The 72,089-nt window shown below is 39.1% G+C and overlaps 2 protein-coding genes across 2 annotated transcripts; both read left to right on the top strand.

The window, feature by feature from the left end:
• The first annotated feature begins 38,905 nt into the window (after nt 1-38,905).
• On the top strand, nt 38,906-45,053 carry LOC145600566 (uncharacterized). Its single transcript, XM_081656449.1, has 4 exons — nt 38,906-38,929; nt 44,404-44,652; nt 44,741-44,864; nt 44,985-45,053. Exons 2-4 carry the CDS (start codon nt 44,414-44,416, stop codon nt 45,051-45,053), a joined length of 432 nt encoding a protein of 143 aa, XP_081512575.1. The 5' UTR covers nt 38,906-38,929; nt 44,404-44,413.
• A 2,931-nt stretch (nt 45,054-47,984) lies between these two features.
• Nucleotides 47,985-51,247, top strand: LOC145600567 (uncharacterized). The gene is made up of 5 exons (XM_081656450.1): nt 47,985-48,202; nt 49,468-49,507; nt 49,582-49,878; nt 50,053-50,169; nt 50,786-51,247. Exons 1-5 carry the CDS (start codon nt 47,985-47,987, stop codon nt 51,245-51,247), a joined length of 1,134 nt encoding a protein of 377 aa, XP_081512576.1.
• Nucleotides 51,248-72,089: the final 20,842 nt, after the last annotated feature.

Here is a 72,089-nt window from a genome sequence, read left to right on the forward strand (position 1 = left end):
GCCGCATGCCGCCTGTCCTCCAAAGAAAGCAGGCTGGATGTAAGGTTGAGAAGGCGTTTGGTACAATGGCTGAGCCATGTACTGAGCTGGCTGGATGACATGAGGTCCAACTTGAACCAGGGGGCTGCTTATTGGAGTCTCATGCACAGAATGTGAATACCTCAACGAGGTATGCTGGGAGATGTCGTGATAAGTCGACGTTGAGGCCGACTCTGAAAGCTCATTCCTCTTCTGCTCGATGTAATGTCGAGCATCAGAGAATGTTTTCTTGTTACCATTCGGCTGAACATGCCGAATGCCTTTTCTTGCAACCGTTTCTGGGAAACAGAGTCTTGAAAGGTCAAACTGAGGCCGAGCCGTGTCCTTGGGATGAGGAGTCGGCTGTCGGTCCCTGATCGATTTGTTCTTGCCATTTGGGCTGACTTCTTGGCCGACTGTTCCTTGGCAGGAGTAGCCGACTTCTTGTTGGTGAGTTATTTAATCTCACCACGGAGAGTGCTCAGAAGCTTCATGAGCTCATCTCTAGTTACTGGGTCTAACCCTTCCGCATGGGTAGAATCAGACGGCTTCTTTGAATGTCCGGCTGGTTTGCTCGGAGCATTCTGAGAGTGAGGGCGCTCCCACTTTTCCTTGCTGCGGATGCGCCTGGAGATGAGGGACCCATCTCTGGCAGTATAAGCTTCGACGTCACCGTCGTCACCTGAATCATGGTCCGATTGGACCAATACTTCGTCTAGGGACCGATTGGTCTCTGGTGGCTGATTAGTCTCCAGTGGCCGATTGGTTTCTGGAGGCCGATTAGTTATAAAAATGGGTACAGTTTCCAAAGAGGCCATCTTAGAGGTACTCTCCCCACAGACGGCGCCATATGTTTCGGGGTTTTTTGAGTCCCTTGGGAGAGTTACAACACTAAGACTGGATGCTCGCTTGGATGCCTGTACCTGCAAAACAACGGAGCACCGAATGGTCGGTGGTCCGCCTCCGAAGCTTAAGTTAGTCTAAGTCAGAAGAATAAGGTGCGGAATGTAAAGGGTTATCTGCTCGGATTCCGAGCTCAGGTGTACGTTCTCTTGAGAGTGACAGTTATAATAATGAATGGTAATCACTGAGTATATCTCGTATTGAATGTCAAGATGTCTCACGTTGTGTATGTGTCAAGTAGCCATAAATGAGGAGGTCATCTCCTATTTATAGGCTTCTCGAAAAACGTGCACTCCCTAGGGAATATTCACGCAGCTTTTTCAGACCTCGGGATTTGGGCCTGAAAGCCGCCAATCCCATGTCCTTTTATCCGTCTGCCACGTGTCGTTCCCTCAGAGGTCCAAGGTGGCGCCCCTTTCAGTGACACGTGGCGGACTCTGATTGGGCTAACTGGCCTAGGGTATTTTTACCCAAATCAGTAAACATCTCGGCAATTTTTATTTCCAGGTGAAAAAAGGTCAAAAAATTCCAAAATTGAATGCTATAATCCACGCTTTTTGAGGAATTTTGAGGTTACGGGGCCTGGTGGCAAAAAGGTTTGAGACCCTAGGGGATACTTCTTAGGGTCATATAATGACGCTTGGAACCATATATGACCCTTATATGTTGCCATAAATGTCCGTGGCAGGCTTGAGGTCACGATATCGGTGCAAGTGTGGAACAGGTAAATTGACTGTTTAAAGACATATTGGATGGTTCCACCCACTCAATTGGACTCCCGGAGGGTATTAGGAACTATGGTAAACATCTCAGTAATTTTTATTTTCGGGCGAAAAAAGGTAAAAAAATTCCAAAATTGAAGGCTATAATCCACGCTTTTTGAGGAATTTAAAGGTTACGGGGCCCGGTGGCGAAAAGTCTTGATACCCTAGGGGATACATCTTAGGGACATATAATGAAGTTTGGAACCATATATGACCCTTATATGTTGCGATAAATGTCCGTGGTAGGCTTGAGGTCAAGATATCGGTGCAAGTTTGGAAAAGGTAAATTGACTATTTAAAGGCATATTAGATGGTTCCACACACTCAATTGGACTCCTAGAGGGTATTAGGATCCATGGTAAACATCTCGGCAATTTTTATTTCCAGATGAAAAAAGGTAAAAACATTCCAAAATTGAAGGCTATAATCCACGCTTTTTGAGGAATTTTAAGGTTACGGGGCCCGGTGGCGAAAAGTCTTGAGACCCTAGTGGATACATCTTGGGGTCATATAATGACGTTTGGAACCATATATGACAATTATATGTTGCCATAAATGTCTGTGGTAGGCTTGAGGTTAAGATATCGGTGCAAGTTTGGAACGGGTAAATTGACTGTTTAAAGGCATATTGGATGGTTCCACCCACTCAATTGGACTCCCGGAGGGTATTAGGAACAATGATAAATATCTCGGCAATTTCTATTTCCGGACGAAAAAAGGTAAAAAAATTCCAAAGTTGAAGGCTATAATCCACGCTTTTTGAGGAATTTTAAGGTTACGGGGCCCGGTGGCGAAAAGTCTTGAGACCCTAGGGGATACATCTTAGGGTCATATAATGATGTTTGGAACCATATATGCAATTATATGTTGCCATAAATTTCCGTGGTAAGCATGAGGTCACGATATCGGTTTAAGTTTGGAACGGGTAAATTGACTGTTTAAAGGCATATTGGATGGTTCCACCCACTCAATTGGACTCCCGGAGGGTATTAGGAACAATGGTAAATATCTCGGCAATTTTTATTTCCGGACGAAAAAAGGTAAAAATATTCCAAAATTGAAGGCTATAATCCACGCGTTTTGAGGAATTTTAAGGTTACGGGGCCCGGTGGCGAAAAGTCTTGAGACCCTAGGCGATACATCTTTGGGTCATATAATGACGTTTGGAACCATTTATGACCCTTATATGTTCCCATAAATGTCCGTGGTAGGCTTGAGGTTAAGATATCGGTGCAAGTTTGGAACGGGTAAATTGACTGTTTAAAGGCATATTGGATGGTTCCACCCACTCAATTGGACTCCCGGAGGGTATTAGGAACAATGGTAAATATCTTGGCAATTTCTATTTCCGGACGAAAAAAGGTAAAAAAATTCCAAAATTTAAAGCTATAATCCACGCTTTTTGAGGAATTTTAAGATGACGGGGCCCGGTGGCGAAAAGTCTTGAGACCCTAGGGGATACATCTTAGGGTCATATAATGACGTTTGGAACCATATATGCAATTATATGTTGCCATAAATTTCCGTGGTAAGCATGAGGTCACGATATCGGTTCAAGTTTGGAACGGGTAAATTGACTGTTTAAAGGCATATTGGATGGTTCCACCCACTCAATTGGACTCCCGGAGGGTATTAGGAACAATGGTAAATATCTCGGCAATTTTTATTTCCGGACGAAAAAAGGTAAAAAAATTCCGAAATTGAAGGCTATAATCCACGCTTTTTGAGGAATTTTAAGGTTACGGGGCCCGGTGGCGAAAAGTCTTGAGACCCTAGGGGATACATCTTAGGGTCATATAATGACGTTTGGAACCATAGATGGAAATTATATGTTGCCATAAATGTCCGTGGTAGGCTTGAGGTCACGATATCGGTGCAAGTTTGGAAGGGGTAAATTGATTGTTTAAAGGCATATTTGATGGTTCCACACACTCAATTGGACTACCGGTGGGTATTAGGAACCATGGTAGACAACTCGGCAATTTTTATTTCCGGGCGAAAAAAGGTAAAAAAATTCCAAAATTGAAGTCTATAATCCACGGTTTTTGAGGAATTTTGAGGTTACGGGGCCCGATGGCGAAAAGTCTTGAGACCCTAGGGGATACAACTTAGGGTCATATAATGACGTTTTGAACCATATATGACCCTTATATGTTGCCATAAATGTCCGTGGAAGGCATGAGATCACGATATCGGTTCAAGTTTGGAACGGGTAAATTGACTGTTTAAAGGCATATTGCATGGTTCCACCCACTCAATTGGACTCCCGGAGGGTATTAGGAACTATGGTAAACATCTCGGTAATTTTTATTTTTGGGCGAAAAGAGGTAAAAAAACTCCAAAATTGAAGGCTACAATCCACGCTTTTTTAGTAATTTTGAGGTGACGGGGCCCGGTGGCGAAAAGTCTTGAAACCCTAGGGGATACATCTTAAGGACATATAATGAAGTTTGGAACCATATATGACCCTTATATGTTGCCATAAATGTCCGTGGTAGGCTTGAGGTCACGATATCGGTGCAAGTTTGGAACGGGTAAAATGACTGTTTAAAGGCATATTGGATGGTTCCACCCACTCAATTGGACTCCTGGAGGGTATAAGGAACCATGATAAACATCTCGGAAATTTTTATTTCCGGGCGAAAAAAGGTAAAAAAATTCCTAAATTGAAGGCTATAATCCACGCTTTTTGAGAAATTTTGAGGTTACGGGGCCCGGTGGCAAAATGTTTTGAGACCCTAGGGGATACATCTTAGGGTCATATACTGACGCTTGGAACCATATATGACCCTTATATGTTGCCATAAATGTCCGTGGTAGGCTTGAGGTCACGATATCGGTGCAAGTTTGGAACGGGTAAATTGACTGTTTAAAGGCATATTGGATGGTTCCACCCACTCTATTGGACTCCCGGAGGGTATTAGGAACAATGGTTAACATCTCGACAATTTTTATTTCCGGATGAAAAGAGGTCAAAAAATTCCAAAATTGAAGGCTGTAATCCACGCTTTTTGAGGTTACGGGGCCTGGTGACGAAAAGTCTTGAGACCCTAGGGGATACATCTTAGGGTCATATAATGACGTTTGGAACCATATATGACAATTATATGTTGCCATAAATTTTCGTGATAGGCTTGAGGTCACGATATCGGTGCAAGTTTGGAACGAGTAAATTGACTGTTTAAAGATATATTGGATGGTTCCACCCACTCAATTGGACTCCCGGAGGGTATTAGGAACTATGGTAAACATCTCGGTAATTTTTATTTTCGAGCGACAAAAGGTAAAAAAATTCCAAAAATGAAGGCTATAATCCACGCTTTTTGAGGAATTTTGAGGTTACGGGGCCCGGTGGCGAAAAGTCTTGATACCCTAGGGGATACATCTTAGGGACATATAATGAAGTTTGGAACCATATATGACCCTTATATGTTGCGATAAAAGTCCGTGGTAGGCTAGAGGTCAAGATATCGGTGAAAGTTTGGAAGGGGAAAATTGACTATTTAAAGGCATATTAGATGGTTCCACCGACTCAATTGGACTCCCGGAGGGTATTAGGAACCATGGTAAACATCTCGGCAATTTTTATTTCCGGGCGAAAAAGGTAAAAAAATTCCAAAATTGAAGACGATAATCCATTCTTTTTGAGGAATTTAGAGGTTACGGGGCCCGGTGGCGAAAAGTCTTGAGACCCTAGGGGATACATCTTAGGGTCATATACTGATGCTTGGAACCATATCTGACCCTTATATGTTTCCATAAATGTCAGTGGTAGGCTTGAGGTCACGATATCGGTGCAAGTTTGGAACGGGTAAATTGCCTTTTTAAAGGCATATTGGATGGTTGCACCCACTCAATTGGACTCTCGGAGGGTATTAGAAACCATGGTAAACATCTCGGTAATTTTTAATTCCGGGCGAAAAATGGTCAAAAAATTCCAAAATTGAAGGCTATAATCCACGCTTTTTGAGGAATTTCGACGTTACAGAACCCGGCGGCGAAAAGTCTTAAGACCCTTGGGGATACATCTTTGGGTCATATAATGACATTTGGAACCATATATGACCCTTATATGTTGCCATAAATGTCCGTGGTAGGCTTGAGGTCAAGATATCGGTGCAAGTTTCAAACGGGTAAATTGACTGTTTAAAGGCATATTTGATGGTTGCACCCTCTCAATTGGACACCTGGAGGGTATTAGAAACCATGGTAAACACCTCGGCAATTTTTATTTTCGGGCGAAAAAAGGTCCAAAAATTCCAAAATTAAGGATATAATCCACGATTTTTGAGGAATTTTGAGGTTACGGGGCCCGGTGGCGAAAAGTCTTTAGACCCTAGGTGGTACATCTTAGGGTCATATTATTACTTTTGGAACCATATATGACCCTTATATGTTGCCATAAATGTCCGTGGTAAGCTTGAGGTCACGATATCAGTGCAAGTTTAGAACAGGTAAATTGACTGTTTAAAGGCATATTAGATGGTTCCACCAACTCAATTAGACTCCCGGAAGGTATTAGAAACCATGGTAAAAATCTCGGTAATTTTTATTTCCGGGCGAAAAATGGTCAAAAAATTCCAAAATTGAAGGCTATAATCCACGCTTTTTGATGAATTTTGACGTTACGGGGCACGGCGGCGAAAATTCTTGACACCCTAGGGGATACATCTTAGGGTTATATAATGAAGTTTGGAACCATATACGATCCTTATATGTTGCCTTAAATGTCCATGGCAGGCTTGAGATCACGATATTAGTGCAAGTTTGGAACGGGTAAATTGATTGTTTAAAGGCTTATTGGTTGGTTCCACCCACTAAATTGGACTCCCGGAGGGTATAAGGAACCATGGTAAACATCTCGGCAATTTTTATTTCCGGGCGAAAAAAGGTAAAAAAATTCCAAAATTGAAGGCGATAATCCATGCTTTTTGAGGAATTTTGAGGTTGCGGGCCCGGTGGCGAAAAGTCTTTAGACCCTAGGGGATACATCTGAGGGTCATATAATGACGTTTGGAACCATATATGGAAATTATATGTTGCCATAAATGTCTGTGGTAGGCTTGAGGTCACGATATCGGTGCCAGTTTGGAACGGGTAAATTGACTGTTTAATGGCATATTGGATGGTTCCACCCACTCAATTGGACTCCCGAACGGTATTAGGAACCATGGTAAATGTCTCGACAATTTTTAATTCCGGGCGAAAAAAGGTCAAAAAATTCCAAAATTGAAGGCTATATAATACACGTGTTTTAATGAATTTTGAGGTTACGGGGCCTAGTGGCGAAAAGTCTTGAGACCCTAGGGGATACATCTGAGGGTCATATAATGACGTTTGGAACCATATATGGAAATTATATGTTGCCATAACTGTCCGTGGTAGGCTTGAGGTCACGATATCGGTGCTAGTTTGGAACGGGTAAATTGACTATTAAAAGGCATATTGGATGGTTCCACCCACTCAATTGGACTCCCGGAGGGTATTAGGAACAATGGTTAACATCTCGGCAATTTTTATTTCCGGATGACAAAAGATCAAAAAATTCCAAAATTGAAGGCTATAATCCACGCCTTTTGAGGTTACGGGGACAGGTGGCGAAAAGTCTTAAGACCTTAGGGGATACATCTTAGGGTCATATAATGACGTTTGGAACCATATATGACAATTATATGTTGCCATAAATTTCCGTGATAGGCTTGAGGTCACGATATCGGTGCAAGTTTGGTACGGGTAAATTGACTGTTTAAAGACATATTGGATGGTTCTACCCACTCAATTGGACTCCCGGAGGGTATTAGGAACTATGGTAAACATCTCGGTAATTTTTATTTTCGGGAGAAAAAAGGTAAAAAAATTCCAAAATTGAAGGCTATAATCCACGCTTTTGAAGGAATTTTGAGGTTACGGGGCTCGGTGGCGAAAAGTCTTGATACCCTAGGGGATACATCTTAGGGACATATAATGAAGTTTGGAACCATATATGACCCTTATATGTTGCGATAAATGTCCGTGGTAGGCTATAGGTCAAGATATCGGTGAAAGTTTGGAAGGGGAAAATTGACTATTTAATGGCATATTAGATGGTTCCACCGACTCAATTGGACTCCCGGAGGGTATTACGAACCATGGTAAACATCTCGGCAATTTTAATTTCCGGGCGAAAAAAGGTAAAAAAATTCCAAAATTGAAGGCGATAATCCATTCTTTTTGAGGAATTTTGAGGTTACGGCGCCCGGTGGCGAAAAGTCTTGAGATCCTAGGGGATACATCTTAGGGTCATATACTGAAGCTTGGAACCATATCTGACCCTTATATATTTCCATAAATGTCAGTGGTAGGCTTGAGGTCACGATATCGGTGCAAGTTTGGAACGGGTAAATTGTCTTTTTAAAGGCATATTGGAATGTTCCACCCACTCAATTGGACTCTCGGAGGGTATTAGAAACCATGGTAAACATCTCGGTAATTTTTATTTCTGGGCGAAAAATGGTCAAAAAATTCCAAAATTGAAGGCTATAATAATCCACGCTTTTTGAGGAATTTTGACGTTACGGGGCCCGGTGGCGAAAAGTCTTAAGACCCTAGGGGATACATCTTTGGGTCATATAATGACATTTGGAACCATATATGACCCTTATATGTTGCCATAAATGTCCGTGGTAGGCTTGAGGTCACGATATCGGTGCAAGTTTTAAACGGGTAAATTGACTGTTTAAAGGCATATTTGATGGTTGCACCCACTCAATTGGATACCCGGAGGGTATTAGAGACCATGGTAAACACCTCGGCAATTTTTATTTCCGGGCGAAAAAAGGTCAAAAAATTCCAAAATTAAGGATATAATCCACGATTTTTGACGAATTTTGAAGTTACGGGGCCCGGTGGCGAAAAGTCTTTAGACCCTAGGTGGTACATCTTAGGGTCATATTATTACTTTTGGAACCATATATGACCCTTATATGTTGCCATAAATGTCCGTGGTAAGCTTGAGGTCACGATATCAGTGCTAGTTTAGAACAGGTAAATTGACTGTTTAAAGGCATATTGGATGGTTCCACCAACTCAATTAGACTCCCGGAAGGTATTAGAAACCATGGTAAAAATCTCGGTAATTTTTATTTCCGGGCGTAAACTGGTCAAAAAATTCCAAAATTGAAGGCTATAATCCACGCTTTTTGAGGAATTTTGACGTTACGGGGCCCGGCGGCGAAAATTCTTGAGACCCTAGGGGATACATCTTATGGTTATATAATGAAGTTTGGAACAATATACGATCCTTATATGTTGCCTTAAATGTCCGTGGCAGGCTTGAGATCACGATATTAGTGCAAGTTTGGAACGGGTAAATTGATTGTTTAAAGGCATATTGGTTGGTTCCACCCACTAAATTGGACTCCCGAAGGGTATAAGGAACCATGGTAAACATCTCGGCAATTTTTATTTCCGGGCGAAAAAAGGTCAAAAAACTCCAAAATTGAAGGCGATAATCCATGCTTTATGAGGAATTTTGAGGTTACGAGGCCCGGTGGCGAAAAGTTTTGAGACCCTAGGGGATACATCTGAGGGTCATATAATGACGTTTGGAACCATATATGGAAATTATATGTTGCCATAAATGTCTGTGGTAGGCTTGAGGTCACGATATCGGTGCCAGTTTGGAACGGGTAAATTGACTGTTTAATGGCATATTGGATGGTTCCACCCACTGACTTGGACTCCCGAAGGGTATTAGGAACCATGGTAAACGTCTCGGCAATTTTTATTTCCGGGCGAAAAAAGGTCAAAAAATTCCAAAATTGAAGGCTTAATACACGTGTTTTAAGGAATTTTGAGGTTACGGGGCCTAGTGGCGAAAAGTCTTGAGACCCTAGGGGATACATCTGAGGGTCATATAATGACGTTTGGAACCATATATGGAAATTATATGTTGCCATAAATGTCTGTGGTAGGCTTGAGGTCACGATATCGGTGCTAGTTTGGAACGGGTAAATTGACTGTTTAATGGCACATTGGATGGTTTGACCCACTCAATTGGACTCCCGGAGGGTATTAGGAACAATGGTTAACATCTCGGCAATTTTTATTTCCGGATGAAAAAAGGTCAAAAAATTCCAACATTGAAGGCTATAATCCACGCTTTTTGAGGTTATGGGGCCAAGTGGCGAAAAGTCTTAAGACCCTAGGGGATACATCTTAGGGTCATATAATGATGTTTGGAACCATATATGACAATTATATGTTGCCATAAATTTCCGTGATAGGCTTGAGGTCACGATATCGGTGCAAGTTTGGAACGGGTAAATTGACTGTTTAAAGACATATTGGATGGTTCCACCCACTCAATTTGACTCCCGGAGGGTATTAGGAACTATGGAAAACATCTTGGTAATTTTTATTTTCGGGCGAAAAAAGGTAAAAAAATTCCAAAATTGAAGGCTATAATCCACGCTTTTTGAGGAATTTTGAGGTTACGGGGCCCGGTGGCGAAAAGTGTTGATACCCTAGGGGATACATCTTAGGGACATATAATGAAGTTTGGAACTATATATGACCCTTATATATTGCGATAAATGCCCGTGGTAGGCTTGAGGTCAAGATATTGGTGCAAGTTTGGAACGGGTAAATAGACTATTTAAAGGCATATTAGATGGTTCCACCCACTCAATTGGACTCCCGGAGGGTATTAGGAACCATGGTAAACATCTCGGCAATTTTTATTTCCGGGCGAAAAAAGATAAAAAAATTCCAAAATTAAAGGCTATCCATGCTTTTTAAGGAATTTTGAGGTTACGGGGCCTGGTGGCGAAAAGTCTTGAGACCCTAGAGAATACGTCTTAGGGTCATATAATGACGTTTAGAATCATATATGACCCTTATATGTTGCCATAAATGTCCGTGGTAAGCTTCAGGTCACGATATCAGTGCAAGTTTAGAACAGGTAAATTGACTGTTTAAAGGCATATTGGATGGTTCCACCCACTCAATTGGACTCTCGGAGGGTATTAGAAACCATGGTAAACATCTCGGTAATTTTTATTTCCGGGCGAAAAATGGTCAAAAAATTCCAAAATTGAAGGCTATAATCCACGCTTTTTGAGGAATTTTGACGTTACGGGGCCCGGTGGCGAAAAGTCTTAAGACCCTAAGGGATACATCTTTGGGTCATATAATGACATTTGGAACCATATATGACCCTTATATGTTGCCATAAATGTCCGTGGTAGGCTTGAGGTCACGATATCGGTGCAAGTTTCAAACGAGTAAATTGACTGTTTAAAATCATATTGGATGGTTCCACCCACTCAATAGGACTCCCAGAGGGTATTAGGAACCATGGTAAACTTCTCGGCAACTTTTATTTCCGGGCGAAAAATGGTCAAAAAATTCCAAAATTGAAGGCTATAATCCACGCTTATTGAGGAATTTTGAGGTTACGGGGCTCGGTGGGGAATAGTCTTGAGACCCTAAGGAATACATCTTAGGGTCATATAATGACGTTTGGAACAATATATGACCCCTATATGTTGCCACAATTTTCCGTGGTAAGCTTGAGGTCACGATATCGGTGCAAGTTTGGAACGGGTAAATTGACTTTTTAAAGGCATATTGGATGGTTCCACCCACTCAATAGGACTCCCAGAGGGTATTAGGAACCATGGTAAACATCTCGGTAATTTTTATTTCCGGGCGAAAAAAGGTCAAAAAATTCCAAAATTGAAGGGTATAATCCACGCTTTTTGAGGAATTTTGAGGTTAAGGGGCCCAGTGCGAAAAGTCTTGAGACCCTAGGGGATACATCTTAGGGTCATATAATGACATTTTTAACCATGTATGACCCTTATATGTTGCCATAATTGTCCGTGGTAGGCTTGAGGTCACGATATCAGTGCAAGTTTGGAACGGGTAAATTAACTGTTTAAAGGCATATTAGATGGTTCCTCCCACTCAATTGGACTCCCGGAGGATATCAGGAACCACGGTAAACATCTCGGCAATTTTTATTTCTGGGCGAAAAAAGGTCAAAAAATTTAAAAATTGAAGGCTATAATCCACGCTTTTTGAGTAATTTTGAAGTTACATGGCCCGATGGCGAAAAGTCTTGAGACCCTAGGGGATACATCTTAGGGTCATATAATGACGTTTGGAACTATATATGACCCTTAAATGTTGCCATAAATGTCCGTGGTAGGCTTGAGGTCAAGATATTGGTGCAAGTTTGGAACGGGTAAATTGACTATTTAAAGGCATATTAGATGGTTCCACCCACTCAATTGGACTCCTGGAGGGTATTAGGAACCATGGTAAACATTTCGGCAATTTTTATTTCCGAGCGAAAAAAGGTAAAAAAATTCCAAAATTAAAGGCTATCCATGCTTTTTAAGGAATTTAGAGGTTACGGGGCCCCGTGGCGAAAAGTCTTCAGACCCTAACGAATACATCTTAGGGTCATATAATGACGTTTAGAATCATATATGACCCTTATATGTTGCCATAAATGTCCGTGGTAAGCCTGAGGTCACGATATCAGTGCATGTTTAGAACAGGTAAATTGACTGTTTAAAGGCATATTGGATGGTTCCACCCACTCAATTGGACTCTCGGAGGGTATTAGAAACCATGGTAAACATCTCGGTAATTTTTATTTCCGGGCGAAAAATGGTCAAAAAATTCCAAAATTGAAGGCTATAATCCACGCTTTTTGAGGAATTTTGACGTCACGGGGCCCGGTGGCGAAAAGTCTTAAGACCCTAAGGGATACATCTTTGGGTCATATAATGACATTTGGAACCATATATGACCCTTATATGTTGCCATAAATGTCCGTGGTAGGCTTGAGGTCACGATATCGGTGCAAGTTTCAAACGGGTAAATTGACTGTTTAAAAGCATATTGGATGGTTCCACCCACTCAATAGGACTCCCAGAGGGTATTAGGAACCATGGTAAACTTCTCGGCAACTTTTATTTCCGGGCGAAAAATGGTCAAAAAATTCCAAAATTGAAGGCTATAATCCACGCTTATTGAGGAATTTTGAGGTTACGGGGCTCGGTGGGGAAAAGTCTTGAGACCCTAAGGAATACATCTTAGGGTCATATAATGACGTTTGGAACAATATATGACCCTTATATGTTGCCATAATTGTCCGTGGTAAGCTTGAGGTCACGATATCGGTGCAAGTTTGGAACGGGTAAATTGACTGTTTAATGGCATATTGGATGGTTCCACCCACTCACTTGGACTCCCGAAGGGTATTAGGAACCATGGTAAACGTCTCGGCAATTTTTATTTCCGGGCGAAAAAAGGTCAAAAAATTCCAAAATTGAAGGCTTAATACACGTGTTTTAAGGAATTTTGAGGTTACGGGGCCTAGTGGCGAAAGTCTTGAGACCCTAGGGGATACATCTGAGGGTCATATAATGACGTTTGGAACCATATATGGAAATTATATGTTGCCATAAATGTCTGTGGTAGGCTTGAGGTCACGATATCGGTGCTAGTTTGGAACGGGTAAATTGACTGTTTAATGGCACATTGGATGGTTCCACCCACTCAATTGGACTCCCGGAGGGTATTAGGAACAATGGTTAACATCTCGGCAATTTTTATTTCCGGATGAAAAAAGGTCAAAAAATTCCAAAATTGAAGGCTATAATCCACGCTTTTTGAGGTTATGGGGCCAGGTGGCGAAAAGTCTTGAGACCCTAGGGGATACATCTTAGGGTCATATAATGATGTTTGGAACCATATATGACAATTATATGTTGCCATAAATTTCCGTGATAGGCTTGAGGTCACGATATCGGTGCAAGTTTGGAACGGGTAAATTGACTGTTTAAAGACATATTGGATGGTTCCACCCACTCAATTGGACTCCCGGAGGGTATTAGGAACTATGGAAAACATCTTGGTAATTTTTATTTTCGGGCGAAAAAAGGTAAAAAAATTCCAAAATTGAAGGCTATAATCCACGCTTTTTGAGGAATTTTGAGGTTACGGGGCCCGGTGGCGAAAAGTGTTGATACCCAAGGGGATACATCTTAGGGACATATAATGAAGTTTGGAACTATATATGACCCTTATATATTGCGATAAATGTCCGTGGTAGGCTTGAGGTCAAGATATTGGTGCAAGTTTGGAACGGGTAAATTGACTATTTAAAGGAATATTAGATGGTTCCACCCACTCAATTGGACTCCCGGAGGGTATTAGGAACCATGGTAAACATCTCGGCAATTTTTATTTCCGGGCGAAAAAAGATAAAAAAATTCCAAAATTAAAGGTTATCCATGCTTTTTAAGGAATTTTGAGGTTACGGGGCCCGGTGGGGAAAAGTCTTGAGACCCTAAGGAATACATCTTAGGGTCATATAATGACGTTTGGAACAATATATGACCCGTATATGTTGCCATAATTTTCCGTGGTAAGCTTGTGGTCACGATATCAGTGCAAGTTTAGAACAGGTAAATTGACTGTTTAAAGGCATATTGGATGGTTCCACCCACTCAATAGGACTCCCAGAGGGTATTAGGAACCATGGTAAACATCTCGGCAATTTTTATTTCCGGGCGAAAAAAGGTCAAAAAATTCCAAAATTGAAGGGTATAATCCACGCTTTTTGGGGAATTTTGAGGTTAAGGGGCCCGGTGCGAAAAGTCTTGAGACCCTAGGGGATACATCTTAGGGTCATATAATGACATTTGTAACCATGTATGACCCTTATATGTTGCCATAATTGTCCGTGGTAGGCTTGAGGTCACGATATCAGTGCAAGTTTGGAACGGGTAAATTAACTGTTTAAAGGCATATTGGATGGTTCCTCCCACTCAATTGGACTCCCGGAGGGTATTAAGAACCATGGTAAACATCTTGGCAATTTTTTTTTTCCGGGCGAAAAATGGTAAAGAAATTCCAAAACTGAAGGCTATATTCCACGCTTTTTGAGGAATTTTGAGGTTACGGGGCCCGGTGGCGAAAAGTCTTGAGACCCTAAGGGATACATCTTAGGGGTCATATAATGACGTTTGGAACCATATATGACCCTTATATGTTCCCATAAATGTCCGTGGTAGGTTTGAGGTCACGATATCGGTGCAAGTTTGGAACGGGTATATTGACTGTTTAAAGGCATATTGGATGGTTCCACCCACTCAATTGGACTCCCAGAGGGTATTAGGAACCAAGGTAAAGAACTCGTTAATTTTTTTTTCATGGCGAAAAAAGGTCAAAGAATTCCAAAATTGAAGGCTATAATCCATGGTTTTTTAGGAATTTTGAGGTTACGGGACCTGGTGGCGAAAAGTCTTCTGACCCTAGGCGATACATCTTAATGTCATATAATGACGTTTGGAAACATATATGACCCTTTGTAGGCGTCGATCGAAGTGCGCCTACGTTAAGCATGGTGTGAATATGCTTGACACTCATAGGAAGTGGGAATTGACATATACAATTAGGGACAAGGAAAGTAGGGAGCCGCCAACAAGTTTTTAAGGAACTTGTAAACCGTTCATGGATCATAAAAGGCAACCACGAAAAAGGGACAACGAAAGGCAACAACGATTGACCCGTGAAGGTTACACCCCATTCATAATCCATGAGATTACTAAATCCATATGGTTCGGAACCACAAAAGGAGGATCGGGGATGATGGTACGAAGTGAGTCATGGAGTCACATTCGCCCGTATTGGCCTCTACTCGATTCTTATTATGAAAAGTATTCCAGCGATCTCAAAGGCATGCAAACAAAATTCAATTCGCTCCAAACTATTATTATGCTAAATTGGTTTAATATTAATGCACACATAATTCTAAAAATTTGGTGATCACTTCAATTTATAATAAGATTAAAAGGATCCTAAGCCGGTTGTCCAAATTATCTTATTAGGCGTGATTTTCAATCACATATTCCCTTTAAACATGCAATATGGTGATCAAAATAAATAACAGAATCAATATTAATATAAAAACCAATTTAATCATAATTCCAACAACATTAAAATCGTTAGAAAAATATTAATAATGAAAAGAGCATGATCCTTACTTTGAATCTGTTTGTTTGCAACTACAAAATAATAAACGAGTTAGTAACTTCAAGGAAATAATAAAGCAATAACTAAATTAAATTAAATATGATAAGGTTGATTTTGGGGCCAAACCCTCAAACGATTCTACCTTTCACGCCTTGGCTTAAGGACAGAACCTCGAGTATAATATGGACTTCTTTGAGTGCTTGAAGAAGAAATTTTGAAGTGAAAAGGGTAGGCTAGTGTTTAGGTTAATAGCATAGAAGAGAGAAAATAATAATAATCAAATTCTGGTTGCCCCGCACATCAGAAATGAGGGGATATTTATAGGGAAAATGTGCTGAGGGGGCACACGGAACCCTAAAATGATAAAAACCCTAAAAAAGTGTCCCGTGACACGGTCAGACTGTACCGTCAGACGGTACACTTTCCCGTGACGCGGTACAGTTTTGGAGTGACGCGGGAAATTTTCAGAAAACGGAATGAAAAACGCGTTAAGGGTTTACGCGGAAAGGACACGGAACATCCCGTGTCACGACAGACCTCCCGTGTCATGGGAAGTCCCACCGTCAGACGGGAAGGGTTCCCGTGACAAGGTCAGACTGTACCGTGACACGGTCACTTCCAGTCCATTTTCCGTCGAAATTCATTTTTTAACCCTAATTTCTTTCGGCTTTTTCAGTGTCGGTTGATAATTTCGGGCTTTTTTTTCTGACTTTTATTATTCAGGCTAAAATAAGAAAAATAATAAAATAAAAAGGTTTAGGCTTAAAATTAATTAACAAGCTTGGGCCAAAATTAAAACTATGCTTTTACCAAACATCAAGACTAATCCATAGACCTTTCAAAAATATGAATTTAATAAAATACGATTTTTTAAGCACTCTCGGGATTAAATACTAAACCCGACCAATAGTGGCGGTGAAAGGTTATTTATCATCGGGTTTGGTTTTGGGGAGACATTTTTAGGTGTCTACAGAAGCCCCCACTTTGACTGAGTTTGTAGAAACGTCAGTTTCGAAAACGATTGTCAAAGTAGTCGATAGGGACGGAGAATGATTTAAGACGTTCTGCGATCCTAAATCACTTTGTATACGCCGATACTTGCAGAAAAATGTTAGTTCTACAGATAAAAGTGTAAAGGGATAGAATACTTATCTGACACTAGTGTATCAGTGACAAATGAGTTTGGTAGCTTCCTATGCTTGAAGGAATCCACCGAATGATACTTTCCATGCTTGAGGAAAGTTGACAGACGATGTTGGCAGTTTTCTATGCTTGAAGAAACTCACCGGTTGAGATACTTTCCATGCTTGAGGAAAGTCGAGAGATGACAATTTTCCACGCTTGAGGAAAAACTTGTCTGATGATGAAATTGCAAGTCTCTGTGTATCGAGAATCTTGCGCCGTGAATCGTCTTCGCTTGGGAGATGATCACTAAAATGATGATGGTTCGATTGTCCCCGAACGTGGGATGTAGTTGGTCCGCTTGTCCCCGGACGTGGGCTGTGGATGGTCCGCTTGTCCCCGGACGTGGGCTATAGGTGGTTCGCTTGTCCCCGAACGTGAGCTGTAGATGGTCCGCTTGTCCCCGGACGTGGGCTGTAGGTGGTCCGCTTGTCCCCGGACGTGGGCTGTAGGTGGTCCGCTTGTCCCCGGACGTGGGCTGTAAATGGTCAGCTTGTCCCCGGACGTGGGCAGTAGATGGTCCGCTTGTCCCCGGACGTGGGCTGTAATTGAGACCTGCAAAATAAAATTTGCCAAGGGACTCGTGTAGACTATGATTTACTTGACCAACTGACTTGACCAAGTTTGACTTGACACGAATTGACATGACATGTGTATGACTTGTGATTGTGCGCGCGTGTGTATATGTATGATTTGAGTGTTTGTGCAGACACAAGCAAACGAAGGTGCAAAATCAAAAATTTTCCGTCATTTTTGTCATGAGTGGAGGGTACCGACTTTCTCCCGAAAAAGAAAGACATGAAAATGATTTTATTTTCGAACTTCCCTCGATGAGAAAATTTTGAAAAAGTTTTTGAACTTCCCCAAAAGAAAATAATGAAAAAGGGGAAGAAGTTTTGAACTTCCTCCTTAAGCAAGACGAAATGAATCGTATGGATTGAATTGTTTGTCCTGTATGCATGATGCATGTTCTTAGGCAAGGAGGCTAAGGACAATTACATCATGTGACACGATAGATGAATGAACTTAAGTCATGGAGCTAAGCATCATATATGGTGTAAAGAAACGATCTTGAACGTCACTTAGATCTAGAAGCTAAGCACGTATATACACGAAGTGATTATTTCATAATGAACGTTGCTTAAGTCAAGGAGCTAAGCACGATATGCTTTGTATGATTAAAAATCACAGATATATAAATGTAACTCAGCACATGATGCGATGCATGAAACAATGAATATTGCTCAGGTCAGGAAGCTAAGCAAGTATACAATGTTTTTTCTAATGAATGTTGTCTTGAAAGATGATGACATGCACAGTGTTGAAACAAGATTTCATGATAAAAGGTTCTTAAAGGGAAGGATGATATGGCTATGTATGTGTGAGTGAAGTGTGTGAAAGTGATACTAAGGTTGGCTGCAAAGGTTGTGGTGATGGAAATAGATGTGAGAAGAGTCAAAGATGATGACTCTCTTTAGGCTGGGTAAGCTAAGTGATGTGGGTTCAAGCCCCCAAGTCTAGCTCTAAATGGGTAGGGATAAGCATTGGATATTCTTTGACTCAATTATGCATAGATATGAATATGAATGTGGCCGCACCTCAATGTGAGGTTGCCTACGTATCCGTTAGGAATCAGGCCGAACGTAGCTCTAACCGAGCTTTGCACAAGTGTATGTACACCTCAAAGAGGTCTTTTGAGGGTTGTAATGTGGTTAAGTTGATGGTTTATGGAAGAAAGGGATAAAAAAGGCTCAAGACCCGAGAGAAACCCCCCCGAGATGTGTAATTGTGTACTTGAAAACTTTGAATTTGCAAGTTATATTTTTCACATATTTTTTGCGTTGAAATTCTTTTCTTTCTCTTTCTTTTTTTTTCATTCTTTTGAATCAATGTAGGCAATCTCAGATCATGCGGTTCATCACTCACTTAGCATTCATGTTTCTCAGGCACGGTACCAAGAACTCGATGAGAGACGCAATTTGAGACGTGTTCATATCGAAGACATTGGAACACTTGCCTTTAGACATTGTTTTTTTTTATTATTATTTACTTTTTTTTATTTATTTATTTTATTTTTTATTATTTGAACTTGCTTTCTTACTGTTACACAAATTGCACATCTTTCCATCCCTGGGTTAAGTGAATGTGGGTTGAATAAATAAGGTCAATCGTTAGACGAGGCTCAAAGTGGTTGACGAAGAAATGGAATGAGTGTTTGAAAATGTTTTAAAGGAATGAATGGGTTGCAAAGGTGCCTCAAATCATGGGTGTACCTTGTGTTTAGTTCGGCAATTTTTTTTTTTAAAATGAAAATTGCTATGATCGAGATATAAAGAAATAATGCTCATTTTATTGATGGAAATGGTGAATAAGATAACAAAAATATCATTATAGAAAAAGGGAATCTAAACACTAAACTTAGGATGGGAAATCTATGCTAGACTTAAAAGGGCGGAAAGGAAAAAATCATGAAATCTTGCACGAGGAGCTCGTCGCGCGCTTTGTCTTCATTGCTGCTTGTCACTTTTTACCACCTGGAGGGACTGGAAGTTTGTTGGCATCAACAAGATCCTGAATAGCATCCTTCAAATTCCAGCATTGTTCGGTAGAGTGACCCCTTCCTTGATGGAACTTGCAATGGGCGTTGGGGTTCCATTTGGCGCTCCTTTCTTCAGGTTTGGGCTCTGGAAATGGCCCAATAGGTGTGATCAAGCCTTGTCCGTAAAGGCGATCAAAGGCCGCATCATAAGTCATTCCTAAAGGAGTGTAGGTTCTCCTTTTCTTGGGCAATGGAGCATCAAGAGCTAATACTTCATTGAGATCAACTTGGATTATATTGTTGGTAGTATTTTCCTGCTTAGAAGACGAAGAAGAAAGAAGGTCGTTCTTCTTGTTTTTCCAAGTGTTGTTATTGTTACTACCAACAGTCTTTATTAGCTCGTCCTCGATATTGATGCCAATGTCATATACAGCTTCAAAAGTGTTCAACGGAAGAAATTTGAGATGTTGCTTGTACTTGTGAGTCAGATTTTGGATGAAGAGGCGAATCATCTCTTTTTCTTTGGGAGGATCTACCAAGAGTGCAGCTGTTTCCCTCCACCTATTCAGGTAAGCAGTGAAGCCTTCATTCTCTTTCTGTTTGAGAATTGAGAGTTCACGTTCAGAAGTTTTACTTTGAATGTTACACTTGTAACGGTTCATAAAACTGTCGGTGACATCTTGCCAAGTCGCAGTATACTTGGCATCTAGGGAATAAAACCACTGTTAGCAAGCATGTTCTAAGGAGAGAGGGAACACCGTAGGGAAGAGTGTTACGTCCAATCCCTTAAGAGCCATGGTTGCAGAAAAAGCCTTCAAATGAAATATAGGGTTATCAGTAGGCTTGAACTTGGGAATGTCAGCGGTGGAAAATTTCTCAGGAAGCCTATCCCTTATGTTCAAAGAAGTGGCAGGTTGCTCGACATAGGTAAACTCTACAGAGATCTTACTCATCTGTTCTCTGATCTTGTCTATTGCAGCTACAGTGGCATTGCTTTGATTGTTTTTCTCTACCGTGAGAACTCTGGTAGTGAGTGCTTCCATCATAGTAGACAACCTTTCGATGGCCTTGCTCATATTCTCCATATCTTCCTTAGTGGCCATTGGTTGAAAGTAAATGGGAGATGGATTCTGTGGGGATGCTTGTGGTGGTTTTCTTGTACGCCTCTTAGGTATAAGAGGTTGGTGAGGTAGCGACTCAAACTGTAACAGTCTACCCCTGCTTCTTGACCAAGTGTTTGAAATGAAATAAAATCACTTAATTGTTTGACTCATTGCTCAAGATAGGAAAGGAAGGAAAAAGACATTTGAAAACAGGTGAGAAAACTCCACTCATTTTTTTATGACGAAAATGGGGGTGCATGAACCTAGTATACAATCATAAACGACATGGTGCACGACTCAAGTCGGAACATAAAGAAAGTGTGTGGACTATTCTTGACTCGTGAGTGATTAAGTGACGTCATAAGACTCGTGGTATGATCGTATGGCTAGACATGTGAACAGTAACCAAGATGACTGATGCGAGGACACGGAAAACTTGACTGACGCTTTCTTTTTTTTTTTTTTGGAAAATCCACCGTGTCACGGTCAACATTCCCGTGCCACGGTACGGTACCCCGTCAGACGGTGCACTGTACCGTGACACGGTCAACTTTTTTTTTTTTTTTTTTTTTTTAAAAATCCACCGTGTCACGGTGGACATTCCCGTGCCACGGTACGGTACCCCGTCAGACGGTGCACTGTACCATGACACAGTCAACTTTTTTTTTTTTTTTTTTTTTTGAAAAATTCACCGTGTCACGGTGGACATTCCTGTGCAACGGTACGGTACCCCGTCAGACGGTGCACTGTACCGTGACACGGTCAACTTTTTTTTTTTTTTTTCTAAAAAAAATCCACCGTGTCACGGTGGACATTCCCATGCCACGGTACGGTACCCCGTTAGACGGTGCACTGTACCGTGACACAGTCGAAATTTTTTATTTTTTTTTAAAGGGAGGATACCATCCGACTTTCTCCGAAAAAAAAACGACACAAAAACAAGACTTCCCTAAAATACGGTAAAAAAAGTGGTGCACGACTTAAAAGTGTGTGAACACGATATGTGAGTGATAGATGCGTGTTTTGACCGTATAGCTAGACATGACACCAAACTGGACACAGCATTCGCACAAAAATCAAAAAAAAAAGACTGACAAGACACTTTCCTGGGCACCGTGTCACGGTGCAGACTGTCGTGACACGGTAGACTTTCCCGTGTCACGGCACTGTTCACCGTGACACGACAGAACATGCCGTGACACGGTGCGCAGTTCCAGGTCATGGGTTAAACAAAAAGAGCAAACGCATGAGGATTAGCACCAAACATCCACATAGCATTTAGGCACGATGATGTAAAAAGTTCGCAACCTAGAGTCAAGATCTATGTTCAACTATTGGTCAAGCTTTGGGTGTCAAAAGGGTACCATAGTTAAGAGTTTGGACGCTTTAGCAAGGCAGCCTCCCTTGAGGGTGTATGCCAACGGGCGGCTCCGCGAGTTCGTGATGAAACCGAACTCGACTCCATGGTTTGGGTGGATTTAATAACTCGGATGAACCCTTATTGCCGTGAGCGTTTTTGGGTCGATAGAGCTTAAATCCCCCGGGGCTAAGACGCATGTAGAACACATACGGTTTTTCAGAAAAATCGAAGGAAGTCGACTGTGGGAAAAGAAAATAAGCCACCGGACTGATTTTAGGACTGTCGTGACACGGCAGTAATTCCCGTGTCACGGTATAGTGTACCGTCAGACGGTACACTGTACCGTGACACGGCAGACTCTGCCGTGACACAGCAGTCAGAAAATCTGACTGGTGCCCTGTTTTTCTTCGTACGCAATCAAGTTGTTCAACTTTTCCTACGGGACAGATCTAAATTCGACGTTAAAACGTCTATGCTTATGCAAAAATGCCAAATTAATCACAGGAATATTTTTCAAGAATCTTTCAAGTCTCATCCACTCATCTCGATTAAATACCGATCACTCAAATCGATAAATAACCAAGAATCCTCCCCAGTGGAGTCGCCAAATTGTAGGCGTCGTTCGAAGTGCGCCTACGTAAAAGCATAGTGGTGAATATGCTTGGCACTCATAGGAAGTGGGAATTGACATATACGATTAGGGACACGATTAGGGACAAGGAAAGTAGGGAGCCGCCAACAAGTTTTTAAGGAACTTGTAAACCGTTCATGGATCATAAAAGGCAACCACGAAAAAAGGACAACGAAAGGCAACAACGATTGACCCGTGAAGGTTACACCCCATTCATAATCCATGAGATTACTAAATCCATATGGTTCGGAACCACAAAAGGAGGATCGGGGATGATGGTACGAAGTGAGTCATGGAGTCACATTCGCCAGTATTGGCCTCTACTCGATTCTTATTATGAAAAGTATCGAGTAGAGGCATGCAAACAAAATTCAATTCGCTCCAAACTATTATTATGCTAAATTGGTTTAATATTAATGCACACATAATTCTAAAAATTTGGTGATCACTTCAATTTATAATAAGATTAAAAGGATCCTAAGCCGGTTGTCCAAATTATCTTATTAGGCGTGATTTTCAATCACATATTCCCTTTAAACATGCAATATGGTGATCAAAATAAATAACAGAATCAATATTAATATAAAAACCAATTTAATCATAATTCCAACAACATTAAAATCGTTAGAAAAATAATAATAATGAAAAGAGCATGATCCTTACTTTGAATCTGTTTGTTTGCAACTACAAAATAATAAACGAGTTAGTAACTTCAAGGAAATAATAAAGCAATAACTAAATTAAATTAAATACGATAAGGTTGATTTTGGGGCCAAACCCTCAAACGATTCTACTTTTCACGCCTTGGCTTAAGGACAGAACCTCGAGTAAAATATGGACTCCTTTGAGTGCTTGAAGAAGGAATTTTGAAGTGAAAAGGGTAGGCTAGTGTTTAGGTTAATAGCATAGAAGAGAGAAAATAATAATAATAATCAAATTCTGGTTGCCCCGCACATCAGAAATGAGGGGATATTTATAGGGAAAATGTGCCGAGGGGGCACATGGAACCCTAAAATGATAAAAACCCTAAAAAAGTGTCCCGTGACACGGTCAGACTGTACCGTCAGACGGTACACTTTCCCGTGACGCGGTACAGTTTTGGAGTGACGCGGGAAATTTTCAGATAACGGAATGAAAAACGCGTTAGGGGTTTACGCGGAAAGGACACGGAACATCCCGTGTCACGACTGACCTCCCGTGTCACGGGAAGTCCCACCTTCAGACGGGAAGGGTTCCCGTGACACGGTCAGACTGTACCGTGACACGGTCACTTCCAGTCCATTTTACATCTAAATTCATTTTTTAACCCTAATTTCTTTCGGCTTTTTAAGTGTCGATTGATAATTTCGGGCTTTTTTCTGACTTTTATTATTCAAGCTAAAATAAGAAAATAATAAAATAAAAAGGTTTGGGCTTAAAATTAATTAACAAGCTTGGGCTAAAATTAAAACTATGCTTTTACCAAACATCAAGACTAATCCATAGACCTTTCAAAAATATGAATTTAATAAAATACGATTTTTTAAGCACTCTCGGGATTAAATACTAAACTCGACCAATAGTGGCGGTGAAAGGTTATTTATCATCGGGTTTTGTTTTGGGGAGACATTTTTAGGTGTCTACACCCTTATATGTTGCCATAATTGTTCGTGGTAGGCTTGATGTCACGATATCGGTGCAAGTTTGGAACGGGTAAATTGACTGTTTCAAGGCGTATTGGATGGTTCCACCCACTCAATTGGACTCCCGGAGGGTGTTAGGAACCATGGTAAACATCTCGGCAATTTTATTTCCGGGCGAAAAAAGGTCAAAAAATTCCAAAATTGAAGGCTATAATTTACGCTTTTTGAATAATTTTGAGGTTACGGAGCCCGGTGGCGAAAAGTCTTGAGACCCTAGGGGATACATCTTAGGGTCATATAATGACGTTTAGAACCATATATGACCCTTATATTTTGCCATAAATGTCCGTGGTAGGGTTGAGGTCACGATATCGGTGCAAGTTCAGAACGGGTAAATTGACTGTTTAAAGGCATATTGGATGGTTCCACCCACTCAATTGGACTCCCGGAGGGTATTAGGAACCATGGTAAACATCTGACCAATTTTTATTTTCGTGCGAAAAAGGTCAAAAAATTCCAAAATTAAAGGGTAATCCACGCTTTTTGAGGAATTTTGAGGTTATAGGGCCCGGTGGCGAAAAGTCTTGAGACCCTAGGGGATACATCTTAGGGTCATATAATGACGTTTGGAACCAAATATGACTCTTATATGTTGCCATAAATGTCCGTGGTTGGCTTGAGGTCAAATGATCGGTGCAAGTTTAGAACGGGTAAATTGACTATTTATAGGCATATTGGATGGTTCTACCCACTCAATTAGACTCCAGAGGGTATTAGGAACCATGGTAAACATCTCGGCAATTTTTATTTCCCGGCGAAAAAAAGGTCACTAAATTCCAAAATTGAAGGCTATAATCCACGCTTTTTGAGGAATTTTGAGGTTATGGGGCCCGGTGGGGAAAAGTCTTGAGACCCTAGGCGATACATCTTAGGGTCATATAATGACGTTTGGAACCTTATATGACCCTTATATGTAGCCATAAATGTCCGCGGTAGGCTTGAGGTCACGATATCAGTGCAAGTTTGGAACGGGTAAATTGACTGTTTAAAGGCATATTGGATGGTTCCACCCACTCAATTGGACTCCCGAAGGGTATTAGGAACCATGGTAAACATCTCGGCAATTTTTATTCTCAGGCGAAAAAAAGGTCACTAAATTCCAAAATTGAAGGCTATAATCCGCGCTTTTTGAGGAATTTTGAGGTTACGGGGCCCGGTGGCGAAAAGTCTTGAGACCTTAGGGGATACATCTTAGGGTCATATAATGTCGTTTGGAACCATATATGACCCTTATATGTTGCCATAAATGTCCGTGGTAGGCTTGAGGTCACGATATCGGTGCAAGTTTAGAACGGGTAAATTGAGTGTTTAAAGGCATATTGGATGGTTCCACCCACTCAATTGGACTCCCGGAGGGTATTAGGAACCATGGTAAACATCTCTCTAATTTTTATTTTCGTGCGAAAAAAGGTCAAAAAATTCCAAAATTAAAGGGTAATCCACGCTTTTTGAGGAATTTTGAGGTTACGGGGCCCCGGTGGAGAAAAGTCTTGAGACCCTAGGGGATACATCGTAGGGTCATATAATGACGTTTGGAACCAAATATGATGCTTATATGTTGCCATAAATGTCCGTGGTTAGCTTGAGTTCATGATATCGGTGCAAGTTTGGAACGGATAAATTGACTGTTTATAGGCATATTGGATGGTTCTACCCACTCAATTAGACTCCCGGAGGGTATTAGGAACCATGGTTAACATCTCGGCAATTTTTATTTCCTGACGAAAAAAGGTCAAAAAATTCCAAAATTGAAGGCTAATCCACGCTTTTTGAGAAATTTTGAGGTTACGGGCCCTGTGGCTAAAAGTCTTGAGAACCTAGGGGATACATCTGAGGGTAATATAATGATGTTTAGTACCATATATGACCCTTATATGTAGCCATAAATATCCGTGGTAGGCTTGAGGTCACGATATCGGTGCAAGTTTGGAACGGGTAAATTGATTGTTTAAAGGCATATTGGATGGTTCCATCCACACAATTGGATTCCCAAAGGGTATTAGGAACCATGGTAAACATCTCGGCAATTTTTATTTCCGGGCGAAAAGTCTTGAGACCCTAGGGGATACATCTTAGGGTCATATAATGACGCTTGGAACCATATATGACCCTTATGTGTAGCCATAAATGTCCGTGGTAGGCTTGAGGTCACGATATCGGTGCAAGTTTGGAACGGGTAAATTGACTGTTTAAAGGCATATTGGATTGTTTTACCCACTCAATTGGACTCCCGAAGGGTATTAGGAACCTTGGTAAACATCTCGGCAATTTTTATTTCCAGGTGAAAAAAAGGTCAGTAAATTCCAAAATTGAAGGCTATAATCCACGCTTTTTGAGGAATTTTAAGGTTACGGGGCCCGGTGGCGACAAGTCTTGAGAACCTAGGGGATACATCTTAGGGTCATATAATGACGTTTGGAACATATCTGACCCTTATATGTTGCCATAAATGTCCGTGGTTGGCTTGAGGTCACGATATCGGTGCAAGTTTGGAACGGGTAAATTGACTGTTTAAAGCCATATTGGATGGTTCCACCCACTCAATTGGACTCCCGGAGGGTATTAGGAACCATGGTAAAGATCTCGGCAATTTTTATTTCCAGGCGAAAAAAGGTCAAAAATTCCAAAATTGAAGGCTATAATCCACGCTTTTTGAGGAATTTTGAGGTTACAGGACCCAGTGGCGAAAAGTCTTCTGACCCTAGGCGATACATCTTAATGTCATATAATGACGTTTGGAAACATATATGACCCTTATATGTTGCCATAATTGTTCGTGGTAGGCTTGATGTCACGATATCGGTGCAAGTTTGGAACGGGTAAATTGACTGTTTCAAGGCGTATTGGATGGTTTCACCCTCTCAATTGGACTCCCGGAGGGTGTTAGGAACCATGGTAAACATCTCGGCAATTTTATTTCTAGGCGAAAAAAGGTCAAAAAATTCCAAAATTGAAGGCTATAATTTACGCTTTTTGGCTAATTTTGAGTTTACGGAGCCCGGTGGCGAAAAGTCTTGAGACCCTAGGGGATACATCGTAGGGTCATATAATGACATTTGGAACCAAATATGATGCTTATATGTTGCCATAAATGTCCGTGGTTGGCTTGAGGTCACGATATCGGTGCAAGTTTGGAACGGATAAATTGACTGTTTAAAGGCATATTGGATTGTTCCACCCACTCAATTGGACTCTTGGAGGGTATTAGGAACCATAGTAAACATCTCGGCAATTTTTATTTCCGGGAGAAAAAAGGTCAACAAATTCCAAAAATTGAAGGGTATAATCCACGCTTTTATAGGAATTTTGAGGTTACGGGCCCGGTGGCTAAAAGTCTTGAGACCTTAGGGGATACATCTTAGGGTCATATAATGACGTTTGGAACCATATATGACCCTTATATGTTGCCATAAATGTCTGGGTAGGCTTGAGGTCACGACATCGGTGCAAGTTTGTAACGGGTAAATTGAGTGTTTAAAGGCATATTGGATGGTTCCACCCACTCAATTTGACTCCATGAGGGTATTAGGAACCATGGTAAAAATCTGGCCAATTTTTATTTTCGTGCGAAAATAGGTCAAAAAATTCCAAAATTAAAGGGTAATCCACGCTTTTTGTGGAATTTTGAGGTTATAGGCCCGGTGGAGAAAAGTCTTGAGACCCTAGGGGATACATCTTAGGGTCATATAATGACGTTTGGAACCAAATATGACGTTTATATGTTGCCATAAATGTCCGTGGTTGGCTTGAGGTCACGTGATCGGTGCAAGTTTGGAACGGGTAAAGTGACTGTTTATAGGCATATTGGATGGTTCTACCCACTCAATTAGACTCCCGGAGGGTATTACGTACCATGGTAAACATCTCGGTAATTTTTATTTCCCGGCGAAAAAAGGACAAAAAATTCCAAAATTGAAGGCTAATCCACGCTTTTTGAGAAATTTTGAGGTTACAGGCCCGGTGGCTAAAAGTCTTGAGACCCTAGGGGATACATCTGAGGGTCATATAATGACGTTTGGTACCATATATGACCCTTATATGTTGCCATAAATGTCCGTGGTAGGCATGAGGTCACGATATCGGTGCAAGTTTGGAACGGGTAAATTGACTGTTTAAATGCATATTGGATGGTTCCACCCACTCAATTCGACTCCCGGAAGGTATGAGGAACCATGGTAAACATCTCGGCAATTTTTACTTCCGTGCGAAAAAAATCAAAAAATTACAAAATTGAAGACTATAATCCACGCTTTTAGAGGAATTTTGAGGTTACGGGGCCCGGTGGAAAAAAGTCTTGAGACCCTAGGGGATACATCCTAGGGTCATATAATGACATTTGGAACCATATATGACCCTTATATGTTGCCATAAATGTTCAGGGTAGGCTTCAGTTCACTATATTGGTGCAAGTTTGGAACGGGTAAATTGAGTGTGTAAAGGCATATTGGATAGTTCCACCCACTCAATTGGACTCCCGGAGGATATTAGGAACCAAGGTAAACATCTCGCCAATTTTTATTATCGTGCGAAAAAAGGTCAAAAAATTCCAAAATTGAAGGCTAATCCACGCTTTTTAAGGAATTTTGAGGTTACGGGACCCGGTAGTGAAAAGTCTTGACACCTTAGGGGATACATCTTAGGGTCATATAATGACGTTTGGAACCATATATGACCCATATAAGTAGCCATAAATGTCTGTGGTAGGCTTGAGGTCACGATATCGTAGCAAGTTTGGAACGGGTAAATTGACTGTTTAAAGGCATATTGGATGGTTCCACCCACTCAGTTGGACTCCCGAAGGGTATTAGGAACTATGGTAAACATCTCGGCAATTTTTATTTCCAGGCGAAAAAAAGGTCACTAAATTCCAAAATTGAAGGCTATAATCCACTCTTTTTGAGGAATTTTGAGGTTACGGGGCCCGGTGGCGAAAAGTCTTGAGACCCTAGGGGATATATCTTAGGGTCATATAATGACGTTTGGAACCATATATGACCCTTATATGTAGCCATAAATGTCTGTGGTAGGCTTGAGGTCACGATATCGGTGCAAGTTTGGAACGGGTAAATTGAGTGTTTAAAGGCATATTGGATGGTTCCACCCACTCAATTGGACTCCCGGAGGGTATTAGGAACCATGCTAAACATCTCGCTAATTTTTTTTTCGTGCGAAAAAAGGTCAAAAAATTCCAAAATTAAAGGGTAATCCACGCTTTTTGAGGAATTTTGAGGTTACGGGGCCCGGTGGCGAAAAGTCTTGAGACCCTAGGGGATACATCGTAGGGTCATATAATGACGTTTGGAACCAAATATGATGCTTATATGTTGCCATAAATGTCCGTGGTTGGCTTGAGGTCACGATATCGGTGCAAGTTTGGAACGGATAAATTGACTGTTTATAGGCATATTGGATGGTTCTACCCACTCAATTAGACTCCCGAAGGGTATTAGGAACCATGGTTAACATCTCGGCAATTTTTATTTCCTGACGAAAAAAGGTCAAAAAATTCCAAAATTGAAGGCTAATCCACGCTTTTTGAGAAATTTTGAGGTTACGGGCCCGGTGGCTAAAAGTCTTGAGACCCTAGGGGATACATCTGAGGGTAATATAATGACGTTTGGTACCATATATGATCCTTATATGTTGCCATAAATGTCCGTGGTAGGCTTGAGGTCACGATATCGTTGCAAGTTTGGAACAGGTAAATTGACTGTTTAAATGCATAATTGATGGTTCCACCCACTCAATTGGACTCCCGAAGGATATTAGGAACCATGGTAAACATCTCGGCAAAATTATTTCCGTGCGAAAAAAAGTCAAAAAATTCCAAAATTGAAGACGCTTTTAGAGGAATTTTGAGGTTACAAGACCCGGTGCGAAAAGTCTTGAGACCCTAGGGGATACATCCTAGGGTCATATAATGACGTTTGGAACCATATATAACCCTAATATGTTGTCATAAATGTCCGGGGTAGGCTTGAGGTAATGATATCGGTGCAAGTTTGGAATGGGTAAATTGAGCGTTTAAAGGCATATTGGATGGTTCCACCCACTCAATTAGAGTCCCGGAGGGTATTAGGAACCATTGTAAACATCTCGGCAATTTTTATTTCCGGGCGATAAAAGGTCAAAATATTCCAAAATTGAAGGCTATAAATCCACGCTTTTTGAGGAATTTTGAGGTTACGGGCCCGGTAGGGAAAAGGCTTGAGACCCTAGGGGATACATCTTAGGGTTATATAATGACGTTTGGAACCATATATGACCCTTATATGTTGCCATAAATGTACGTGGTAGGCTTGAGGACACGATATCGGTGCAAGTTTGGAAAGGGTAAATAAACTGTTTAAATGCATATTGGATGGTTCCACCCACTCAATTGGACTCCCGAAGGGTATTTCGAACCATGGTAAAAACCTCGGCAATTTTTATTTCCGGGCGAAAAACGTCAAAAAATTCAAAAATTGAAGGAAACAATCAACGGTTTTTGAGGAATTTTGAGGTTACGGGGCCCGGTGGCGAAATGTGTTGAGACCCTTGGGGATACATCTTAGGGTCATATAATGACGTTTAGATGCATATATGACCCTTATATGTTGCCGTAAATGTCCGTGGTAGGCTTGAGGTCACGATATCAGTGCAAGTTTGGAACGGGTAAAATGACTGTTTAAAGGCATATAACATGGTTCCACCCATTCAATTAGACTCCTGGAGGGTATTAGGAACCATGGTAAACATCTCGGCAATTTTTATTTTCGGGCGAAAAATGGTCAAAAAAATTCCAAAATTGAAGAAAAATCCACGCTTGTTGAGGAATTTTGAGGTTACAGGGCCCGGTGGCGAAAAGTCTTGAGACCCTAAAGGATACATCTTAGGGTCAAATAATGACATTTGGAACCATATATTACCCTTATATGTTTCCATAAATGTCCATGGTAGGCTTGAGGTCACGATATCGATGCAAGTTTGGAACGGGTAAAATGACTGTTTAAAGGCATATAAGATGGTTCTACCCACTCAATTAAAATCCTGGAGGGTACTGGGAACCATGGTAAACATCTCAGCAATTTTTATTTCCGGGCAAAAAAAGGTCAAAAAATTCCAAAATTGAAGGCTATAATCCACGCTTTTTGAGGAATTTTGAGGTTACGGGCCCCGGGGGCAAAAAGTCTTGAGACCCTAGGGATACATATTAGGGTCATATAATGAGGTTTAAAACCATATATGACCCTTATATGTTGCCATAAATGTCCGTGGTAGGCTTGAGGTCACGATATCGGTGCGAGTTTGGATCGGGTAAATTGACTGTTTAAAGGCATATTGGATGGTTCCACCCACTCAATTGGACTCCCGAAGGATATTAGGAACCATGGTAAACATTTCGGCAATTTTTATTTCAGGGTGAAAAAAGGTCAAAAAATTCCAAAATTGAAAGCTATAATCCACGCTTTTTGAGGAATTTTGAGGTTACGAGGCCCGTTGGCGAAAAGTCTTGAGACCCTAAGGGATAAATCTTAGGGTCATATAATGACGTTTGGAACCATATATCACCCTTATATGTTACCATAAATGTCCGTGGTAGGCTTGAGCTCACGATATCGGTGCAAGTTTGGAATGGGTAAATTGAGTGTTTGAAGGCATATTGGATGGTTCCACCCACTCAATTGGACTCTTGGAGGGAATTAGGAACCATGGTAAACATCTCGGCATTTTTTATTTCCGCGCGAAAAAAAGCCAAAAACTTTTAAAATTGAAGGCTATAATCCACGCTTTTTAAGGAATTTTGAGGTTACGGGACCCGGTGGCGAAAAGTCTTGAGACCCTAGGGGATACATCTTAGTGTCATATAATGACGTTTGGAACCATATATGACCCTTATATGTTGCCATAAATGTCCGTGGTAGGCTTGAGGTCACGATATCGGTGCAAGTTTGGAACGGGTAAAATGTCTGTTTAAAGGCATATACGATGGTTCCACCCACTCAATTGGACTCCCGGAGGATATTGGGAACCATGGTAAACATCTCGGAAATTTTTATTTCCGGGCGAAAAAAGGTCAAAAAAATTCCAAAATTGAAGGAAAATCCACGCTTTTTGAGGAATTTTAAGGTTACGGGGCCCGGTGGCGAAAAGTCTTCAGACCCTAAAGGATACATCTTAGGGTCATATAATAAGTTTGGAACCATATATGACCCTTATACGTTTCCATAAATGTCCGTGGTAGGCTTGAGGTCACGATATCGGTGCAAGTTTGGAACAGGTAAATTGACTGTTTTAAGGCATATAAGATGGTTCCACCACCTCAATTGGACTCCCGGTGGTTATTAGGAACCATGGTAAACATCGCGGCAATTTTTATTTCCTGGCGTAAAAAGGTCAAAAAATTCCAAAATTGAAGGCTATAATCCACGTTTTTTGAGGATTTTTGAGGTTACAGGGCCTGTGGGCGAAAAGTCTTGAGACCGTAGGGGATACATCTTAGGGTAATATAATGACGTTTGGAACTATATATGACTCTTATATGTTGACATAAATGTCCATGGTAGGTTTGAGGTGACGATATCGGTACAAGTTTGGAACGGGTAAATTGACTGTTTAAAGGCATATTGGATGGTTCCACCCACTCAATTGGACTCCCGGAGGGTATTACACTAGTAGAAAAAACTAAATGGGAAGCACCAAATGGCAAGCGGTTATTAAATTCCGCTTCCAATAACACCAATAAAAAAAAACAGAAACAAGCAAATGGCAAGCGGTTTTTGGGTGAACCGCTTGCCAAAATATAAATGGCAAGCGGTTTGGATATTGAATCGCTTGCCATTTGCTTAAAAAACCTAAAAATGTGGTACACTCCTTATTTCTTACGCACGCCCCCTCTTCTTCTCTCTCTTCTCTTATTTCTCACGCCCATTTCTCTCTCCTCATTTCTCAGGATGTTTTTTCTTCTCTCTCCTCTCCCCTCATTTCATCCCCTCCATTCACACCCACTACTCTCTCCATTCTCTCTCCTCTCCCCTCCATTTTAGATCTAATTTTCACGCCTTCACTCTCCTCTACTCTCCTCTACTCTCTCCATCTCCTTCACTTTCTCCACAACAACCACCGAACAACTTCTTTCTCACGAATTTCGAACCCAGATTTCGACAGATTTGTTAAGTTCGTCGATGGAGAAATTCGAACAAAGCTCGTCGATGTCAGGCTGGGTTTAACCCCAGAATTTTTGAACCCGAAACCGAGCAAAAATCGAGTACAATTTCGAACCAAAACCCTCCAAAAATTCGAACCAAAGCCCCCATTAAATTCAAGCAAATTTTGAGTAAAATTTGGAGAAAATTTCGAATTGTGGGTTCCTATTTGTGTATTTCGATTTCGATTTTGTGGGTTTAAATTTTTTGTGTGGGTTTCGATTTTAATTTGGTGGAGTTTTCGAGTTTTTTAGGTCAAATTCGACAATAAAAACTCTAGATCTAGAGTTTTCATGGTCGAATTTAACCCTTAAAACCCAAATTTCAAGCCAAGTTTGAGGCTTTGGTGGAATTCATGGTATGTTCCCTTTTTTTTTATTTTTTTTTGTTTATTTAAGTTTTTTTTTAATTTAATGGTGATGTGTGGTTGAATTGGTTTGTTTAGGTCGATTTGGTGTTGGTGGGGGTCGTGGTGGGCGAAAAGGGATGGGATCTGGTGGATAGTGGTGGTGCTGGTGTGTGGTCTGGTGTTGGTGCGCGGTGCGCGTGAACGGTGAGGGTGGTGGTGGTGCGCGTGAACGGTAGTGGTGGTGCATGTGAACGATGGTGCTGGTGGTGGAGATCAAGTGTTGTCTCGTATAAATTTTTTTTAGACAACTTGTATTAATGTAATTACTTGTATTAATTTTTAAATTTTTTTTTTGTTGTTGAAAATGTACTACTTACATCAATTAATAATAAAAATATTATTGTTTTTATATATATATATTGTTTGTTATCAATTTTAGTGAAAAAAAAAATTATTTTTTTATAGCCTTAATGGGCAGCGGTTTGGCGCCAAAACCGCTGCCCTTTCTCTTCAAATGGCATACGGCTCAGAACCGCTTGCCATTTAAATTAAATGGACAATCGCAAGCCCCACAATAGCAAGCAGTTCAAAACCGCTTGCCATTGAGGGGTTTCAACCGCTTGCCATTTTGTTTATTCTACTAGTGCTAAGAACCATGGTAAGCATCTCGGCAATTTTTATTTCCGGGCGAAAAAAGGTAAAAAAATTCAAAAATTGAAGGCTATAATCCACGCTTTTTGAGGAATTTTGAGGTTACGGGGCCCGGTGGCGAAAAGTCTTGAGACCCTAGGAGATACATCTTAGGGTCATATAATGACGATTGGAACCATATATGACCCTTTTATATTGCCATAAATGTCTGTGGTAGGCTTGAGGTCACGATATCGGTGCAAGTTTGGAACGGGTAAATTGAGTGTTTAAAGGCATATTGGATGGTTCCACCCACTTAATTGGACTCCCGAAGGATATTAGGAACCATGGTAAACATCTTGGCAATTTTTATTTTCGGGCGAAAAAAAATCTAAAAATTCCAAAATTGAAGGCTATATCCACGCTTATTGAGGTTACGGGGCCCGGTGGCGAAAAGTCTTGAGACCCTAGGGGATACATCTTAGGGTCATATAATGACGTTTGGAACAAAATATGACCCTTATATGTTGCCATAAATGTCCGTGGTAGGCTTGAGGTCACGATATCGATGCAAGTTTGGAACGGGTAAATTAACTGTTTATAGGCATATTGGATGGTTCCACCCACTCAATTGGACTACTGGAGGGTATTAGGAACCATGGTAAACATCTCGGCAATTTCTATTTCCGGGTCAAAAAATTCCAAAATTGAAGGCTATATCTACGCTTTTTGAGAAATTTTGAGGTTACGGGGCCCAGTGGCGAAAAGTCTAGAGACCATTGGGGATACATCTTAGGGTCATACAATGACGTTTGGAACCATATATGATCCTTATATGTTGCCATAAATGTCCGTGGAAGGCTTGAGGTCACGATATTAGTGCAAGTTTAAAACGGGTAAATTGATTGCTTAAAGGCATATTGGATGGTTCCACCCACTCAATTGGACTCCCGGAAGGTATTAGGAACCATGGTAAACGTCTCGGAGATTTTTATTTCTGGGCGAAAAAATTCCAAAATTGAAGGCTATAATCCACGCTTTTTGAGGAATTTTGAGGTTACGGGTCCCGGTGGCGAAAAGTCTTGAGACCCTAGGGGATACATATTAGGGTCATATATTGACGTTTGGAACCATATATGACTGTTATTTGTTGCAATAAATGTCCGTGGTAGGCCTGAGGTCAGGATATCGGTGCAAGTTTAGAACGGGTAAATTGACTGTTTAAAGATATATTGGTTGGTTCCACCCACTTAATTGGACTCCCGGAGAGTATTAGGAACCATGGTAAACATCTTGGCAATTTTTATTTCCGGGCAAAAAAAGGTTTAAAAACTCCAAAATTGAAGGCTATAATCCACGCTTTTTGAGGAATTTTGAGGTTTCGGGGCCCGGTGGCGAAAAGGCTTGAGACCCTAGGGGATACATCGTAGGGTCATATAATGACGTTTGGAACCAAATATGATGCTTATATGTTGCCATAAATGTCCGAGGTTGGCTTGAGGTCACGATATCGGTGCAAGTTTAGAACGGATAAATTGACTGTTTATAGGCATATTGGATGGTTCTACCCACTCAATTAGACTCCCGGAGGGTATTAGGAACCATGGTAAACATCTCGGCAATTTTAATTTCCGGGCGAAAAATGGTCAAAAAATTCGAAATTGAAGGCTATAATCCATGCTTTTTGAGGAATTTTGAGGTTACGGGGCCCGGTGGCGAAAAGTCTCGAGACCGTAGGGGATACATATTAGGGTCATATAATGACGTTTGGAACCATATATGACCCTTATATGTTTCCATAAATGTCCGTGGTAGGCCTGAGGTCACGATATCGGTGAAAGTTTGGAACGGGTAAATTGACTGTTTAAAGGCATATTGGATGGTTCCACCCACTCAATTGGACTCCCGGAGGGTATTAGAAACCATGGTAAACTTCTCGGTAATTTTTATTTCCGGGCGAAAAAAGGTAAAAAAAACTCAAAAATTAAAGGCTATAATCCACGCTTTTTGAGGAATTTTGATGTTACAGGGCCCGGTGGCGAAAAGTCTTGAGAGCCTAAGGGATACATCTTAGGGTCATATAATGACGTTTGGAACCATATATGACCCTTATATGTTGCCATAAATATCCGTGGTAGGCTTGAGGTCACAATATCGTAGCAAGTTTGGAACGGGTAAATTGACTGTTTAAAGGCATATTGGATGGTTCCACCCACTCAATTGGACTCCCGGAGGGTATTAGGAACCATGGTAAACATTTCGATAATTTTTATTTCCGGGCGAAAACAGGTCAAAAAACTCCAAAATTGAAGGCTAGGAATTTTGAGGTTACGGGGCCCGGTGGCGAAAAGTGTTGAGAGCCTAGGGGATACATCTTAGGGTCATATAATGATGTTTGGAACCATATATGACCCTTATATGTTGCCATAAATGTCCTTGGTAGGCTTGAGGTCACGATATCGGTACAAGTTTGAAACGGGTAAAATGACTGTTTAAAGGCACATTGGATTGTTCCACCCACTCAATTGGACTCCAAGAGGGTATTACGAACCGTGGTAAACATCTCAGCATTTTTTATTTCCGAGAGAAAAAATTCCAAATTTGAAAGGCTATAATCCACGCTTTTTGAGGGATTTTGAGGTTACGGGGACCGGTGGTTAAATGTCTTGAGACCCTGGGGGATACATCTTAGGGTCATATATTGACTTTTGGAACCATATATGACCCTTATATGTTTCCATAAATGTTCGTGGTAGGCTTGAGGTCACGGTATCGGTGCAAGTTTCGAACGGGTAAATTGACTGTTTAAAGACATATTGGATGGTTCCACCCACTCAATTGGACTCCCGGAGGATACTAAAAAACCATGGTAAATATCATGGCAATATTTATTTTCGGGTGAAAAAAGGTCAAAATATTCCAAAATTGAAGGCTATAATCCACGCTTTTTGAGAAATTTTGAGGTTACGGGGCCCGGTGGCGAAAAGTCGTGAGACCTTAGGGAATACATATTAGGGTGATATAATGACGTTTGGAACCATATATGACCCTTATATGTTGCCAAAAATGTCCGTGGTAGGCTTGAGGTCACAATATCGGTACAAGTTTGGAACGCGTGAATTGACTGTTTAAAGGCATATTGGATGGTTCCACCCACTCAATTGGACTCCCGGAGGGTATTAGGAACCATGGTAAACATCTCGGCCATTTTTATTTCCGGGTCAAAAAATTCCTAAATTGAAGGCTATATCCACGCTTTTTGAGAAATTTTTAGGTTACGGGGCCCGGTGTTGAAAAGTCTTGAGACCCTAGGGGATACATATTAGGGTCATATAATGACGTTTGGAACCATATATGACTCTTATTTGGTTCCATAAATGTCCGCGCTAGGCCTGAGGTCACGATATCTGTGCTAATTTGGAACGGGTAAATTGACTGTTAAAAGGCATATTGGTTGGTTCCACCCACTCAATTGGACTCCCGGAGAGTATTAGGAACTATGGTATACATCTCGGCAATTTTTATTTCCGGGCGAAAAAAGGTTAAAAAACTCCAAAATTGAAGGCTATAATCCACGCTTTTTAAGGAATTTTGAGGTTTCGGGGCCCGGTGGCGAAAAGGCTTGAGACCCTAGGGGATACATCTTAGGGTCATAGAATGACGTTTGGAACCATATATGACCCTTATATGTTGCCATAAATGTCCGTGGTAGGTTTGAGGTCACGATATCGGTGAATGTTTGGAACAGGTAAATTGACTGTTTAAAGGCATATTGGATGGTTCCACCCACTCAATTGGACTCCCGAAGGATATTAGGAACCATGGTAAACATCTCGGTAATTTTAATTTCCGGGCGAAAAATGGTCAAAAAATTCCAAAATTGAAGGCTATAATCCATGCTTTTTGAGGAATTTTGAGGTTACGGGGCCCGGTGGCGAAAAGTCTTGAGACCCTACACTACAAGAAAAAGGTGAATTAGCAACTGATTTTTGCAACTACCATAATAATTAGTTGCAAAAATAATTTTAGCGACTAAATAAGATGAGTTGTCGCAAATTTTGCAACCGAATTTGCAGTAGTTGCTATGCAGTCGTTAGTTAGCAACTGATTTTTGCAACTACAATAATAATCAGTTGCAAAAAATATTTTTGCGGCAGAAAAAAACAAGTAGTCGCAAAATTTGCAACCGAATTTATATTAGTTGCTATGCGGTTGCTAATCTGCGACGCTGTTATAATAATTTGCAACTAACACGGTAGTCGCTACTATTATTTTTTATATTTATTAAAAAGAAATAATAAAAAACCCTTAGTATTATAAAAAAAAACCCTTAGTATAATTAAAAAACCCTTATTCCTCCAAAAAAAATAAAAAAACAAGTTATTGCCGCCAAAAAAAACAAGAATTATCATAGTATTCACCGTCAAAACAAGAGTATCATACTCTTCCTCAAATAAAAGAAAAAAGAAAAAAAATCAGAACCTCAAAGCAAGCCAGCCATTCCCGTCGTCTTCCTCTACTGCCGTTGCGCCACCACCACTTTACCCAGGTTAGTACACGTTCTTCTTCTTCCTACCTTCCATTCAATCTTTCTCTTACTGTATTATGTCAATTGCGAATTTTCGGTTTATCTTTGAGTTTTTTGTCCAATTTTTGATTTTTTTTTTCTATTGCGAATTGATATTAATCTGATTATTGATTGAATTGCAAATTGGTTTTAATCTGGTAATTTAACAGTTTTGAGAATAATTCTTGAAAGTTTGGTCGAATTAAGTAACTAGAATTAGGAATTAGTATTTCTCAATTATATCTATGGGTTATTAGGTGTTATTCTTGATAATTATACAAAATAAGTTAGTAGAATTAGGAATTGCGAATTTTAGGGTTTATTGAGTTTTTTTGTTCAATTTTTGATTTTAATTTGGTTTCTATTGCAAATTGTGAATCCAGAAATATTGTTTTTTTTTCGTACATAATGTCTTCACATTAGAGTTACAATTAAGCTTAGAGATTCATCAGTGTTCTCACCTCTTTCTCAAAACTTCAAGGAAAACAACCCTTACTAATTTACTAGCATACTGTCTTTTTCTATGGGGTCATGAATCAAAATCTGTCACATTGTTATCAGTATTCCTAGTTGTTATCTTCCATACTTTAGTGGCTGGTATTGGTTGAAGCTTTACTGAAATGGAAGGAATGGGCATTTGGGAATCAATTTATTGCTCGGTCTTAGCATTTTTGCCGTTGCAGTCTTTGTATTTGTCTGTTCTTCAGTAGCTTCAGTGGTCTAATTTAGTTCAGCTCTCCTCCTCTCAATGGCTTGTGTACATTAGGAACAATGAAGATATTGGTTCACAGATGTAGCAGTTAGATACTATAGATAACACGGCACCTGCTACTTGAAATAAAAATCCAAATGTCTGCATAAATTAATTTTAATACATATAATAACTTATGTTTCAGAATTTAGGCCTTTAAATAGGCTACAATTGGTTTTAGTATTGGTAAAGATTTAGGAGCTGGAACCTTGTACTTTTTCTGGAGTGTTCCTATTGCCTCTTTTAAAGAGAATGCTTTCATGCCTTTTAATCTTACAATAGCATGGATGAGCCCTTTCCTTCACAGTCTCACCTCCATAATTTTCACTCTCTTAAGTTTCTGCGTGTCTTTTACGTACTAGATATTTTTAGATTATTTTTCTTATATTTTTCCTTAACACTAGATATCCTATTCTCATATATATGATGCTTCATATTTTGATGTATGTAGTTTCCGCTGTTCTGAAATTTTGTTCCCTGATTTGGTAAAATAAATTGATTTGTACCTATCATTGTTTTGTTCTGCTTGTTTCACTATAAGCATATGCGAATTGTGGATACATACACTGATGCATTAAGTTTCTTTTTTTTTTGTTCCTATAAAGTTTCTTTTTTTTGGTTTCTCTATTTTTTGGTTTCTCTATATTTATGTTGTCCCACCAAAGGAATATTGAACACTTCTTTTTCCATTGTTTCAAAAATAAAGAAAAAGGATTGTGTATACACTTTATGACTTACCTGCTGCACCTTTTCTTGCTTATCTTTCTCTTGTTTTCTAAGTAATCGCCTAAATAACTAAGTAACTTATATAATAAGAATAAATTACATATATAAGAAGACTATATTACATATATGTGTATGATTAACAATGTCGTTTAGCAGTTAGGATCATGGAGAAATTGAATCGAAAATGGATGTATGAGAGATTAGAAGGTCGACTACTAAAAAAAGAGTTCACAATTGGCGTGCGGGAGTTTATTGAGTTTGCTAAACAACACCGTGATTTTCAGAATCTTCAAAGATCAGATGCCCTTGTTCAAAGTGTAAAAATGTTCCTTTTTTAGATGTTGAAAGTGTAAGAGAGCATTTGTATAAAAAAGGATTTCTTAATGACTACTATGAATGGGTTTGTCATGGAGAGGATTTTGATTCTTTAAAAGCATCAGATGAGCCGTCGGATCCGTATGTTGACATGATTATTGATGCATTTGGTCAAGTTGATGGTGATCCAATGCATGAAGATATTCGGAATGTTGAAGAAGAACCTAATCCTCAAGTTAAGAAGTTTTTTGAGATGTTAGCGGCCGCACAAAAACCATTGTATGAAGGAAGTCGATTATCTGTTTTAGAGATGGCTTCAAGGATTACGAGCTTGAAGTGTGAATACAACTTGCCCCATAGATGTATTGATAGTATTTCATCGCTCATTAGTGACGTAATTCCTGATGAGAATTCAATGTCCAAGACGTACTATGACACTAAAAAGGTGGTAAAGGGCCTTGAACTTCCTCATGAGAAGATACATGCATGCCCTAAAGGATGCATGTTATTTTGGAAGGATAAAGCTCACCTTGAAAAGTGTTCGAAATGCGGGGGGGAGCGTTATAAGAAGACTTCTCGTGGAAAATGTGTGCCGGCCAAAGTGTTATTCTACTTCCCGATCACGCCAAGATTGCAAAGGCTCTATGCGACTAAAGACCTTGCACATAAAATGCAGTGCCACAAAATCCTAGGGTAAGTGGAACACTCGCCCATCCAAGTGATAGTGAAGCATGGAAACATCTTGATAACACATACAAGGATTTTGCAAGTGAGCCCCGTAATGTTAGATTGGGTCTATGCACAGATGGTTTCTCAGCACATGGAAAATTTGGAAGGCAAAATTCTTGTTGGCCAGTAATTGTTACCCCATATAACTTGCCTCCATGGTTATGTATGAAGAAGCCGTTTATGTTTTTATCCTTGCTCATTCCGGGTCCTAAAAACCCAAAAGGGAACTTGGATGTGTACATGCAACCCTTGATTGACGAACTGATATCTTTATGGGAAGTAGGTACAATGACATATGATGTATCCACAAAGCAAAATTTCAAGTTACGAGCTGCCCTTTTATGGACGGTTAGTGACTTTCCTGCGTTTGGGATGTTATCTGGTTGGACTACATCAGGAAAGATGGCTTGTCCATACTGCATGGACAAGCATAGATCTTTTTGGCTAGACAACGGCTCTAAAGTATCATGGTTTGATAGTCACCTTCGATTTCTCCCACCTACACATCCTTATAGAAAAAACCGCACTGCTTTTTTCAAAAAAAGAGCAGAAACTCGATTGCCTCCTCCAATATTGACGGGCCATCAACTATGGGAGCAGGTTAAGGAGATTCCAAAGTCCATTGATCCAAAAATCCGTTCGACAAAATTAAAAAAGGTTAAGACAGGGTGGCATAAGCAAAGCATCTTTTGGGAGCTTCCTTATTGGAAAGATTTGTTGATTCGACATAATTTATATGTTATGCACATTGAAAAGAATTTGTTTGATCAACTCATCCACACAATAATGAATGTGAAAGATACCGCAGTTGATACAGATAAGGCTCGCCTAGATGTTCAACGATATTGTAAGCGGAGTAGCTTAGAGCCTATTGAATCTGATGATGGGAGCTTGATCTTCCCAAAAGCACCATACACTCTTGATAAAGCACAACGTAGAGTGTTGTGTGAATGGATAAAAGATCTTAAGTTTCCAGATGGATATGCTTCTGATTTTGGTAGATGTGTGGATTTGCAAGCCTGTAAGATACATGGAATGAAAAGCCATGATTGTCATGTGTTCATGCAAAGGTTGTTGCCCGTTGCAATGAGAGAACTTCTTCCTGATAATGTTTGGAAAGCAGTCACTGAAATCAGCCAATTTTTTCGCGATCTATGCTCTTACACTATTAAAGTTGATGATGTGACTCGTTTAGAAAAAAACATTCCAGAAATCTTATGCAAGTTGGAGAAAATATTCTCGCCTGCATTTTTCAATTCAATGGAGCATTTACCCGTTCATTTGCCACATGAAGTAAAAGTGGGTGGTCCTGTGCAATACAGATGGATGTATCCATTTGAGAGGTAATATACATTTTCCTAATCCACTCCATTGTTTTCAAGTTTCTGCTATATGATTTATAATTTTACATGTGAATGAGTCAATTTAACTTATTTTGTAGATTTCTTAATCATCTGAAGATGAAAATTGGTAATAAGGCACGAGTGGAAGGCTCGATTTGCAAGGCTTATCTTGCAGAAGAGATTTCTAACTTTTGTTCTTATTACTTTCAACCTCATGTTGATACAAAATCTAGAGATCTAGGACGCAATGTTGTTTATGATGATGATTTAGATTCAACTATACCAGAATTATTCCAATTTAGCAAAGGTCGTGGCAAAGGTGTCCAAACAAGGTTTTTAGATTCGAAAGAAGTCAAGCATGCACACCACTATGTTCTTTCCAATTGTGGGGTGTTAGGAGGATATGAATGGTACAAATTTCTATAATTGGTAGTTATTTTATGCAATTTGCTAGATAATTAACGTTTAAAGGTTTATAGGAAGTTTGAAGAGTCGATGATGCAAAAATATCCTGGTATTGACCTACATGATATTTGGAGCAAGTTTTCACATGAATTTTCCAAATGGTTTCAGGATTTTGTAAGTTTTTACAATGAAGTTTCGATATATCATTCGCTAAATATGACTAAGGTTATATATTTTATTAATTAATGGCTTGAATTTGAAATTAGGTTATCGAATCTAATGAGACTGATGAAGTGATTCGAGCACTTGCCATGGGTCCGTCTAGACAAGTCAAAACATGGAGGCAATTTGACATCAATGGCTTTAAGTTTCACACTTTTGATTATGGAAAGCACAAGGCAACTATGAATTATGGTGTGGGTGTAATAAGTGAGGAGGAAATTGATTACTTCGGCATTTTAGAAGAAGTCATTGAGTTGGTTTACTTGGGGACCGTAAATGTCTTCAAAACCGTCTTGTTTAAATGTAATTGGATGGATTCAGTGAATGGCATGAATATTCATGAGCAGTATAGATTAGTTGATGTAAACCACTCTAAGAAATACCCTGCATATGATCCTTTTGTTCTAGCACATCAGGTTTATCAAGTGTATTTTACCTCTTATCCAAGCTTAAAGAAAGATAAGAGTCAATGGTGGGCTGTTTTTAAGACTAAAGCTAGGTCAAGTGTGGATGCCCCAATTGATGAGTCAATTTTCCAAGTAGACATTGCTGAGACCCCAACCCTTTTTTCGTCGGATGATGATGATGGTGTTATGTACGAGGATATGGATGAAATGGAGGAGGACGGCTCAGGTGGTGAAGAGGAAGAACAACATGAAGAAGATGAATGGGATGATACTGAATCTGAATCTGAAGAAGAGGTTGATGGAGAGTTAGGATATACTGACAACGATGACGAGGATGATGATGATGTGGATGAAGAATAATTTCTAAGCTTGTAGTTTTCAATGTGTTTTCTTTGTTATGGGCTTATTTGTTTGATAGACAATGTGTTTATCTTATTTGTTTGATATGTGATAAATGTTTTAAAATTTGTTGATCATATTTGTGAGCTTACTTTTATAAATTTTTTTTATTATGGGTTATTATGTATAAATTAATTATTGTGCTTCTAATCTTTCTAGTTCTTTGGAAATGAAATCCTTCATGAAAAATTCAAAATTTAGCCGGGGAGGTAATCAAGGCGGTGTCCGAGCCAATAATCAATCGGTTGATCAAGAAAATCCTGTGGTCACACGACCGACACCACCACCTTCTAATGAACAAGTACAAGTAAATTCTAATGCTGATGTTGCTGTTGAGAATGATGTGGCACCACAAAATTTGAATGGAGTGGAACAAGGAAAGATTGAGCTCTCACCAGATGGGCTATGGTCAGTTATATTTATCTATGTATTATATTTTTTGTCTTAGTAGCTTATTATCATTATTTATGCTTGTGCTTAATCTTTCTTGCATCAGGTTTGATGACCATACTGTTAGTGGAAATGTCACAAAATCTTGGAAGGCACACTACAACCACCCATACATGAATTTTACTGAGGTGCCACTTATGGTTAGGGATCGTTGGTTCACTGAGTTTAAGGTATGTTTAGATTTTAGTTGTCATCTTAGATATTTTTATAGTGTTAGTTATATTAGCCTTGGAGTTGGAATTTGAAAAGAGGTGGTTATGATATCTTTGTTATGTATATATTGTTTATAGTTATATTTATTACGGAGTCTAGAAAAAATGGAGAAATTTGATTTAAGGCTAGAGATGACTCAATCGTGATAGGTGTCTTTCAAATGCAATGAATATTACACCCTCTGACAGCCTAACTCAGTTGTAACACCCCAATAATTCTCTCTTTAAACCTCTGAGGACCCTGAACAATATTCAAGAGAATTACTGGCGTGCTACCGCCACGTGTTCAAACGTTAAGGCTTTATCAGAAAATAGCAGCGGAAAAACTAAATCAGTTATGAATAAGTTTCAAAACCAACGAATGAAACCAAGTTAAGTCATACAACTTGGAACCATTAAGGCCCTTATTCAAAACCCAATAAAAGTAGTAAGTGATTAAATTCAGTGTTCAAATAAATTCAAACCCAAAAGAAATAGTGTCGAATAAAATCGAATTAAAATAAATTCAAACTTGCAAAAGAAATAAAATGAAACAACCAACTCTCTACTCAAGATCCCACAACCCTGATGAATGCTGCATGTGTAAGAACCTGTGGTAATTCTGCTCCCCAATATTACAAGTGTAAAAATTGGATCGTCACAGGGTCATTGAAAGGCGAAGGCCATGACCAAAGAAAGACACACAAAGCACGCAATCAGCAAAGCTGAGTACATACAAGCTGCAAAATAAATTAAGAATTCCATAACATGCTACTAATAATCAATCATCATGCATCATTAAATTATAGACTCAACACACGACTCAACTATTTATATTACTAAGACTCCATTAATTAATAATAGGTAAATCATTATTTTTATTCATTGGATTACGCAATAGACAAGGTTGTCCAACCCATGCTCCATTTGGAACATCAATAAAAGAAAAACCCCATGCCTCCTTTCGGAAACATCAATAAACATCCAACGACCACGGGCGCGACTCCGTGACCGTAGTTAGTATGAGATCTCACCTAACTCCTAGTTTTGAAAAATATTTGAAATAAGAGACTCGTAGATCAGACGGCCTCGAGAAAAGTACACGGCTAATACCCCATGTACCCCAACCCCTGATTGTCATTACTCCAGAAGTGCACCAATCCAGAGTTTTATTGCTCATCCATCTTGCACTTTACGTGATTTACAGGTTTAGACTTGGTGATGACTCATATGCATAACAATACAATCAATCCAATATCAATTCAATCAAGTAAAGCAACTTTTCAATTTCAATTCTTGATTTATTAGTGGCAAGCAACATTTATTATTTATTCCTTTACTACCTCGGTGTATAAACACCTTGAGTGCATAAGGCACCCCAAACTCTTAACCTTGTCTTATAAGACATGAACCATTCCTTTACTCATCCTATTTCATTAAATCATGAATGAGTAATAATTAAGTCATTTCACCAATCACATACCTTTGCCTCTAAGCGCACCTTGCATAATTAGAACATAACCAATAATTACAATAAGGAATAGTGCACGTCAAAGGAAATTCACAATGTATAACCAAACAATTTAACCCAGTCATCCCTAGACATGATACTAAGTTCTCGATCCGTCCTTAAACATGCACCTAAAAGCAAGGTTTTGTAACTTGTACGTACCTTGAGCAAACGAATTGGTATGCCACTTTACTAACTAGAAATCACCTTCAATAAACTCCTCTCCTAAGCCAAATAATAACATCTCAATCAATACCCAATCAATTAAATTTACAGCAATACTAACTTACTTTAAAACCTTCAAAATCCAAATCAAACAACACTTTAAAACCTTCCCTTTTGATAAAATTAAAGGCTTATATATAGTTCTTTAAATTTTTCTTCATAAAAACCTTAAAATACACTCTTAAACATGAAATTACAGCAAGTTCAAAGTCTAATAAAAATCTGAAAATTATATAAAAACCCCTAAAATCTCTCTTTTTAATGGGTGATTAAACCCTCTTTATAAAACATCAAAAGTAGTACTTAGAAACTATTTCCAACACTTGAAACTTCAATAAAAACATATATTTATGCTTAATTAACTTTAAACATAATTAATTTTATTAATCAAACTCAAGGATAATATTTTAAGTATGTAAAAACTTCGTTAAAATCAAAAACTGCCCGAAAATCATATTTAGAGGCTGAATTTGGCCTCGAGAGGGTGGTGCTCACTACCAAGGGTAGTGAGTCTTTCTTAAAACGTGGTTTCCACATGGAAAACACTACTTTTTTTGTCAAAATCGGATGAGTTTAGATCCTGGTCGGGATTAAAACGGGATTAATATTAACGAACGGAAATCTAAAAATTAAAACACGAATCTATGTGTTCAAAATAATCTGGAATTAAGTTAAACTAATTAGTAGTTATAATCACCAAAATTTCAAAACATCATTACTATAAAAGCCCTAAATCAATTGTTCATAAAAACCCTAAAATCACGATTTTCAATAAATTGAAACCCTAGGTTTATAATTCATAAAATATGAAATTTATAACATAAATATAATCTGAAATTTATAATCTTTATACCATTAAAATATAATTTGATACTAAAAATATAATCTTTATACTAAAATCAAAACCCAAAACAATTAAATTAACATTAAGCAAAATAATGAAACAAAGGAGGATGAAAATAAGACTAACCTTTTTGTGTGGGAAATTTTTGGAGATTCATGGGATATTTATAGGAGAGAATTATTGTAGGGTAAAAAGAAATATTGGGCCTCATAAAAATAATGGGTCGATTAAGTAAACAAATGGGTTAGGCTTGTATGATTGGACATAAATTGTAGAATAAAGGTGCATAAAATAATTTGTTCAAATAATTTTCGACCCAGATTAATAATTTGAAACTTTTGAAATTAAATTATGAAAAATAACAAATAAATATTATAAATAAAATAAATTTTCATTTATAAAATATTTAAAAATACGGGGGATTACATCAGTAGCCAAAACCACCCCCATTCGTGCTGCGAAAGCCTCTGCCATAGCCATACGGACCTGAGCACTCACATGACGAACCATCACAGCCATAATGCTGCCATCAGAGTCGCTAATCACAGCCCCCAAGCTCACACCCCACCCTTCCAACACCGCTGCATCAGCGTTGATGCGCACAGTGCCAGCAGCAGGGCACCTCCAACAGCCACAACGCACAGCAGCAACACTTCTAACCCCACCAGAGACAACATTCGCGTATTCCAACAGCCATGCCAAGTTTGTTTTAAGAAATTTTAAGTACCAATCTGCAATGTACTGGCTACTCTCAAATATTATAACAGCAATGAAATAGTAATAAAAATAGAGTCTTGTTTAGAGGAAAGCTTGGAACTTGATTTAATTGAATGTTAACGGCTACAAAAAGGCACTACTCTACTACTACTGAAATTCTACTTACTACAATACTTCTCTCAACATGCCTCTACTGTTTCATTACTATCACTATATATACCAAGCTCCTAATCAAAACAAACCAACCCTAGCATTAAAAAACTTTGTCCTGTTCTGCCACAAAGGAGGCCTTCACTGCAGCAGTCCTTTCACCACATTCTATAGTGGAGTATTAATTTGTTTTGTCCTGTTCTGGAGTACCCTGCTGCTGCTACTGATCTTGTGCCTTGATTTTGCGCCTTCTCTCATATACCCTTATGGGCTGTTATGTAGGCTCGACCCAATCCATGACACAATCCAAATGTGTAACCTCTAAATTTTATGGTAGGGAACGCTCTTTCGAATTTCGTTGTAGGATCTTGCTGAAAATCTGTCTTTCTTGCTCCTATTTGCTGCATCATTGCTAGCTGTTTGAAAACTCTGGTGGTTGTGTTCTAGGGTTCGCTTGATTTTCAGAAATTGCTGTAGGGCAAGCGGGGGTTGCCTATACACTAGAAGTGTTTTGAATTTTCTGACTGTATAAAAGTGTTCATTGTTTTGCTCTGAATGTAATATGGGTTGTTGCTGATTTAATCTGTTATGTGAGGAGAATGCTTTAATTTTATGTCTTGATTAGGTTACTTATTTATTTTCAGTGAATAAGAAGCATTACATACTCTAGTTTTTCTAGCTATTTATGAGTGCAGTGTTGTGAATTTGACATAAAATTCTGAAGAATATTTTGCTTCTTGGTTGTAGTTCAGTTTGGAGTCATAGTGAATGATCTAGGATGGCTCATTCGTCTTCCTATTCTAAGTTTATGATAAATTGTGAAAACAGGTGAGAAAGAACAGATCGAGTAGTGGGTAACTCAACAAAATATGTTTTAGCCAAAGAGAAACCTTTTCCTAGTTACTTTCTACTGGCTTTTGTTTCAAACTAATTGTCATGCAAGCAAACGCTTCAAATTTTCATTTTCATACTAATATTAATCTGCTATAGCTTTAGGGTTTCGTTAATTAGTTGCATTGGATAAGCTTTCCTGACACCAATGGAACCATCGTGAGCTAATATTTGCTGTAATTTCCTTGTTGCTCACATTAAAACCCCATGTTATACTGAAATTCACTTATAATACTGTTTATCAGATTCTTATCACACAAGAGACCTAATGACTGCAGTGTAAATGTATGATCGTATTGCTAATATTTTTGCAAGACTAAAGAGTAGCTTTCATAGTTTTACATGTTAATTATGTGCAGCGTACATATACTTGGAGAACTAAGTTCGATGCTAAGGCTAGGAGAGAATTTGACAAAAAAGCTGGGGACCGACTTAGGGGCACATTGAACCAAGTTTACAAAATGCCTCTCCATAAGGAAGTTAGTTTCATGACTGACACTGTTCGAGCTGAATTCATAAATAAGCGTAAGCATCCTGATTTTCTGAAACGTTCTAACCAAGCAAGAGATAATCGATTATCTGGCCAAACATTAGAGAAGTTTGACCCTGGCCATCGCCAAGGTAGCGTATCTACTCCTCAAGTGGTTAAAAAAATGGTAAGTGTATGATTTTAACAGCTAACTTGTGATTTTATATAAGATTGAAGCAAGTAGAAAATTTTTAGCCACTAAGAGATAACAATAACTAGTCTTTATTACAATTGCTCTGTAGTCTATGTCCCCTATTTTTTGTTGTATTTTTTTTGTGCTAACAACTTCTTCTAATACAAGGCAAAGAAAAAGGATGGAATTTTACCAACTGCTGCTGAAGTTTATGAGAGAACTCATTTTGTTTGTGTGGGCAATGATGAAGTTGAATTGATGGGTGACAAGTCTCAAAAAGTCATGGTATGAGTATACTTCTATATTTTGCTAAGATTACAAATAAAAAATATGTGGTACTTAATGGTTGGAGATATTATAGATTGTTTATTTGTTTGTGTGATTGAGTTGGAGGATGAGAATGATTTTCCGGCATTAATCATATGATTAATGTGGTATGGCACAATGTGAATTGAGACAGGTTTATTTTGAAGCCATACCCTATAGGAGGGGATTCTTCAATTTACAAAGGAGACTCTGCCGAAAGTTTTACTAATAACTGCTTACATAAATTATTTTGCTATAAGTGTTACCTTTTTTATTTAAAAAAAAACAACTATAATAAAAATACCCATGATCCTCTGTTCCCAATAGTTGTACCTTTGTAGTCTGGAACATCTATTAAGAGGTAACTCTGAGTGTACTTGTATTCATGTTCTTGCATCCTTGATGGGTAATACTCTATTAGATGCTCTAAAGCAATTAAATTAAATTGTGTTTTAGAAGTCCAAACAAGTTTTTATCCCGGACGACGTCCCGAGTCATTGCTTGTATTTTTATTATAGTTGTTTTTTTTAATGTATTTAGTTTATTTAAGTTTTAACATTTGAGATCATAGTTACTAATACATATCTTAATGCAGGGAGAATATATGGAAAAACTTGAGGAATATAAGAACAAAGGAATTGAGATAAACCCCGACAAAGTCTACTTGGAGGTTGTAGGTGGGCAAAAAAAAGGAAAAGTCTACGGTTTAGGGAGTGCTTCACAAATGTATTACAAGAGTGATCCTACTTCTCAATCTACTGCATCATCTTCCACTCCTTCCATTATTTCTCAATTAAGTTCTCAAGTTGAAGAACTAAAGAAGATGGCGGAAGAAAACCATAACAAGGTAGAAGAAAGCCAAAAAATAGCGGCAGAGAGCTTAAAATGTGCTAAGGAATTCGTCGAAAATCATGAGATCGAAAAAGCTACATGGAATAAGGAAAAATTAGCTATGCAAAAATCATTGCAGGATATGGCATCACTTGTAAAACAAGTTTACCGTCCTTATAAGCCTCCTACGCCTGCAGTCACCCGCTCTCGTGATACAACTAAGTGATTTTTATTTTCTTGGTGGTAATTTTATGAACTGGTCTTTTACATTGTCATTAATTCTTGTTTGAAGTAGCTTTTTTTATATGGGAGGTGACATTTGGAACAATTAGTCTTATAAGTTAAATATTGTTTTTTAATACATTGATACAAAATTAATTGATATTTTGGATATTTGAATAAAATTAACATTTTGGTTATTTGAATTTATGCGTGGGTACCTTTTTTGCTTTGTGATTAATATTGGTTGTCGCTTAATTATGGTCTTAAATATTGATAGTTAGTCGCAAATATTTAGCGACTGCAAATTTGGTTTAGAGACTAATTGGTTAGTTGCAAAATCATTAGTCTCAGTAGTCGCTAATATGTCACAAATAATTAGTTTTGTAGTCGCAAAAATTTGGTCTCGTATGTAGTTACTAATCCGTCGCAAAAAATATTAGTCTCAATAGTCACAAATCCGTCGCAATTAAACTAGTCTCCGTAGTCGCAAAATTTTAGTCTCGTAGTCGCAAAAGTTTGGTCTTATAGTCGCTAATCCGTCGCAAAAGTAGTGTTAAAACATTGGTCTAAGTAGTTGCTAATCCGTCGCAAATATTTTACGACGGATAATAATTTAGTTGCTAAAATTTGAAAGTTAGTCGCTAAATGGTAGTTGCAAAGGCGTTGCAAATCCGTCGCTAAATTTGCGACTGTCAAAAATTAGTCGCAAAAATGGATTTGCGACGAGGTCTTTGGCAACGAACCAAAGTAGTTGCAAATCCGTCACAAATCCATTTTTGCTAATTACCCTTTTTCTTGTAGTGCTAGGGGATACATATTAGGGTCATATAATGACTTTTGGAACCATATATGACCCTTATATGTTGCCATAAATGTCCGTGGTAGGCCTGAGGTCACGATATCGGTGCAAGTTTGGAACGGGTAAATTGACTGTTTAAAGGCATATTGGATGGTTCCACCCACTCAATTGTACTCCCAGAGGGTATTAGGAACCATGGTATACATCTCGGCAATTTTTATTTCCGGGCGAAAAATGGTCAAAAAATTTCAAAATTGAAGGCTATAAATCCACGCTTTTTAAGGAATTTTGAGGTTACGGGGCCCGGTGGCGAAAAGTCTTGAGACCCTAGGGGATACATCTTAGGGTCATATAATGACGTTTGGAACCATATATGACCCTTATATGTTTCCATAAATGTCCGTGGTAGGCTTGAGGTCACGATATCGGTGCAACTTTAGATTAAGTAAATTGACTGTTTAAAAGCATATTGCATGGTACAACCCACTCAATTGGACTCCCGAAGGGTATTAGGAACCAGGGTAAACATCTCGGCAATTTTAATTTCCGGGCGAAAAATGGTTAAAAAAATTCCAAAATTGAAGGGTATAATCCATGCTTTTTGAGGAATTTTGAGGTTACGGGGCCCGGTGGCCAAAAGTCTTGAGACCCTAGGGAATACATATTAGGGTCATATAATGACGTTTGGAACCATATATGACCTTTATATGTTGCCATAAATGTCCGTGGTAGACCAGAGGTCACGATATCGGTACAAGTTTGGAACGGGTAAATTAACTGTTTAAAGGCATATTGGATGGTTCCACCCACTCAATTGGACTCCCAGAGGGTATTGGAACCATGGTAAACATCTCGGTAATTTTTATTTCCGGGCGAAAAAAGGTCAAAAAATTCCAAAACTGAAGCCTATAATCCACGCTTTTTGAGAATTTTGAGGATACGGGGCCCGGTGGCGAAAATTCTTGAGACCCTAGGGGACACATCTTAGGGTCAGATAATGATGTTTGGAACCATATATGACCCTTATATGTTTCCCTAAATGTCCATGGTAGGCTTGAGGTCACGATATCGGTGCAAGTTTAAAGCAGGTAAATTGACTATTTAAAAGCATATTGGATGGTTCCACCCACTCAATTGGACTTCGGAGGGTATTAGGAACCATGGTAAATATCTCGGCAGTTTTTATTTCCAGGCAAAAAAAGGTCAAAAAATTCCAAAATTGAAGGCTATAATCCACGCTTTTTAATGAATTTTGAGGTTATTGGGCCCGGTGGGGAAAAGTCTTGAGACCCAAGGGGATACATCTTAGGGTCGTATAATGACGTTTGGAATTATATATGATCCTTATATGTTTCCATAAATGTCTGTGGTAGGTTTGTGGTCACAATATCAGTGCAAGTTTGGAACGAGTAAATTGCCTGTTTAAAGTCATATTGAATGGTTCCACCCACTCAATTTGACTCTCGGATGGTATTAGGAACCATGGTAAACATCTCGGCAATTTTAATTTCCGGGCGAAAAATGGTCAAAAAATTACAAAATTGAAGGCTATAATCCACGCTTTTTGAGGAATTTTGAAGACACGGGGGCCCGGTGGCGAAAAGTCTTGAGACCCTAGGGGATACATATTAGGGTCATATAATAAAGTTTGGAACCATATATGACTCTTATATGTTGCCATAAATGTCCGTGGTAGGCCTGAGGTCACGATATCAATGCAAGTTTGGAACGGGTAAATTGATTGTTTAAAGGCATATTGGATGGTTCCACTCACTCAATTGGACTCCCGGACAGTATTAGGAACCATGGTAAACATCACGGCAATTTTATTTACGGGCGAAAAAAGGTTAAAAAATTCCAAAATTCAAGGCTATAATCCACGCTTTTTGAGGAATTTTGAGGTTACGGGGCCCGGTGGCGAAAAGTCTTGAGACCCTTGGGGATACATATTAGGGTCATATAATGACTTTTGGAACCATATATGACCCTTATATGTTGCCATAAATGTCTGTGATAGGCCTGAGGTCACGATATCGGTGCAAGTTTGGAACGGGTAAATTGATTGTTTAAAGGCATATTGGATGGTTCCACCCACTCAATTGGACTCCCGGAGGGTATTAGGAACCACGGTAAACATCACGGCAATTTTATTTCCGGGCGAAAAAAAGTTAAAAAATTCCAAAATTGAAGGCTATAATCCACGCTTTTTGAGGAATTTTGTGGTTACGGGGCCCGGTGGCGAAAAGTCTTGAGACCCTAGGGGATACATATTAGGGTCATATAATGACGTTTGGAACCATATATGACCCTTATATGTTTCCATAAATGTCCGTGGTAGGCTTGAGGTCACGATATCGGTGCAAGTTTAGAACGGGTAAATTGACTGTTTAAAGGCATATTGGATGGTTCCACCCACTCAATTGGAATCCCGGAGGGTATTAGGAACCATGGTAAATATCTCGGCTATTTTTATTTCCGGGCGGAAAAAGGTCAAACAATTCCAAAATAGTAATCCACGCTTTTAGAGGAATTTTGAGGATACGGGGTCCGGTAGGGAAAAGTCTTGAGACCCTAGGGGATACATCTTAAGGTCATATAATGACGTTTGAAACTATATATGACCCTTATATGTTTCCATAAATGACTGTGGTAGGTTTGTGGTCACGATATCGGTGCAAGTTTGGAACGGGTAAATTGACTGTTTAAAGGCATATTGGTTGGTTCCACCCACTCAATTGGACTCCCGGAGGGTATTAGGAGCCATTGTAAACATCTCGACAATTTTAATTTCCGGGCGAAAAACGGTCAAAAATTTCCAAAATTCAAGGCTATAATCCACAGTTTTTAAGGAATTTTGAGGTTACGGGGCCCGGTGGCGAAAAGTCTTGAGACCCTAGGGGATACATATTAGGGTCATATGATGACTTTTGGAACCATATATGACCCTTATATGTTGCCATAAATGTCTGTGGTAGGCCTGAGGTCACGATATCGGTGCAAGTTTGGAACGGGTAAATTGACTGTTTAAAGGCATATTGGATGGTTCCACCCACTCAATTGGACTCCCGGAGGGTATTAGGAACCATGGTAAACATCTCGGCAATTTTTATTTCCGGGCGAAAAAAGGTCAAAATTGAAGGCTATAATCCACATTTTTTGAGGAATTTTGAGGTTATGGGGCCTGGTGGCGAAAAGTCTTGAGACCCTATCGGTTACATCTTAGGGTTATATAATGACGTTTGGAACCATATATGACCCTTATATGTTGCCATAAATGTCCGTGGTAGGCTTGAGGTCACGATATCGGTGCAAGTTTGGAACGGGAAAATTGACTGTGTAAAGGCATGTTGGATGGTTCCACTCACTCAATTGGATTCTCGGAGGATATTAGGAACCTTGGTAAACATCTCGGCAATTTTTATTTCCGGGCGAAAAATTCCAAAATTGAAGGCTATAATCCACGCTTTTTGATGAATTTGGAGATTACGGGGCTCGGTGGCGAAAAGTCTTGAGACCTTAGGGGATACATATTACGGTCATATAATGACGTTTGGAACCATATATGACCCTTATATGTTGCCATAAATGTCCGTGGTAGGCTTGAGGTCACGATATCGGTGCAAGTTTGGAACGGGTAAATTGACTGCGTAAAAGCATATTGGATGGTTCCACCCACTGAATTGGAATCCCGGAGGGTATTAGGAACCATGGTAAACATCTCGGCAATTTTATTTCCGGGTGAATAATTCCAAAATTGAAGGCTATAATCCACGCTTTTTGATGAATTTTGAGGTTACAAGGCCCGGTGGCGAAAAGTCTTGAGACCCTAGGGGATACATATTAGGGTCATATAATGACGTTTGGAACCATATATGACCCTTATATGTTGCCATAAATGTTCGTGGTAGGCTTTAGGTCATGATATCGGTGCAAGTTTGTAACGGGTAAATTGACTGATTAAAGGCATATTGGATGGTTCCACCCACTCAATTGGACTCCCGGAGGGTATTAGGAAGCTGAAGATTTATGTCTTCGTCGTGTGCAATTACTAGATATATAATAGGATCAAATTATGGAGATAATTAAGTCCGGACATTTGGGTCGTCGTTTTTCCATAGCTAGAGGTACTTACGATCTTTGGACTAGTAAAATAGGCCAAAGCCCAATTGGACGGATCCTATAAGGTCACACAAAGGGGCTAGATTGAGCATTAGAGGACGAGGCCCATCATGGGCCTCATCACTCTAGGTGGCCGGCCATATGGGGTTTAAGAGGTTATTGGGCTTCGTGTCCTAGTCTAATTATAATGAGATTATAAATAGACTAGGTGCGTAGGTTTGCATGCAAGAAGTTTACTGATCATTTAGATCAAACCCTAATTAGCAAACACGAAACCAACCCCCTCTCATACTCCCTCTCTCACGTTACTCTCCTCCTCTCGTGTCGGTGGTGTCTCGTGGCGCTGGTGATTCGTGCGGTGGTCGGTTGTCCGAAAAGGTGGTGATCGCGGTTTTCCTCAATCACTCGACCAATCTAGTGTTGGTGGATGGCTCGTTCGAATCTCGTGGACTAAGTAGAGGAGCAACACTTGGGGCTCTATTCTCTCCCTGATTTGCCTGTCAAATAGCTTCGTGGAATTCACGCTTCAAAGGTATGATTATGTGTCTTGCGTGTTATGCATGCGATCCTTGGATTAGGTACTCTATTGAATATGATTCATATATGTTATTTCCGCTGCGTAGTACCTATAAACTCCTACAGTGGTATCAGTTAGCCTCTTGCATGAACGCGCTAGATCATAAGAATACAATTATTTGATGTCCACGTTAATTTTATAATCAATTAAGAGGGAGAAATTAATTAATTTAATTATGGTTCGATTATTATTTTTAATGCGATTAAACTTTTGGAATAGATTAAATGCGATTTAATTATGCTCATATAGCCATAAAGAGGACCGAATTATGCCCTAGTATGTTCGAAAATTTCGAAACCCCTAACCCTAATTTCGAAAATTCCAAGCCCTAAAATATGATTTTTGTGCTTGATTTTGTTTTAATTTGAATTGTTTTATGTTTCATAATTTTTAATTGGATTGATTTATCATAAAAATGTTTTATGTATGATCATAGATTTAATTTTAAAAGTTAGAATTAAATTGGGATTAATTTTATGATGAACCCTAATTTTAAAGTTGAATGTGATTTAATTTTAATCTTATGGACTTATTTAATTTAGTTAGGATAAATGTTATTTTAATTAAATTAAAACACAAAAAAAAAGATTTTGGTCGGCAACCACGACTGGGTGGCGCAGCCACGGCAGCTGCCGACCAGGTGGTGGTCCAAGAGGGAGGGGAAGGGGTGGGCGGAGGTCCGGTGGCCGTGGACAGCGGCGTGCAAGTGTTGCACAGCTGCTGCCACGGCTGGAGCAGGGATGCGGCTGCTGCCTTGTGCGGTAGTGGCTGCTGCCTTGCGCAGCAATGGCTGCTGCAAAGCCGCCAGCAACCGTGGCTAGCCAAGGCTAGCCAACCACGGTGGCCTGCAGCCCAGCAGTAGTAGCTGCCACGCTGTTGCCCTTGCGGCAGTGGCTGCTGTCACGGCAGCCAACCACCGTGGCTAGCTTCGGCTAGCCAACCACCGTGGCCGGCGTTGGTGGTTGCGGTAGTTTCAATAAAAAAAAAATTCTGTTTTGAAAAATTTATTTCAAGATAATTATGAATTATTTTGGGATAAAATCAGTTTTATTTTAGATAAGTTAAAATATTTTCAAAATATGATCTTTTATTTTAAAAGATAAAGTTGGTTTTATTTGGAAAAAATCTTTTATTTTAGGATAAAATCAAATATTCAAAAGTTATTATATTTGATATTATCTATATTTAGTTTGTTATTTTGGTAATTATCCTAAATTAAAGTGGTTAATTATGGATAAGATTGATTAGGATATTCTGAGCATATTCCAAAAGGATAATAATTGATTTAAATAATGTGATTATCCCATAATTAGATTAGGATGTAATTGATTTTAAAATTATTTGATTGGCTAGTAATTAGGATAGAATCTCCTAAATTAGTTAGGATAATCATGGAAGATTAAATATGATTTTATCTTTCTAGATTAAAATATGATTTGATTCTATCTCATGACTAAATTAAATATATGATATTTTATGAACCGTCATGAATAATATATGATATTATCTAATTATGATTAAAATATAAGATATTTTAGGAAATGCGTTGACTTTATTATGAACATTCAATGTTGTAGTTTAGACAAGCATGTTGAGTGATTTATTATATGGCACTTTTCTAATATATGATATTATATTGCTATATATAGACTAGTATGGCCCATAGAATCTTAAATACAATCTGCGTATCGTGATGTATTTTTGTAATCTAAATACGGTCTGCGTACCGTTAAGTATTTTCATAACTTTTATTTAATGCAAATAGAATAGTTATTTAAATGGTGTTAGCCCAAAAGAAGCCCATGAAGTGAAGGCCCAAAGGAGCAAGGTGGATGAAAATCCATGATGATTCAAGTGGGAGCATTTTTCATTTCTAGTTTTCTTATGACTAAGGGGCCATACTATGTCATATTTTATTGCATTAGTTGATTATGCATGTTTAGGTTTATTTATGTTGTTTGATGATGCGCTAGAGTTCACTAAATAATCACAACATAATGAATCTAGATCCCAGTAATATTGATGCAACTTTTCCAATTGAAAACCCAACGAAAACCTTGATCGTTTATGATGGGTCGGCCTCAGCAGAGCGTCATAATATATCTTGGGGAAGTGGGGGTAGATCACGTTCTACATTTTTAATTGGTTAAATTCAACAAGGTTACCTAAAGATCAGTTTAGAACCTTGAAGCTAAGGGTAATAATTAAACATGTGATGGTTAATTATTCAACCAAGAATTACAAGAGTTGTAATCAGTAAAGAGTTTACTCACCTTGAAAATGTAATGGTTGATGGCAGGGCCTCAGTTCGGTCAATTATTGCACAAATAAAGGATCTTGGAATCACTTAAAATTCAATTGGGATCATTTAATCATTGAATAAAGTGTTTTAAAGTTACCAAATGAATGCCTTTTATGGTTCTTTAATTTTATTAAACATAATTATTAAACTTTGCCTTATTTTGACATAGATGGGTAGCCGTAACAATGATGACTATAATTCTTTACCACCAACGATGACAACAAGGCTTAATTTTCTTAACTTCAACGATTGGGAAAGCGAACTTAGAAGTGTTCTAAGGAACGAAAATCTTGATTCTCATTTAGACTTACCAATCGAGGGTACATCTAGTCCAAGCATGACTCTTGAGAAGCATTTGAGAAATGTTTCAGATTCTAAGAGAGTCGCGCATGTGATGTTGTTCTCTATCCCAGAGGATTGGGCTAGAAGATTCATGGACTATGAACCTTATCTCTTATTCAAGTGCTTACGTAATGTTTGCTATGGAATTCTGAATTCCCATGTTGATGGAGAAATGGATGGAAACGTCATGGAAATCATTAATATGGTTCCCAAGAATGACGACTCCTGGACTGGAAGTATTAGGTTTGAAACCTACAGGCTCAATGGTGAGATAATTTCAAGAAAACTCTTGCCAGGCCAGTCAGTACAGATTCATGTGGATACGATGGTTGATCTATTTGACCGCATGAGTATGTTAGGGAGACCATATAAAGATCAACATGTTCATGATAAAATTCTGCGTTCTCTACATGATGGTTTTGACCTCGAGAAAATTTGTCAAGATGATGAAGATTCTGCAGTCAAACTAGTTGATTTACTCAAGAATCATGCAGAGGATTACCTGAAAGAAGAATATGCCAGTGCTTGAACAATGATGTTCCCACTACGATAAGTAATAAGGTAAGAGTTACCTAATACTATATGAACATTTTTTAACTTTCACTAAGGTATGTGATACCAAGTTGTAGTGCTTAACATTGTGATGTTGCGCAGGAACTACAAACAAGTGAAGCTAGCATGGAGATGGAGCTTGAAGGTGCACTAGGAGTATTTAAGTGGCCAGAGATAGCTTCATAGTTTTATTTTCTGATTAGTTTATCATGACATTTAGAACAATTTCCAGTTTTTGATGAGACAATATTTCGGTTTTCTTGTTTGGAATACTGATTTGGTTTTACTTGGCTTGGACAAATGTTGATCCATGACCAAGGTAATAAATTGTTTTCATTTTGCTAGATATGAGTTAATTTTATTTATGACATTGATATAAGTAGATCACAAAAGTAAATTTAGATGATTCAAAGTAAACTTACTTATAACAAAGTAAGGTTAGGTCACATAAACCATTTGCACATCCAAAGTTATGGATGGACTCTTACTCTTATATGATTATGAATCACTTGAGAATTTGAATTCATGCTTGATAAGGTAAAATGACCAAGTTACCTTTTAGTTGAAAGGGTAAAAGAGCTAAAATGACCTTTTGGAACACAAACATATGATGTGTGTGTACCATAAGTTCAAGATATAGCAAAGAGATTAAACTATTACATTGCTTTTATTAAAGATATAGCAAAGAGATTAAACTATTACATTGCTTTTATATGTCGATACTTACTTAATGAAATAAAATTGGAATCATTGAAATGTTCAAAATTCCAAAATGAAATGTAAAATCAAGTTTGAGATAAACAATTTAGCACTACAATATGATTGTAGTGATAAACATTTAACTCAAAACAAATGATCATCTAAAGGAATTGTTGAATTAGTTCACAATCCAGGAACATTACAATTAAAATGTATGTATAAAGTAGGAATCAAACTTTGCTAGCCATGGTTCGACCTAAGATTTAATGATTTACAAATTTCGTTTTGAGGATATGCATTAGAACAACAACAATTGCGAATATACTAAAATAAAAACTTAACCAAAGCAGTAGAAAAGATGTCATAAATGTTATAGACTGGAAATATTCCAAAGTAATCTTTTCTAACAGGATTGAGGGTTTATGAAATCTATGTAAAATGTTTACAAAGTTGACATAATAAACCCTAAAATCAGAGGTATTATTCCTACAATCGCATAGAAACAAAATGTTTGTTGCTTGCGATAGTGTCTTTATAGAAAGAAATGTCTTCCTACAAAGCCAAGTGGGGGTAAAATTAGATCTCGATGAGATTCGAGACGAGCAACAAATGGATGTGGATAACACTACATCAGAGACGAATGCGCATGAAATCAGCTAATTTGATAAAACATGTGTCGAAGCAAGCTAATTTAATTAGCGAGACTTCTATCGTCCCAATAGAATAAAAGGCTTCAAAGAGTTGAAGAGAATAATTCTATTGTCGCTCATACCTATCGTAGGTTACTTAGGATCGAAACAAACAGTTTGTTAAAATTCTAGTATAAGGTAGATTCTAAAATTTTCTTATTAGAATGGTTAGAATCCATGCCTACAAGCAAGCTTTGGACAAGTGCCAACTCAGGAAATGGCTTAAAGCCAAGAAATCCAAAATGGACTCCATGTCTGTAAAGATGTGCTAGTCCATGACAGTCTTACAAATAGGGTCAAACCTATTAGTTATCTAAGCCTATTCGGATTATTTCTAATTATGGAGATCAAAATCACCTTCATGAAATGTTCTTGATGGATGGCAATGAAATCCAGAAATTCCTAGAAAGTTTTGCAAACTTTAGAAATTCATTTATGGATTGAAGCAAGCATCAGGGAGTTGGAATATTCATTAGGAAATCAAATAGTTTGATTACCTTGGAAGAATGAAAAGGAATCTTGTAGAGACAAGAAGTTTAGTGGGAGCAATTAGTCTTCTTAGTCTTGTATGTAGTTGACATACATTTCATATGAAATGATATATTAATGCTTGAATAAGTCAAGCAATGGTTAGAAAGATTGTTTATATGTGGGGGACTTAGGAGATGTTGAGTGCATATTGGGAATCAAAATCCACAAAGTGAATCTTGAAGGATGACTGGACCTAATCAAGAGACTTATGTTGATAAGTTTCTTGACAAGTTCAAGATGCAAGGTTCTAAGAGAGGATCTCTTCCCATGTCTCATGGTTTCACACTCAGTAAAACTCAGTGCCTTAAAAGCTAGTAGAGTTGAGTTGTAAAGGTAATGTACCTTATGCTTTTGCAAAAGGGGCCATTACATGTGCCATGAAATGTACAAAGAAAGTTGTTACATATGACTTGTGCATGTGTAGCAAGTTTTAAGCAAATACAGAATAAGCATACGGAAAGTTACCAAGAACAAATGCAAGTTTTCCAAACAGGCAAGATAATTCTAGACTTTGATCTAGATGCATATTTTGTCAGTATGAAGAAGTATAGTGAGCTTGAAAAGTTCAAAGCAGAGCACTATTGCATGCTCAATGTCAGAATATGTGTATTAAGCTATAGTCGGATAGTTTTAGAGGATGTTCGGATTAAAATGTCATATGACTAAAGGGTCACCTTTGCCCAAGAGCAAAGGAGCCAGGGTCACATCACAAATACAAACAAATGAATATGAGATATTGCCTCAGTTATGAGATCATTGACCAGCAAAAGGTCTCGTTCTGCAAAGTTTTATTATGAGTGAGAAATCACTAAACCCCTTCCATAGACAAAGGTATGAAAGTCATATTAAAGTCTTGGATTGAAGCAAATTAATGTAAATTTAAGTTGTGTATGTTTGTGAAAACATATTACATAAGAAAATACATCAATTTGCAGAATTATGTTTAAAATAGAAATTGTTATTTCTCTTATTTAATTATGGTTTGAAATTAAATAAAATGTCCAAAATAATTATGAATTGATGGGCTCACTAGGTTGATGACCTTTTGAATGAAACCCCACAGGTGAACAAAATTCATATATTATTTAAGTTCCTAGTTCGAAATCATTAAAATGGACATAAATGATTTCAATGAATGGACTAGCATGTAAGATTGATTGGATAGCGCAGTTTCATGGGCTATAGGGGCATAGTGATGCTCGGTCAATCACTTGGATATGCATGAATGATGCATGATCGAACTATTGACCTACTTTGAAGTTCAAGTATAGAGCTTCCGTATATATTAGTGGATTCCTTTGACATGAGTGGAACATTGATTTCATTTAATGGATGTTATGGCTGTGGTACACTCAAACGTCTGCCCGTAACTGGAGATTATAAAGGGTGTTTCCCGGTCATTTCAGAAGTTGAGTGGGAGGCTTGTTGCCACAAGATTGGATAGAGTCTACCTATTAAATTAAGAAATGTGTCATGGCCACTTGAAGAGGGAGAATTCAGAAAATACGTGGCCGCGTTCAAATGCATTACTCAGTAATCATTTGGTTTTGTAATTCTAACTCAGATTTTAAGAAACGATTTGTAGATTAATATGATCTCGACATGTGATGCAATCATATTATCAAATCGACATATACATTGACTTAAGGAATTTGAATATTGTACCCTTGTCTTAGACAAGTGGGAGATTGAAGGATTTATGTCTTCGTCGTGTGCAATTACTAGATATATAATTGGATCAAATTATGGAGATAATTAAGTCCGGACATTTCGGTCGTCGTTTTGCCATAGCTAGAGGTACTTACGATCTTTGGACTAGTAAAATAGGCCAAAGCCCAATTGGACGGATCCTATAAGGTCACACAAAGGGGCTAGATCAAGCATTAGAGGACGAGGCCCATCATGGGCCTCATCACTCTAGGTGGCCGGCCATATGGGGTTTAAGAGGCTATTGGGCTTCGTGCCCTAGTCTAATTATAATGAGATTATAAATAGACTAGGTGCCTAGGTTTGCATGCAAGAAGTTTACTGATCATTTAGATCAAACTTTAATTAGCAAACACGAAACCAAACCCCTCTCATACTCCCTCTCTCTTGTTACTCTCCTCCTCCCGTGCCGGTGGTGTCTCGTGGTGGTGGTGGTTCGTGCGGTGGTCGGTTGTCCGAAAAGGTGGTGATCGCGGTTTTCCTCAATCACTCGACCAATCTAGTATTGGTGGACGGCTCGTTCGAATCTCGTGGACTAAGTAGAGGAGCAACACTTGGGGCTCTATTCTCTCCCTGATTAGCCTGTCAAATAGCTTCGTCGAATTCACGCTTCAAAGGTATGATTATGTGTCTTGTGTGTTATGCATGCGATCCTTGGATTAGGTACTCTATTGAATATGATTCATATATGTTATTTACGCTGCGTAGTACCTATAAACTCCTACAGAAGCATGGTAAACATCTCGGCTATCTTTATTTCCGGGCGAAAAAGGTCAAAATTGAAGGCTATAATCCACGATTTTTGAGGAATTTTGAGGTTACGGGGCCCGGTAGTGAAAAGTCTTGAGACCGTAGGGGATACATCTTAGGGTCATATAATGACGTTTGGAACCATATATGACCCTTATATGTTGCCATAAATGTCCGTGGAAGGCTTGAGGTCACGATATCGGTGCAAGTTTGGAAAGGGTAAATTGACTGTGTAAAGGCATATTGGATGGTTCCACCCACTCAATTGGACTCCCGGAGGATATTAGGAACCTTAGTAAACATCTCGGCAATTTTTATTTCCGGGCGAAAAATTCTAAAATTGAAGGCTATAATCCACGTTTTTTGAGGAATTTTGAGGTTACGAGGCCTAGTGGCGAAAAGTCTTGAGACCCTAGGGGAAACATATTAGGGTCATATAATGACGTTTAGAACCATATATGACCCTTATATGTTTCCATAAATGTCCGTGGTAGGCTTGAGGTCACGATATCGGTGCAAGTTTGGAACGGGTAAATTTGCTGTTTAAAGGCATATTGGATGGTTCCACCCACTCAATTGGACTCCCTGAGGGTATTAAGAACCATGGTAAACATCTCAGCAATGTTTATTTCCGGGCGAAACACTAGTAGAAATAACTAAATGGTAAGCCCCAATTGGCAAGCGGTTATGAATTTCCGCTTCCAAAAACACCTTAAAAGAAAAAAAAAACCTGAAACAAGGAAATGGCAAGTGGTTTAAGATGAACCGCTTGCAAAATTGTAAATGGCAAGCGGTTTGAACATTGAACCGCTTGCCATTTGCTAAAAAACCGTAAAAAATTTAAAACTCATCAATTTCATTCTCACGCTCTCTCTCCTCCCCTCTATTCTCTCTCCCATTATTTCCCCTCATTTCAGATTTCTCACGCACTCTCTCTCTTCCCCTCCTCTCCATTCTCTCTCCTCTCTCCCATTTCCCCTCATTTTTCACGCTACTTTCCTCTCTCTCACGTCATACTTCTCTCTCCCCTCACTTCTCCATCTCTTTCTCAATCTTCTCTCATCTCCTATCTCACGAAAAACGAACAAAAAACCGTGCAAAAACTAGGGCAAAAATTCGAGCAACTAGCATGCATGTGGGTTTTCAAGTTTGTAGGTTAAAATCGACCGTGAAAACTCTAGATCTAGAGTTTTCACGGTCGATTTTGACCTTTAAAACCATAATTTCTAGCCCAAATTGGGGTTTTGTTAGATTTCAAGGTATTTTCCATTTTTTTTTATTTTAAAGGTGGGTTTAAGTTGTTTAGTGGTGGTGGTGATACGGGATAAGGGCGGTTGGGGTGGTTGGGTTGTGGGTTTTGTTTGGGTGGGTTTGACCGTTAAGGTGATAGATCTGGGTTAGGGTGGGTTAAGCCACAGATTTTTCGAACCCAAAACAGAGCAAATCCGAGCAAAAATCGAGCAATTCGAGCCATTAGGTAATAATTTAGATCTAATTTTATGATTTTTCAAATTTAATGTTCCATATGAATTTCTGAACGGGATTAATGTTTTTAGATCTGGTTTAATATGTTTAGATATGTTTTTATGTTAAATCAAAATTCATGTTTTATTTGCAAGAGTAAATTTTTGAGCTAATTCTTTTTTTTTTAATTGATGCAGATACGAGTGGCGTCGATTGCGGTGGTGGGCTGGTAGCGTCGATTGCGGTGGCAGTGGTGGCAGCGTGGTGCAGATTAATTGAGGGAGCAGGGGAGTTTGGGGTGAAGGATAAAGAATTTGCAGGCTGATTGATTTTAATAATTACTTTGTATTAATTTGTTTTAATATTATGTATGTTTTTTTTTATGAAAATGTAACATTATACCAATTAATTAACGAAAATATTAATTTTTTACATATATTTTGATTGTGTATCAATTTAAGTGAAAAAAACCAGAAAAAAAAAATATATTTTTTATACCCCTAATGGGCAGCGGTTTGGCGCCAAAACCGCTGCCCTTTCTCTTCAAATGGCAAGCGGTTCTGAACCGCTTGCCATTAAATGGACAATGGCAAGCCCCCCAAGAGGGAGCGGTTCAAAACCTCTTGCCATTGGGGGGTTTGAACCGCTTGCCATTTTGTGTTTTTCTACTAGTGAAAAAAGGTTAAACAATTCCTAAATATTAGGCTATAATCCAAGTTTTTAGAGGAATTTTGAGGTTACGGGGCCCGGTGGCGAAAAGTCTTGAGACCCTAGGGGATACATCTTAGGGTCATATAATGACGTTTGAAACCATATATGACCCTTATATGTTGCCATAAATGTCCATGGTAGGCTTGAGGTCACGAAATCGGTGCAAGTTTTGAACGGGTAAATTGACTGTTTCATAGCAAATTGGCTGGTTCCACCCACTTAATTGGACTCCCGGAGGATATTAAGAACCATGGTAAACATCTCGGCAATTTTTGTTTCCTGGCGAAAAAAGGTCAAAAATTCCAATATCGAAGGCTATAATCCACGTTTTTTAACGAATTTTGAGGTTACGGGGCCCGGTGGCGAAAAGTCTTGAGACCCCAGGGGATACATCTTAGGGTCATATAATGACGTTTGGAACCATATATGACCCTTATATGATTCCATAAATTTCCGTGGTAGGCTTGAGGTCACGATATCGGTGCAAGTTTGTAACGGGTAAATTGACTGATTAAAGGCATATTGGATGGTTCCACCCACTCAATTGGACTCCCGGAGGGTATTAGGAAGCGTGGTAAACATCTTGGCTATTTTTATTTCCGGGCGAAAAAAGGTTAAAATTGAAGGCTATAATCCACGTTTTTTGAGGAATTTTGAGGTTACGGGGAACGGTGGTGAAAAGTCTTGAGACCGTAGGGGATAGATCTTAGAGTCATATAATGACGTTTGGAACCATATTTGACCCTTATATGTTGCCATAAATGTCTGTGGTAGGCTTGAGGTCACGATATCGGTGCAAGTTTGGAACGGGTAAATTGACTATGTAAAGGCATATTGGATGGTTCCACCCACTAAATTGGACTCCCGGAGAATATTAGGAACCATTGTAAACATCTCGGCAGTTTTTATTTCCGGGCGAAAAAATTCCAAATTTGAAGGCTATAATCCACGCTTTTTGAGGAATTTTGAGGTTATGGGGCCCGGTGGCGAAAAGTCTTGAGACCCTAGGGGATACATATTAGGGTCATATAATGACATTTAAAACCGTATATGACCCTTATATGTTGCCATAAATGCCCGTGGTAGGCCTGAGGTCACGATATCGGTGCAAGTTTGGAACGGGTAAATTAACTGTTGAAAGGCTTATTGGATAATTCCAACTACTCAATTGGATTCCCGGAGGGTAATAGGAACCATGGTAAACATCTCGGCAATTTTTTTTTTCGGGCGAAAAAAGGTCAAAAAATTCCAAAATCGAAGGCTATAATCCACGCATTTTGAGGAATTTTGAGGTTACGGGGCCCAGTGGCGAAAAGTCTTGAGACCCTAAGGGATACATTTTAGGGTCATATAATGACGTTTGGAACCATATATTACCCTTATATGTTGGCATAAATGTCCGTGGTAGGCTTGAGGTCACGATATCGGTGCAAGTTTGGAACGGGTAAATTGACTGTTTAAAGGTATATTGGATGGTTCCACCCACTCAATTGGACTCCCGGAAGATATTAGGAACCATGGTAAACATCTCGGCAATTTTTAATTCTGGGCGAAAAAAAGGTCAAAAAATTCCAAAATTGAAGGCTATAATCCACGCTGTTTGAGGAATTTTGAGGTTACGGGGCCTGGTGGCGAAAAGTCTTGAGACCCTAGGGGATACATCTTAGGGTCATATAATGACGTGTGGAACCACATATGACCCTTATATGTTGCCACAAATGTCCGTTGTAGGCTTGAGGTCACTATATCGGTGCAAGTTTGGAACGGGTAATTTGACTGTTTAAAGGCAGATTGGATGGTTCCACAAACCCAATTGGACTCCCGGAGGGTATTAGGAACCATGGTAAATATCTCGACAATTTTTATTTCCCGGAGGCTATAATCCACGTTTTTTGTGGTATTTTGAGGTTACAAGACCCAGTGGCGAAAAGTCTAGGGAACCTAGGGGATATATCTTAGTGTCATATAATGATGTTTGGAACCATATATGACCTTGATATGTTGCCATGAATGTCCGTTGTAGGCTTGGGGTCACGATATCGGTGCAAGTATGGAACGGGTAAATTGACTTTTTAAAGGAATATTATATGGTTCCACCCACTTAATTAGACTCCTTGAGGGTATTAGGAACCATGGTAAACATCTCGGCAATTTTTATCTCTAGGCGAAAAAAGGTCTAAAAATCCCAAAATTGAAGGCTGTAATCCACGCTTTTTGAGTAATTTTGAGGTTACGGGGCCCGGTTGCGAAAAGTCTTGAGACACTAGAGGAAACATATTAGGGTCATATAATGACGTTTGGAACCATATATGACCCTTATATGTTTTACAAAATAGTCGTGGTAGGCTTCAGTTTACGAAATCTGTGCAAATTTGGAACGGTTAAATTGACCGTTTTAAGGCATATCAGATGGTTCCACCCACTCAATTGGACCCCCGGAGGGTATTAGGAACCATGGAAAACATCTCGGAAGATTTTATTTACAGGCGAAAAATGTTCAAAAAATTACAAAATTGAAAGCTTATAATCCACGCTTTTTGTGGAATTTTGAGGTTACGGGGCCCGGTGGCGAAAAGTCTTGAGACCCTAGGGGATACATCTTAGGGTCATATAATGACGTTTGGAACCATATATGACCCTTATATGTTGCCATAAATGTCCATGGTAGGATTGAGGTCACGAAATCGGTGCAAGTTAGGAACGGATAAATTAACTGTTTAAAGGCATATTGGATGGTTCCACCAACCCAATTGGACCCCCGAAGGGTATAAGGATTCATGGTAAACATCTCGGCAATTTTTATTTCCTGGCCAAAAAAGGTCAAAAAATTCCAAAATTGAAGGCTATAATCCACATTTTTTGTGGAATTTTGAGGTTACAGGGCCCAGTGGCGAAAAGTCTTGGGAACCTAGGGGATACATCTTAGGGTCATATAATGACGTTTGGAACCATATATGACCCTTATATGTTTTACAAAACAGTCGTGGTAGGCTTCAGTTTACGAAATCTGTACAAATTTGGAACGGTTAAATTGACCGTTTTAAGGCATATCAGATGGTTCCACCCACTCAATTGGACTCCCGGAGGGTATTAGGAACCATGGAAAACATCTCAAAAGATTTTATTTACGGGCGAAAAATGTTCAAAAAATTACAAAATTGAAAGCTTATAATCCACGCTTTTTGTGGAATTTTGAGGTTACGGGGCCCGGTGGCGAAAATTCTTGAGACCCTAGGGGATACATCTTAGGGTCATATAATGACGTTTGGAACCATATATGACCCTTATATGTTGCCATAAATGTCCATGGTAGGATTGAGGTCACGAAATCGGTGCAAGTTAGGAACGGATAAATTAACTGTTTAAAGGCATATTGGATGGTTCCACCAACCCAATTGGACCCCCGAAGGGTATAAGGAACCATGGTAAACATCTCGGCAATTTTTATTTCCTGGCCAAAAAAGGACAAAAAATTCCAAAATTGAAGGCTATAATCCACATTTTTTGTGGAATTTTGAGGTTACAGGGCCCAGTGGCGAAAAGTCTTGGGAACCTAGGGGATACATCTTAGGGTCATATAATGACGTTTGGAACCATATATGACCCTTATATGTTGCCATAAATGTCCGTGGTAGGCTTGAGGTCACGATATCGGTGCAAGTTTGGAACGAGTAATTGACTGTTTAAAGGCATATTGGATGGATCCACCCACTCAATTGGACTCCCGGAGGGTATTAGAAACCATGGTAAACATCAAAAAATTCCAAAATTGAAGCCTATAATCCACGCTTTTTGAGGAATTTTTAGGTTACGGGGCTCGGTGGCGAAATGTCTTGAGACCCTAGGGGATACATCTTAGGGTCATATAATGACGTTTGGAACCATATATGACCTTGATATGTTTCCATAAATGTCCATTGTAGGCTTGGGGTCACGATATCGGTGCAAGTATGGAACGGGTAAATTGACTGTTTAAAGGCATATTTGATGGTTCCACCCACTCAATTGGACTCCCGGAGGGTGTTAGGAACCATGGTAAACATCTCGGCAATTTTTATTTCCGGGCGAAAAAAGGTCAAAAAATTCCAAAATTGAAGGCTATAATCCACGCTTTTTGAGGAATTTTGAGGTTACGGGGCCCAGTGGCGAAAAGTCTTGATACCCTAGGGGAAACATATTAGGGTCATATAATGAGGTTTGGAACCATATACGACTCTTATTTGTTGCCATAAATGTCCGTGGTAGGCTTGAGGTCACGATATCGGTGCAAGTTTGGAATGGATAAATTGACTGTTTAAAGGCATATTGGATGGTTCCAGCCACTCAATTGGACTCCCGGAGGATATTAGGAACCACGGTAAATATCTCGGAAATTTTTATTTCCGGGCGAAAAAATTCCAAAATTGAAGGTTATAATCCACGCTTTTTGAGGAATTTTGAGGTTACGGGGCCCGATAGCGAAAAGTCTTCAGACCCTAGGGGATACATTTTAGGGTCATATAATGACGTTTGGAACCATATATGACTCTTATTTGTTGCCATAAATGTCCGTGGTAAGCCTGAGGTCACGATATCGGTGCAAGTTTGGAATGGGTAAATTTACTGTTTAAAGGCATATTGGATGGTTCCACCCACTCAATTGGACTCTCGGAGGGTATTAGGAACCATGGTAAACATCTCGGCAATGTTTATTTCCGGGCGAAAAAAGGTCAAACAATTCCAAAATTGTAGGCTATAATCCACACTTTTTGAGGAATATTGAGGTTATGGGGCCCGGTGGCGAAAAGTCTTCAGACCCTAGAGGATACATATTAGGGTCATATAATGAAGTTTGGAACCATGTATGACCCTTATATGTTGCCATAAATGTCCATGGTAGGCTTGAGGTCACAAAATCGGTGCAAGTTCGGAACGGGTAAATTAACTGTTTAAAGGCATATTGGATGGTTCCACCAACCCAATTGGACTCCCGGAGGGTATAAGGAACCATGGTAAATATCTCGGCAATTTTTATTTCCTGGCCAAAAAAGGTCAAAAATTCCAAAATTAAAGGCTATAATCCACGTTTTTTTGTGAAATTTTGAGGTTACATGGCCCAGTGGCGAAAAGTCTTAGGAACCTAGGGGATACATCTTAGGGTCATATAATGACGTTTGGAACCATATATGACCTTGATATGTTGCCATAAATGTCCATTGTAGGCTTAGGGTCACGATATCGGTGCAAGTAAGGAACGGGTAAATTGAGTGTTTGAAGGCATATTAGATGGTTCCACCCACTCAATTGGACTCCCGGAGGGTATTAGGAACCATGGTAAACATCTCGGCAATTTTTATTTCCGGGCGAAAAAAGGTCAAAAAATTCCAAAATTGAAGGCTATAATCCACGCTTTTAGAGGAATTTTGAGGTTACGGGGCCCGATGGCGAAAGTCTTGAGACCCTAGGTGAAACATATTAGGGTCATATAATGATGTTTGGAACCATATACGACTCTTATTTGTTGCCATAAATGTCCGTGGTTGGCTTGAGGTCACGATATCGGTGCAAGTTTGGAGCCGGTAAATTGACTGTTTAAAGGCATATTGGATGGTTCCACCCGCTCAA

Source organism: Chenopodium album, chromosome 21, assembly GCF_948465745.1.
Source record: "Chenopodium album chromosome 21, dcCheAlbu1.1, whole genome shotgun sequence".
Classification (NCBI taxonomy): domain Eukaryota; kingdom Viridiplantae; phylum Streptophyta; class Magnoliopsida; order Caryophyllales; family Amaranthaceae; genus Chenopodium; species Chenopodium album.

Bases quoted from the DNA above. Each gene is read 5' to 3' on its own strand.
- LOC145600567 (XM_081656450.1), top strand. From the start codon at position 47,985: ATGCTGCCATCAGAGTCGCTAATCACAGCCCCCAAGCTCACACCCCAC. The intron at 49,879-50,052 runs GTAAGTGTATGA...TTCTAATACAAG, and splicing joins CTCAAGTGGTTAAAAAAATG to GCAAAGAAAAAGGATGGAAT. The intron at 50,170-50,785 runs GTATGAGTATAC...ATCTTAATGCAG, and splicing joins ACAAGTCTCAAAAAGTCATG to GGAGAATATATGGAAAAACT.
- LOC145600566 (XM_081656449.1), top strand. From the start codon at position 44,414: ATGAAATCCTTCATGAAAAATTCAAAATTTAGCCGGGGAGGTAATCAA. The intron at 44,653-44,740 runs GTCAGTTATATT...TTCTTGCATCAG, and splicing joins CTCTCACCAGATGGGCTATG to GTTTGATGACCATACTGTTA. The intron at 44,865-44,984 runs GTATGTTTAGAT...TATTGTTTATAG, and splicing joins GTTGGTTCACTGAGTTTAAG to TTATATTTATTACGGAGTCT.